This window comes from Ochotona curzoniae, unplaced genomic scaffold (assembly GCF_017591425.1).
Source record: "Ochotona curzoniae isolate NIBS_2020 unplaced genomic scaffold, NIBS_Ocur_1.0 contig_2321, whole genome shotgun sequence".
Taxonomy (NCBI): domain Eukaryota; kingdom Metazoa; phylum Chordata; class Mammalia; order Lagomorpha; family Ochotonidae; genus Ochotona; species Ochotona curzoniae.
This window is the reverse complement of record NW_024465421.1, coordinates 7,224,986-7,296,394: the sequence shown is the minus strand read 5'-3', so window position 1 is coordinate 7,296,394 and position 71,409 is coordinate 7,224,986. Positions and strand designations below refer to the sequence as shown.

Here is a 71,409-nt window from a genome sequence, read left to right as displayed (position 1 = left end):
AGCCCTAACTGGCATTTGTCCATAAACCACCCTGTCCACACCCTGGGCATGCACTTCACTTTCCTTTTTTTTCCCCCTTGTGTAACAATTTATCTTAGGGAGAATTCCAGATTGGTTTAGAGACTTCCTCATTGTTTATTTACTCTCGACTTCATGAAATTGCCCCCTGCACATGGCATGAAGATAGTATAATTGAGTTGGTTCCAGGCACAAGAACTTTCAACCTCTTGCTTTTATGAGCCTGATGTATACAAGAAAGACAGGCACTTGGCTGGCCAACGCAGGGATGTTTGTGCCCCACGCTGGAATCCCTCAGTTTGAGTCGTAACCCCTTTCCCTATTCTTGGTCTCCTTGCTGAGACCGACCCTGGGTGACAGCAAAGGTGTCGCAAGTGGCTGGGTTCCTGCCACTGGCATGGGAGAACTTGACTGTTGATCTCAGCCAGGGCCTGGCAGGTGTCTGGGAATGAACCCACAGATGACAGTTCTTTTGTCTGTCTCTCGACCTTTCAACAGTCCCCACCCTGCACAACAAAAGTGACCAGACCTAGTATTCCAGGCATGTCACAGTTTTGCAAGTGTGTTCCTGGTATCATTGGATCACCACCTCCAATAAAAGAGCGACCTTTAAAATGTGTGTGGTGGGCCTGGCGCGACAGCTTAGTGGCCAAAGTCCTTGTCTTGCAGACATTGGGATCCTATATGGGCGCCGTTTCGTATCTTGGCTGTTCCATTTCCCTTCTAGCTTCCTGCTTGTGGCCTAGGGGATCACCCAAAGCTTTGGGACCCTGTACCCACATGGGAGACCTGGAGGAAGCTCCTAGCTCCTGGCTTTGGATGGGCTCAGCTCCGGCCATTGCAGCCGCTTGGGGAGTGAATCAGCGAATGGAAGATTTTTTTGTCATTCTCTCCTCTCTGTAAATCTATCTTTCCAATAAAAATAAATAATTAAAAAAAATAGAATAAAATGTCCATGGTAATGGGTGGGTGTTTGGTGCAGAGGGTCAAGCCATAGTTGAGGACACCCTCATCTCTTAAGAGTTGACTTAACTTGAATGAAAAAAAAAAAAAAAAAGAAGAAAAAAAAATGGCCTTAAGTTCCTGGAACTGCGGCTGTATGTTACCTGGCCCTTGCTAAGGGTGTGGTCTGTGTGTGGGGTTAGAGTCTGCCTTTGACACTCAGGTGGCCAGTTAATTACTCTGGCTTAGTCCTTGCTGCCTGCTAGTGCAGGATTAGTGAGAGTAACATATGCGCTCCTCTCACGCCTCTTCTGGGCAAATGCACAGTATCATCACACGTGAGATCCTGCAGGTAAGCTCTGCCCTCCATGTGGGTGTGGCCTGGCTTCTTTCCAGGAACGCATAGGAGGTTTGCCAACCCTCCCCCCCACCCCAGCTGAACATCACTACTTAATGTGCTTTATTATTTTTTAAAGATTTGCTTATTTTTATTGGAAAGACTTACAGAGAGAAGGAGAAATAGAAAGAGCTTCCATCCACTGGTTCACTTAGCAACAGCCAGAGCTGAGCTGATCCAACACCAGGAGCCAGGAGCTTTTTCTGGATCTTCCATGCTGGTGCAGGGTTCCAAGGGTTTGGGCTATCCTTTATTGCTTTCCTAGGCCACAAGTGGGGAGCTGGAAGGGAAGTGGAGCAGCCGGGACATAGGATCCTGGCACATGCAAGGAAGGTGAGGATTTTAGTCACTAGGCTGTCACACTGGGTCAGGATTTTATTTATTTTTATCAGAAAAGCAGACTTAGAGAAGGAGAGACAGAGAGAAAGATCTTCTAACTGCTGAGCCACTCCCCAGGTGATTGCAACAGCTGGAACTGAACCCATCTGAAGCCAGGAGCCAGGTGCAGTTTCACAAGGTGCAGGGTCACAAGCCTTTGGTTCGTCCTCCACTGCTTTCCCAAGTTACAGACATGGAGCTGGATGAGAAGTGGAGTATCTGGGACACACACTGGTACCCATATGGGATTGCGGAGTATGCAAAGTCAAGATTTTGCCATTAGTCCATTGCGCCGGGCCCACCTAGAGGATTTCTTTGAAATCTTATTTGAGAGAGAGAGAGAGACAGAGATTGATTGATTGTTGACTGTCTACAGGTAAACTCCCCAGATACGCTCCATGGTCTGGGTTCCTGCTGGGGCTGAAGGTGGGAGCCAGGGCTGACTCTGCAGTCTCCCACGCAGTGGCAGGAGCCCCAGGGCTTGAGGCTTCACTGCTGCCTCCCTGGGGCTGTGTAGGCAGAATGTTGGAGGGGGAGCTGGGGCTGGGAACAGGGCATTCATGAGCTCAAGTGTAGGATGCAGGTATCTCCAGTACTGGCTACATCAGGAAAACTGGGGGCCCCAAGTGAGTTTCAAGTCATCTTGAGTGAAGACAAGCCTTGGGCTAGGAGTTTGTCCAAGGAACTGCCAGACAAACTGTGTTGGCCCATTTTGTGCTGTGATGACAGAGTGCTGCAGATTGGGTAATAATGAGCAGGGATTTATTTCTTTAGTTCTAAAGACTAGGAGGTTCAAGGTTGAAGCACCTGCATCAGACAAGGGATTTTTTCTTGAATCTTTATTATCTTTATCTGAGAGGCCGAGTTAGAGAGAGAGAGAGAGAGAGAGAGTTCTTCACTTGCTGGTTCGTTCTCCCAAATGGCTGCAATGATCAGGGCTGACCGAGGCTGAGACCAGGAACTGGGACCTCCGTCTGGGTCTCCCATGTGGATGCAGGGACCCAAGCATTTGGACTGTCTTGGGAGCTGAATTGAAATTGGAGCAGCCGGGATGCTCATGTTGTAGCATAGGCAGCATCTCAGCCCGCTGCTCTGTGACACTGAACCTTGGTGAGGTCCTGCTTGGCGCTGTTATCACAGGGCAGGAGGTTGGGGGTGAGGGCAGGCATGGGGGGGGGGTCACATGGTGGAAGGTGGAGGGGTGAGTGGGTAGCATAGGGGAAGGAGGTCACACAGTGGAGATGGAGGGGTAAATGGGTAGGCATGGATGTGGAGGGTCACAGGGCAGGAGGTGGAGGAGTGAGCAGGTAGGTGTGGGGAGTGGGAGGTGGACTGGAGGGAACTGAGCTCATCCTTTTATCAGGGACCATTTCCACGCTGACTCTGACTTGATCACTCCCGTGATAAGGCAGGCTTGAGTTGTTCCTGAGGGCAGAACCCTCGTGACTCAGTTACATCTCAGCACTTCCTGTCAACTCCACACTGTTGGGGATGCAGTTTCCACAGCAGGAACACACCCAAATCTCAGCTGAGGTCACAGTGTGACCATCCTCCGTTGTGGGGAATTGTGAGGTCTCCAGCCTGTTGGGTGGCCATCTCCTCCTTCCAGGCCACTGCTTGTCACTGCAGACGCAGAACTAGGGAGGACCAGTCGTGGTCTTAGTGCTATTAAACAGACATTGCAGGCACAGTCGTCAAGGGCAATGAAAAACCAGTCGTGCTGGGGCTGATGCTATGGTGGAGTGAGCTATAGTGCTGGCATCCTGTATTGGTGCTGGTTTGCGTCTTGGGGGCTGTATTTCCAACCCAGCTAACTGCTTGTGGCCTGGAAAAGCAGCAGAGGATGGTCCAAGTTCTTGGGTCCCTGTGCCCATTGGGAGACCCAGCTTCTCTTAGTTACTGATTTGAACCAGTATGGCTTTGGCTGTTGTGGCCATTTGGGGAGTGAACCAATGGATAGAAGATCTCTATCTCTCTTTTTCTCTGTAACTCTGCCTTTCAAACAAAAAATTAGATCTTAAAATATGTGTACTTATATGAAGAGTCTTCAAAAAGTTCATGAAAAATGCCGATGGTGAGAAAAAAATTTTTTTTGCTATTTTTTGATTCTATTTTCCATGAATTTTTTGAAGCACCCTCATAAATTAATGCATCTATAAGGCAAATACATAAATATACGTGCTCTACATTATTTATTGAGAAGGGAGAGAAAGAGAGAGAGAGAACGTTCCTACCTGCTGGCTCACTGCCTTAAGGCCCACTGTGGCCAGGGTTGGGCAGGTCCTGGGTTAGGAGCAGGGACCTAAATCAAGGCCTCCCAAGGTCTACATTGGCAGGAAGCTGGAGTCAGGAACCAAAGCTGGGCTTCAAACCCACGTCTTCTTATTTTTTATTTTTTTTAAGATTTATTTATTTTTATTGCAAAGTCAGATATATAGAGAGAAGAGGAAAGAGAGAGAGGAAAATCTTTTGTCTGATGATTCACTGACCAAATGACTGCATTGGCTGGAGCTGAGTCGACCTGAAGCCAGGAGCCAGGAGATTCTTCTGGGTCTCCCATATGGATACAGGGGCCCGAGCCATATTTTACTGCTTTCCTAGTTCATAAGCAGGGAGCTGGGACAGAGCTGGGGCAGCTGGGACTAGAACAGCCGTATGGGATATTGGCACTGCTGGCTAATGTGGTAATGTGGTGCTGGTTCCTCAGTCCAAGTGCTTTTTTTTTTTTTTAGATGATGCTTACATAGCTGATCAGGGTGGGAAGGATCAAAGGTCAAGGAAAAGTGGATGTGATCATTGTTTCCAAGTTTTCCATTTGTTTTTCCTGTATCTGAGGGTGGGGGAAGGGGCAAAGCCACAGCCAGCTTCCCAAATGCCCCAGGCCCTGGGGATGGGGAACGACCATCCAGTATCGACCCAGGGTCCTGATGTGGTGCACGCTGAGGGTTCTGCTTCGGTGGTTTTGATAGTGCTGAAATGTTATTGATCTCGCTGATCTAAGGATGAGTGAATATTTTCAGTGTCCATTGGCTGACATAGTCCACTCTAGAGTCTCCATTCACCTAGATATTTGTCATTGTTGAAGTCCAAGTTCTTTAACCAGAGGCACAGGTGTCTTAACTGCTAGGCTAAATGCTCATCTCCTTCCACTTTTTTTCCTTTCCTTTCCTACCAGCTGAAAAACAAATAAATAAAACCAAGAGTTTGAAGACCACCAGGCTGTCATCATTCGGAGGTGGGGATGGGTGCTGACTGTCCCTCCTACTCAACTTTTCTTGTTTTAGACTAAAGCTTTGCTTGTGTGTTAGGGGTGGGGTGGAGAGCGAGTGGCTCACAAGTCACAGCCCTGGATGTGCCGTCAGAAGGCGACCCATGGCACCCTGGCACTTAGGGGAGAGCCAGGGCTTGCACAGGGTGGGCTGGCATTGACAGAACTTTGAGATGCCACAGATTTGGGAAAGCAGGTGGGGCGGTTTGCAGCTGGGAGTGGCGAGACTTGTCTGTTTGACTCACTGTGACTGCTTGACCTCGGGCCGAGCTGGACTTTCTTCTGTGCCATCTTTGGGACCTGAGTTCTGGGTGAGGCATTGTTTATTGTTTGTACAAGTTTTCTTGAGCTTTTTTTTTTTTTAATTTAAAGCCCATAAACCCATAAAAGATGGTGTTCACAGCTCTCATAGAATGCGAGCGCCTCCTCTCCAACGATGAGTCTCATGCTGAAACCTCTGAGGATCCTAGGGCTGAGTACAATTGCTACCTGATGCTGTTAGGTCATAGTGCAAACAAGCTGGCCAGTGCCTCCCAGCCCCCACCCCCCTCCGTCTTCATCATCACCTCCCTCTTCATCTTCCTCCCCGTCAGAACCAGAGTGTAGAGCAGGTGGAGAAGTCACAGCACCTGCCACTTGGTGGCCTTGCCACCTGAAGGTGTTGGTGCTGGGTTGAGTTAAAGCGCTTGATTTTGCCCTAGGAATTGCAATGCATCTATAAGACAAACAAGGAAGGAGGCGCTAGAGAGGAGGGAGGAAGATGTTAGATTCAAGGAAAAAGATATCTCATACAGAACAAGTTTCCCATGGAGACAGACATTTATTGGAAAACACTTGCCTGTGATTGCTATATCACAAACATTCTAGAAGCTGTTAAGTAACCAACAGAATTGTAGTATGAATTCTGCTGTAAGCATTTTTAACTGTACAGTGCTCCTGAGAGTGAAGTTGAATGACTTGGGTTATTTTTAGTTAAAAAATTTATGGAGCGGGGCCCGGCACCATGGCCTAGCGGCTCATGTCCTCACCTTGAACACCCGGGATCCCATAGGGGCACCAGTTTTAATCCCAGCAGCTCCACTTCCCATCCAGCTCCCTGCTTGTGGCCTGGGAAAGCAGTTAAGGATGGCCTAAAGCCTTGGGATCCTGCATCCACGTGGGAGACCTGGAGGAAATTCCTGGTTCCTGGTTTTGGATCGGTGCAGCACCAGCAGTTGCAGTCACTTGAGGAGTGAATCATCAGAGGGAAGATCTTCCTCTTTGTCTCTCCTCCTCTCTGTATATTTGACTTTGCAATAAAAATAAATAAATCATAAAAAAAATAGTATGGAGTGGGACCAGTGTGATTGCTCAAGATTTATTCATTGGGCCCGGCATGATAACCTAGTGGCTAAATCTTTACCTTGCATACACCAGGATCCCATATGGGTACCAGTTCATATCCTGGCTGTTTCACTTCCCATTTAGCACCCTGCTTGTAGCTGGCAAAGCAATAGAGGATGGCCCAAAGCCTTGGGACCCTGAACCCATGTGGGAGATCTGGAAGAAGCTCCTGGCTCCTGGCTTCAGATGAGCTCAGTTCTGGCTACTGTGGCCATTTGGGAAGTGAGCTAACAGATGGAAGATCTTTCTGTCTTTTCTTCTCTTTGTAAATCTGATCTGCCTTTCCAATAAGGCAGATATACAGAGACAAGGAAAGGCTGATGTACAGAGACAAGGAAAGACAAAGAGAAATATCTGGCTGCTGGTTCACTCCCCACGTGGCTGCAATGGTTGGAGCTGAGTCAATCTGAAATTCAACCCTATTGTGATTTTTAAAAAATTCAATAGTATTAAAAGAATACATTAATTTTAGCAGACTGATTATATTGATGTCATAAAAAACACTCATGCCTGGAAATTTGAAATATATAACCCTTTCTATTTATTTAATGCACTCTTGAATGATCCTATTATATGACATATTTTCTTTCTAAAGGAAGATGTATTTATTTGAAAGGCAGAGTGTAAGAGAGAGGCAGGGACAATCATCCATTTACTGGGTCACTTCTCAAATGGCTACAGTGGCTGGGCTGGGCCTGGCTGAAGTTAGGAGCCTGGGACTCCATCCTGTTCTGCCACCTGGGCACTTGGGCCATCACCTGCTGCCTCCAGGTGTATCGGTAGGCAGCTGGATGGGGAGCAGCCCTCTGTTCTAGAACACCCGGAGGTTGGGTGGAGAGTAGCCCTCTGTTCTAGAACATCATCATGGCTGGATGGGGAGCAGCCCTCTGTTTTAGAACATCATCACAGCAGATGGTGGCTGCGCCACAGTGAGTGGCCTCCATAAAGACACAGCTTTTCAAAAGATTAATCATTTGAAAGGCAGAATTACACACACACACACACACACACACACACACACACACATAGAGAAAGAGAGATACAGAGGATTCTTCCATCTGTTGGTCTATTTCCCAAATGTCTGCAATAAGTAGGGCTGGACCAGGCTGAAGCTAGAAGCCTGGAAATCCATGTAGATCTCCCACATGGGTACAGGGCCCAAGCATTTGGTCCATCCCCTGCTGCTTCCCCCCCCCCCCCCCGGGGCCACCATCTTTAATATAAATGGAACTATTCAACCACTCTGTTGTCCTGGCTCCGGAGGTGGCCTTTCTGGGAGCTTTGGGCCAGTGACACACACATTGACCGCCAGGCATCAGTCTTTGGGGACGCAGGCAGGGGAGGGGCAGCCAAAGACGACAAACTGTTGGGCCCAAAGGCCGGGTTGTCTGGGAGCTCATGGGGCTTGTACCTGGGGGGCACCCAGGACTGACCTCGGGCCTGCTCGCCCAACCTGTGGCTTCACCGGCGTCATCTGCCATATCACCTCCACTTGTACCCAGGGCCAGGGTCTGAGAGAAGATGCCGGCTCCCTAGGCGGAGCTGTGGTGGCCCAGGCCCTCCAGGTAACTCTGTCCCCAAGACCCATTCCTGTCTCTCCATGTGGGAAGCAAGGAGAAACCAGCCAGAGGAGATGCCTGGATGAGAAACAGGTGAGGTCCAGCCTGGGGCAGATGGCACACAAGTCCGGGCCAGCTGGAGGAGGTGGTCTGGTGGCTGGGGAATGCCACCGTCATCACCTGAGTGGGTTGTGGGTGCTCTGCAGGCCCTGGCGTGCTGCTTCAGCCCCTCACCCCCTGCTGCAGGCACACATTGATGGCCAAGATGGCTCGGTTCTGGCGGTAGAGCTGCTCACACTTGGCCTCGGGGTCTCTGATTCTCCTGGGGACACTTTCAGGATCTGGCAGTCCCCTACACCGCGCCCACGTCCTCCAGATCTGTTCCATGGTGGGGATGCTGGGCAGATGGGCAATGCTACGGCTCTTGGCCTTGAAGCCCATCCCAAGTGTTCCTGGTACCCAGCCCCTTCAGCTCCCCAAGAGATGCAGAGTGCTGCTGTCCTCCACCCAGGGCAATGCCTGACCACGTGGCAAGTACTTCCGCTTCCCCTCCACTGCTTTTCAGGCATTTTAGGAGGGAGATGTACAGTAACTATACAGTAAGCTGTACAGCCCTGCTTCCCATCCAGCTCCCTGCTTGTGGCCTGGGAAAGAAGTTGAAGTAGGCCCAAAGCCTTGGGACCTTACACCCCTGTGGGAGACCTGGAAGAAGTTCCTGGCTCCTGGCTTCAGATTGGCCCAGCACCGGCCGTTGCACTCACTTGGGGAGTGAATCATCGGACGGACGATCTTCCTCTCTGTTTCTCCTCCTCTCTGTATATCTAAATGTGATAAAAATAAAATAAATCTTAAAAAATTTTACAAATGAATATTTTTTAATGAATAAAAGATTCATTTAATTAACTTGGAAGCATTATAGGGAGAGAGATCATCCATCTGCTGGTTCACATGGCCACAATGATCAGAACTGAGCTGGTAAGAAGCCAGAGGCTTCTTCTGGGTCTCCCAGTGGGTACAGGGTCCCAAGGACTTGAGCCAGCCTCTGCTGCTTTCCCAGGCCATCAGCAGGGAAATAGATGGGAAGTGGAGCAGCCAGGACAAGAACCGATGTCCACATGGAATGCCATCGTCACAGGTAGAGGATTAGCCTGCTCCGCCACAGTATTGGCCCCTAATAAAGAACTTTTTGAAGAGAGCTTTCAGATTTCTTGCACCAAAATAAACTCATCTTTCCATCTCATTTTTCCATAAGTTCTTGGAAATTCGCTTGCCCTTTGTGCTGTCACCTGACAAGTGGTCTGAAGCCACATCGGGCGTGTGGGTCACCTTCTTGGCTTCTTGTACATCCCCTGAATGGACAGGGACTCTCTTCTTGTGTCTCTGGGTTTGTAACCATGTTGTGACCGGGGTGGTGTAGTACAGTGAGGGTTGAGAATGTTTGCTGGAGAGGTGGGGTGAGGGGCCACACTGGAAGGTGGAGGGGTAGACATCTGTAGCCTGGAGCTATCGGTCTTCTCTTCATTTGATTGTCTAATGAGGGAATACAATATTCATGAGCTCAGAGGCATGCTCTGAGAGAAGGTGGCGTTTTCTTGAGTCAGGAGCTGGCACCTGCTGTCTTTTCCAGCAAGGTCCTTGGTACTAGGCAGTTGCATGGGTGGGTTGACAATGAGGCTGCCACTTCTGCGGATATCCACCAGACTCCTCTGGTGGTTTCTGAGTTGCCAAGATGTGTTAAGTCCTTGGGACTTCCAGCACACATGTCACCCTGTCTACCTAACTCACATTTTCCCTGGAGATGTGGCTCCTGTGGTCCCACCAGCCCTTGGAGGGTCCCCTCCCTGCCAACAGTGCCACCTTTCCAGCATGCTGGCAGTGTTAAGCATCAGGAGTACATGGTGGACTTCTACTTCCTGGGCTCCAAGGGATACCGTCCAGTTATCCTACGGAGGGGCTGAGCCCTCCAGCTCCCCACATCTGGGGCCCATCTCCGCAGTGACCCACCAGGGGTTTCATTCTACCTTCCTGTTCCACTGGCAGAGTTTTTTTTTTTTCTTTTTAAAAAAGATTTATTTATTTAATTTATTTTAATAGGAAAGTCAGATATACAAGAGAGGAGGAGAGACAGAGAGAGGACGATCTTTTATCCGATGATTCACTCCCCAAGCAGCCACAACAGCAGGAGCTGAGCTGATCTGAAGCCAGGAGACTGGAGTTTCTTCCAGGTCTCCCATGTGGGTGTGGGTCCCAAAGCTTTGGGCCATCCTCAAGGCGAGGACTTTAGCTGCTGAGCTACCATGCCGGGCCCAAAATATTTATTTATTTGAAAGGCAGCCTGGGTGGGAGGAGACAGAATCTCCCATCTGCTGGTTTACCCTCACATGGGCATAGGTTGGGCCAGGTGGATGCCAGAAGCCTGGAACTCCATCCAGAATTCCCACATAAGCACAGGGGCCATCTTACTCTGTCTCTCCAGGCACACTAACAGGGAGCTGGATGGGAAGTGGAGCAGCTGAAGACTCGAGCTGGTACTCAGGTATGGGTTAGCAGTGTTTCCAGGGGCAACCTGACCTACCATGCCTTGGTCCTGGTGGAATCTGTGTGACTGTCATCCTTATCCACACCTGGGTTTTGAGCTGCGGGAGACAGTGCTTGTGTGGCTGGCATTTGCCCTCTGTCCCTGGGGTAGATGGCATCTCTCTGCCCCATTGCTATCAGGCTTGGCGTCTGCCCCATGGAGCCTCTGCCCAGTAGTAGCTGATTATCCCTGTCCTGTCTACCTCCAGTCAACCATGGGACTTGCTTTGCCCAACGGAACTCAGCTGGAGGTTATTTCTGGAGCAAGGCTTTAAGGGCCAGCAGGTGGTTTGTCCATCTGTCATTTTCCACTGCTGTGAAGTCATCGGTAGTGGGCCAGCCAGGGGCTGCTCTGTCAGCCCCCTGGGTCCAGAGTGGAATCACTGTAGCAGGGAGTGCAGATGTGAGGGGAAGGCCAAGCCACACATGCAAGTGAGAAAGGACCATGTGCTACCATGAGCCACGGGCTCAGCCCCAGGGCCTCGTGACTTCAACTTATCTCACTGCCAACTTATCTCACTCAGGGTTGCCCGCAAGCCACACTCCGAGCCCCGCCCATGAGCTGAGCCAAGCCACAGGTGATAACTGAGGTATAACTGAGTTAACTGAGCCTCCCAGCTTTCTCTTTCTCACTCCCTCCTGGGGGGGGGGGGCAAGAAGTGACCTCTCCCTGCCCCCCCCCCCCGTGTCCTTGACATCCTGGGGTGGGGAGGGGTGGTCCCAGCTTATACTGTCCCAGGTTCCTGGCTTTGCTTGGATCCCTGTGGCAGTGGTGGGACCCTGGACCCGCCTCTCCCACCTGACTTCTCACGACTCGCATTTCAGTGTTCCCTGGGTATCACTGATGATTGGGCTGACCCCTTTGTCCTCAGTGTCTTCCCCAGGGTCCCACTGGTCCACAGTCTGACTGGCTGAGACCCTAAGCCTGACTGGAACCATCTGGGGCCTCAGCCTGAGGAAGAACATTGTGACAGCCACACTGAAGTTGGACAACACAGCCAAAAGTGTTAGGAAGCCCAAGTGAGGGACTCCAAGAGCCCTGGCTGCCTGTCCACGGCCTCGCCTGGACCATTGCTGGGTGCTGGGGCCCACTTCACCTCATGCTTTATCCTGGCACTCCTTGGTCCACTTCCAAGGTCACCGCATGCCTCCCAGGTGCTTGCAGGGTATCTCAGGTCCTTTCACTTCAGACCCTGCAGGGGACACAGAGGCCTGGGGACCTCAGGAAACAGGTGCAGCATAGCCTCTCAAGGACCTCCACGTGGGAGCTGGCACAGTTTTACTCCAGGACAATCCCCTGCTCTGTGGCACTGGCATCCCCTATGGGCACCAGTCCAAGTCTGGCTGCTCCACTTCCCATCCAGCTCTCTGCTAACACACCTGACAACAGCAGCAGAATGGCCCAAGTCCTTGGTCCCTGCACCCACGTGGGAGCCCTGGAAGAAGCTCTTGGCTTCCAGCTTTGAAAAGGCTCAACTCTGGCTGTTGCTGACATTTGGGGAGTGAACCAGTAGAAGATCTCTGTCTCTCCTTCTCTTTCTAAAAAATTTGCCTTTACAATAAAAAGAAATAAACCTTAATAAAATATAAGACTCTCCGAGTGGAGCAGTCTTTGGGAGGCTCATGGCTGCCTGGGCCCCTCTGGCCTCGCCCTGTCCTGCTGGGAAGGGTGGGATTCCCCAGGACTTTCCACAGAAGCCTTGTTCATGCCTAACCTTATGTTGATACTTTTGGATTCCTTTTTAAATTTTTTTTTATTACAAAGCCATATATATAGAGGAAAGGAGAGACAGAAAGATTTTCTGTCCGATGATTCACTCCCCAAGTGACCACAACGGCTGGAGCTGCGCTGATCTGAAGCCAGGAGCAAGGGGGTGCAGGATCCCAAGGCTTTGGGCCATCTTCGACTTCTTTCCCAGGCCACAAGCAGGGAGCTAGATGGGAAGCAGGGCCGCCGGGATTAGAACTGGCACCATATGGGATCCTGGTGGTGTGTTCAAGGCGAGGACTTCAGCTGCTAGACCACTGTGCCAGGTCCACTTCTGGATTCCTGTTTTTGAAATATGATCAGAATTGTAAAAAATTGTAGAAAGCATGAACCTGTCCTCGCCTCTTGTGTGGAGTGGGGGCCACTCCCTCCAGTACCTGCTCCCACCACCACCATCCGCCATGACGTAACAGGTGGCATACAGACACAGAGGGTCTGTCCTCTGCTGGTTCATATCCCAAGGATCTGCCAGAGACGGCACTGGGCCAGGCTGAAGCCAGGAGCCCAAACTCCATCCACGTCTCCTGCATGGGTGGCAGGAAACGAAGTGCTTGAAACCCCCCTTCCCCCGTGCCCTTCCCTCCGCTGCCTCCCAGGTGTGTATTGCCAGGAAGCTGATTTGGAAGTGGAAGGGGCAAGGGCTTGAACCAGGCACTCTGACACTGGATGCTCGTGCCCTAAGTGGTGCCTTTTCCCCATGGCTACTGCTCCCCCCTGTCCTGTGTATTAACGTAGCTCAGCCTGGAGCTGAGCTCCAGGTTCAGGAGGTTCAGGAGCAGAGGCTGCAGCATCAGGGTAGCCACCTGTCATGTCATGGTGGATGGTGGTGGTGGGAGCAAGTACTGGAGGGAGTGGCCCCCACTCCACACAGGAGGCAAGGCCAGGTTCATGCTTTTTTATAATTCACTCTTGTGAGAACTCACTCAAGGTCTCAGGAGAGGGACCTTTGTCTCTTGCAGGGCTTGTCCTCAGGTAACCCAAAGTCCCACCCCTTAAAGGGCCCACCACTCAGCATTGCCACCTTGCAGGCAGGAGGTCTGAAGCAGGTGCGCCTTGGGAGATTCAAACTGTGGCACTAGAGAGGTGGTTGGTGGTACCCCCACAAGCTCCCCCAGCCTCAGCTCCTTCAGGCTTCTCTGAGCTAATCCTACGCCCTTGCTGGCAGGTGAATCTTCGCCAACTTCTGAATGTGCTTACCCACATGTGTGTATTTGTGTATCCACTGCAAGGACTTGTGTGTATTCACCTGTGCATTTCAATAAAAGCACGGCTGACTGATTCCACTTGACAGGACCCGTGTGAGTTTGTCTTTGGTGATGCTTTTCTGATCTCCCCTGGTCTTTCTGGATTGTAACAATCCATCTGGGCTGTTTCCAGGGTCCGCCATGACAGCAAGGGAATTGCAAGGGAGTCGGGTACCACCAGCCCCTTCCCAGCAGGTGTGCCTGGAACGAAGACCAAGATGGATCAAGGCTCCAGTCTACTCCTGGGGTTGGGGCTGAAGCCTGGCTGGGGCGGCCAGCACCTCCTGGTTTGTCCTGTCCCACCACTGGATCCAGCATAGGAAGTGGGAAGGGGAGAGGTGGGTGGTGCATAGGTGCGGCTCAGCCCTCCAGCCTGCCAAGGCAATAACCACTTTCCATTGGGGCGGGCGCCTTGTGCAAACGTGGCTGCAGTCTCTCTCCTGCTGTCTTGCACCGACCACCTGCGTGGGTCCTGTCCCCCAAATTCCATGAGGCTGCTGGGGCTCCTTGGCCTCCTCTGCGTGCTCAAGGCATGCTCAGGAGCCACAGGTGAGTGGGAGAATGTGTGGGGGGTGGCAGGTTGGAGATCCTTCTGATATTTCTGTGTGGGGCTGGGGGCTGTGGGCATGGGGCCAAGGAAGCTGGGAGGCTCCGGCTGCAGCTCTGACTTGAACCGGTTGTTGAGGGTACATCTGCATCGGCTCCTGGGACAGGCTCTCCTCCATTTTTGGAATGCCCCTCTGTCTTCCTGTCCCCTGTCCCAGGGTCCCTCTGCAAGAGACCTTCCCTCCCCTTGACCTTTCAATGCCTCCCTTCCCCTCTTGCCTGCTCTTGAGTCTCTCCCTGCTTCTTGCTTCTCTGCCTGGGCAGCTCCTTGCCCCATTCCCCTCCCACCCCGGCTCTGCCCTTCCCTCTCTCAACCCTTGCCAGGGCCCATGTCCTTGGGCAAAGTTGCTGTCACCAGTGCTGTCTGGGGACATGCTGAAGTGCACTTTGCCTTGAGGCTGTGGGTCAGAGGTCAGCCAGTGTGGGGACCTATCTTGGTTCAGCTGTTCCTTCGCTTCCGGGGCCACAATTTGGCACCAGGGGCTCCTCATGGTGTCCCTACTCCCTGCTTCCCGGTCCCTGGCCCCAGTTCTCAGGGAAACGATGTGGCATGTCCCACATGAAGAAGTTTAAGCTGTATGGACAGGTGGTCGGAGGTTGGGGAGGGTGTTTCCTGCTTGCTGCAGCCCAGGAACCCCTTCCCCACTCCTCACCTCTGGAGCTTCAGGCTTACTTCCTGCAGCATGGGCTGGTGCTGTCTGTAGGGTTGAGGGTGTGCATGTTGGTGTATTACCTAGTTCAGGGACAGAGGCAGAAGAACCTGGCAAATGTCTGATTTGGTGATTGACATGCACTGCTAAGGCTGAAGGTCTCTGGAATGTTTTCTCCCACCTGCTCTTTCTGAAAGTTGGCTTCCCTGCTCTGTCCGCCTGCACCCACCATGCCCCTGGCTTTCAGTACAGTCTGGGATCTCAAGTCTCTCTCTCTCTCTGCACTTGGCATGTGCCCTGCGGCTCTTTCCTCATCGGCCCCACCCTGGTTGTGTGGCCTTGACTGAGCTCTCACTCTTGGGGAAAAAGAAACTCAGCTTGGGCAGCAGTGGGGCTGGGAGGAAAGTGTGAGAGAGGAACCTTGGCCAACCTGTTTCCAGTGAGGGAGGGGCACAGGGCGCCCCAACCCGCTGGCTCCTGCCCTGGGCAGGAGGAAGCTCCAGCTCCCAGTGCCTCCATGTGGGAATGAGCAACCTCCCCCCTGCTGTCATGATCTGTATCTGGGAACTGGGATAGCGATGACCGCAGTGGCATGATGGTGCTGCAGCGAAATGCATGGTCACGCCTGGTTCTCTGTTCTGCCAACACAGGCACCTTGGCCTTGTCTGCTTCCATCCTACATGGGCTTCTCTCCATGGCAAAAACCAATCCCATCCTCAACCATTCCCCACCTTCCAGTGGCCAGGCCATGACAGTCATAGGTGTGGGTCATATGACTCTCACAAATCCTAGTGGCACACCGACTGGGACAACTGCGCAAACCCTTACTGCAGACGGTACCGCAGTTCCTCTAACCACAGATCATTCTTCTTTTTCCACAGACACATCCTCAGTAACTCAAAACACCACCTGTATGCCCTGGACAACGAGCACACTTGCTGTATCAACCACTGGTGCTTTAACATCATCCACAGGCACGACTGTGTCTTCCTCTCCTCTCCCAAGCACAGAGCCAGGCACCACTGATGTCTCCTCTCCATCCACCTTGCAATCCATAACACCTTTCACCAATGCCGTGTCCACACCTCCACCTGACACCACCTCCCACAGTTTTTCTACTACAACTACCATCCTCTCCTCTTTCCCAACACTGACTCCCCCAGCTCCGACTATAGGCCTCCCCTGCATAGCTCCAACCCCTGCCATTCACTCACCTGTTGATACCACCAGCTCAATCTCCCCTTTCTCGTCAGTTAGTAGTTCTTGGACCTCTGGGTCCTTGGCTCTAGCCACCACCAATGCGGCCCACACAGCAGGTGAATCCACCGCAGCAACCACACACACAAACACGGCCACAACACCCACAGCCACGGAATCACTTACACACACTGTGACAACCACAGGGAGACCTGAGTCAGCTCTCCTATCTACTGTCATTACCCTCACTGTGACATCACCCCCAGGCCTGACTGTGCCGTCTTCTCCTCTCCCAAGCACAGAGCCAGGCCACAGTGACGTCTCCCCTTCATCCATCTTGCTGTCTGCACCCTCTACCGCCAATGCCGTGTCCATGCCCCCATCTGAGCCCACCTTCCGCAATTCCCCTACTAGTGCTTTCACGCCCTCTACAACCTCTGTGACAGGTGCACCAACCACCAGCATCTCTCCTGCCTTTACAGCATCCTCACCAACCACTACAGAAACAGCCCTGACTCCCACCACTACCCGAGGAGCCACAGCCACACAGATCCCCTCACACGGGACCCCCAGCATCACTTCCTCTCACAGCCACCCCACACCCAACACAGCCACAACTGCCATCCTCTCCTTTTCCACAGTGCCACCCTCCATAGCCCTGACTGCAGACCTTTCCCACACAACCCCTGCCCCTGCCGTCCACTCTTCTGTGGGCCCCACTGGGTCAGTCTCCTCTTCCACGTTGGTCAGCAGTTCTTGGACCTCTGGGTCCTTGGCTCCAGCCACCACCAGTGCGGCCCACATACCAGGTGAATCCACCTCAACAGCCACATACACCACTGACACCCACTTGTCTGTGGGCACCAGCGGATCAGCGGGCATGGGGTCACACCTTTCTCCAACCAGTTCCTTAGCAACGCTCTCAAGCATCTTCCCATCAACCTCATCATTGTCCAATAGCAACACAACATTCCATGTGCGCACAGCTTCCGCCACCACTCTGGGTGTGTCCACAGCCCTTGTCAACACTCTAACTCCTCCACTAAGTCCTTTGTCCACATCTGGGTTTTCCTCTTTCACAAACACCAGCAGCCTTCACACACAGCCCATCTCTTCTGCCCCAGGCAAAACCAGAACACTCCACACCACAGCTGAGTCTCCCCCAACACCCACTCCCACCAGTGTGATCACAGCAGCCACCCCCACAGGACCACACGCATCCAGTGCAGCTTCCACTAGCCCAGGCCATGGGACTTTCCCCACCCCTCAGGCTACCTTCCCGGGAGAGACCACCCTGATTACTGCCAGCAAGGACCCTGCAGTGTCTCTCAGTACAGAAACCACTTCCATTGCCCTGGTACCTCCCACAAGTCCCACGGCTGCCAGCACAGCTGCCCGATCCACTGCTACAATAAGCAAGTTTCTGACATCCATTCCGGGTGGGATTCTGTCCAGCAGGGAGCCGGGCACCCCCATGAGCACCTCTGCCACTGTGCCTTTATCTCCCTTGGGGACCACAGCCCCTGCCACCCACTCCCAGGCTACCCCTCCAGGCGGCACTACCCCTCCCAGTTTTCCCACCATCTCCACCATGGCCACTGCATCTTCTCCCAGTTCCTTAGAGACCAGGAGGATGCCCACGGCCACGCCCCCTTATTCTCTGGACACGAACAGCCCTGAGAGGACTCTGACGACTGCCATCCACTCTTCTGTAGGTGCCCCTGATTCAGATCTCTCCCCCACACCCATGGCGCCCCAGACCTCAGCAAGTCCGACACACATCATGTCATCCTTCCCAACCCTACCAGACTCGGGGACATCACCCCCAGGGGGCCCCAACTCCATCCCCACTCCTGCCTGGCCCACAAGCCCTACAAGGTCTGACCCCAGCTCCCTTGCTACAGTGTTAGCACCCACATCCCCTCCAGCAACCTTTGACAATAAAACCTACAGACCCCCTGGGTCCACCCTGCTCAGCCCCTCCTCCTTGCACACTGACACACCAGCGCCTCATTCCACATCCAGCGCGGTGACATCCCTTAGCCCTGTCCCAGGCCCCCCTGTAACAGCACACCCCACTCGGCATACCTTGCTCACAGCCATGCCCACTGCCAACACAGGAAGCATGGGACCGTCTTCTCTCTCACCGTTCTCTGCTCCCTCGTCTTCTGCAACCAGCTTGCCCCTGAGCACGCTGCTCACTGCAACACCCCCTTTTTCTGAAGCTCCCCTTCCTTCCACTATACCCCAGCCAGAAAACACAGCCATTACCACCCTGTCCCCCTCCCCAACCATCCTTTGGGCGGAGCGGGAGCCCAGTACCCAGTCCACCCCCTTCTCAATCCTCACCTCTATGGCCAAAATGGTCACTTCTCCCAGTTCCACCACTGTGACACCTGTCACTCCTACTCTGACGGACACTTCTACCTCTGTGACCATGGGACCACAGCCCAGCACCATCACAAGTGATGTACCCAGCTCTGAGACCATCCCTGCCGGCACTTGGTCACTCCCCAGCACAACATGGAAGAGTCCTGAGCCTGCCACCACCCCCCGTGGGTCTGGCCTTCCCACAAAGCCCAGTGGCAGCCTTCCAGCCATGACGATGACCTCCAGCAAGGTGACACAGCCCACCCTGCTCCCTGCCAGGACATCGGAGATACCGGCCACCCCTGCCCGGATTCCCTCCAGCCTCATGTCCCCCAGGACTACATCCAGTGTGATTCAGAGCAGCCCAGAGTCAAGGCTGACCACACTCCCAGGTTGGGCCTGCTGTCTCCCAGTTCACGTCCTCCCTTTGTCCCCCAGGGGAAGCTCTGTCTTGACCGGCCATTCCCTCTCTTTCGTGCTTGCCAGGTACCTGTGACAACGGTGGCACCTGGGCCCAGGGCCATTGTATGTGCCTCCCGGGCTTCTCCGGGGACCACTGCCAGCTTCAGCAGCCCAGGTGCCAGCATGGGGGCTCCTGGGATGGCCTCAGGTGCATTTGCCCCAGCACCTTCTATGGCTCCACCTGCCAGTTTCCCATGGAGCAGGTGGATGTGGGTGAGTTGGTATATAGTGCCCCTGATACCTGCAGGTCCCATCCTTCCAAAGCCTCCTCCAGCTCCTTCTTCCCTCCACTGTCCCACGTCGTCCTCTCCTCTGCAGGGTGGCCAGACACACACTGGCCTCATGGGGCCTCCTCTTGGTCAGGGCTGTTCAGAGTTGTGGTAGGATCTAGCTGCTGCTCTTACAAACTATGGCAGACAGACCCAATAGCTGGACCACATCTGGACCACACCTGGATGCTGGCAATGCCATGGGGGCTCCCCCAGCCTGGAGGCCCCTTCCCTTGCCTGCAGTCCTTGGGTCAGGGACCCCTGCTTGCACCATCTGAGGCAGCCACAGGCGTCCCCACCTCCTGTCTCTTCCACAGCTGCCATGTCTTCTTCCCGTCGACTCTGACTGCTTCTGCCTCCCTCTTGCGCTATGCAAGGGGCCCCCTAGCACAGTCCACACTTTGTCCCACACTGTGTCATCAGACTTTTACCCACAGCTTTCATTCTCTCTAGGACATCCTAACGGTGTTTCCTGGGACTAGTGAGGGTGCCCATTCAGAAGCTGTGAATCTGCTTACCTGGGGATGGGGGATACGGCAGAGGGGGCGACAGACAGGTAGTAACCAGAGCTGGGTGGGCTGTGTGTGCAGACACAGTGGAGGCCGTGGTGGTCATGGAGGTGTCTGTGGACCAGGAGTTCACCCAGGACCTGAAGGACAACATGTCTAAGGCCTACAGGGATTTCAGCCAGGCGTTTCAGGAGCAGGTGATGGGCTGAGGGTGGGGAAGGGAAGGGAAGGGAAGGAAAGAAAAGGGAAGGGAAGGGGAGGGAAGGGAAGGCAAGGGAAGGGGACCTGAGAGTCCTGCCCTGGGATCTGCAAGTTGGGGCTCCAGCCTAGGCTGCCTCCCCATTGCAGATGCAGGAGATTTACCGGGAAGTGCAGGAGTTCAAAGGGGTGCAGATCCGGTCCCTCAGGTATGGGGTGCTTTGGGGCACCAGAATTTCCTAGAGAGAGGGTCAGGGGTGGGGAGCAGGAGATGGGTGCAAGGAAACTGCTCCCAGTTGGGAACTGGGATTTTTGCCATCACTTCCTGGGGGATGACTTCCATGGCAGCAGGGGCCACACACACCTCTTCAGCGGGCTGCAGGGAGAGATATTAAGGGCATGGCATCTGCAGGGAGATGGTGTGGGGGAACTGCAGGCCTGGCTTCAGGCTGGCTGGCAGCTGTTCTGCTGGGTGAATGAGAGAGTGAGCCAGCGAGAACCTGCTCCTCTCTGTATGTGTACCTGGTGGTGGCAAAGCCCATGTCAGTCACTTCTGGTCTGGTCGTCTCAGATACAGCCAGTCAGGGGTCCTGGCACAGGCTCCTCTCACAGCCTGGTTCTCATCACCTGTCTCTCCTCCCTCCCCCCACCCCCTCCCTCAGGAATGGCAGCATTGTGGTGGACTATCTGGCCCTTTTGGAGCTGCCCTTCAGTCCCCAGCTGAAGAGCCAGTACAAGAAAGTGGGGGAGCAGCTCCAGAAGGCCAGCCAGGACTTGGACACCTGCCATAGTGGCCAGAGTGAGCTGGGGCTAAGGAAAGGGTCAGCGCCAACGTGCTCCCACTCCGGTCTGGGGGCCTCCGGTGGCTCAGGGCCAGTCCTGGGGGTGCTTCTGCCAGGCTGGGAGGAGGGGGCATGGGTCCACCTCCGGCTGAATCAACCAGCACCCTCCCACCCCACCGGGAGAACTGGGCCCCCTAGCTGGTGGGGTTGAAGATCCCCGTGGGAGGCTCCCCTGGGGGGGCCCCTCCTCACATCCCCACACTGAGCTATCTCTGTGCCCTTCCCCAAATCCGCCTGGCTCCATCGCGTGGGCGCCTGTGTCCCCAGTCCTGTGTTTTAAGTCTGACTCCGCCAAAGTGCACAACAGCACCCCAACGGAGCTGACCCCGGAAGGTGAGGCTGCGGCCTTGACATTTCCCAGCACGGACAACAACCGCGCACGCAGTTCCCGGAGAGGAGGGGTGGGAGTGGGGCAGTTTGGGTGAGGCGAGGGGAAGGGGACAGGGGTCTGTTTCAGGGGATCCACAGCCCTGCCCAGGCGCATTCGCCCCTTGGGTAGCAGCCGAGGTCTCTGCAGCTCCCTGGCCCCGCCCGCAGCTCTCTGCCGCCGCGCCGCTGCGCAGGGCTACGAGGAGTTTTACTTTCCTGTGGTGGACGGGAACCGGCTGCGCTGCGTCACCAGATGCGCGGCGGGCGTGGACGGCGCCCTGGACTGTCACCAGGGCCTGTGCCTTCTGCAGAGGAGCGGACCCACCTGCCGGTGAGCCCTGGCTAGTAGGGTCTGAGCCCCACTTCTCTTCACCAGGCCCGCCCCTTATGCATCAAATCCTGCCCTTTATACATCAAACCATGAGGCTTCTCCCGAAGCCCCGTCCACTCAGGACGCTTTCCTAGAGGTCCCGCCCCGTTTGCATCAGGCCCCTGCTTCCCACGGCGCATCCCTGGAGGCCCGGCTCACGGCTATGATGGAGCTCCGCCCCCTTCTCCAGCTCCTGCACCCCAGGTCAGGTGCATGCGCCCACCCGGGCTCAGCCGGGGGCCCGCGGGTCTTAAGTCCTGTACCCTCCCGCAGCTGCTTTTCCTCGGACACGCACTGGGTTTGGGGTCCACGCTGCGAGGCAGCTGTGCACTGGAGAGCTCTGGTCGGGTGCCTGGCGGGGGCCGCGCTGCTCCTGTTGCTGCTGCTGTTGCTGCTGGGCGTGCTGGTGGCGCGCGCCCGACGGCGCAGAAGCTCACGCCAAGACAGGTGAGCGCCCTAGCGCTGGGGACGGCAGGGTAGGGGACAGCCGACGGCTTGCGTGACCACCGGTTTCTCTGCTCAGGCACTGGGACCAGGACAGGAAGTGGGGGGAGTCCTGGGACGAGGACATCGTGGGGATCTTCTCTAACGTGAGCCTGCAGGGTTCCAGAGCAGGTGAGTGCTGCTGGATGGGACAAGTGTGTGTGCCAGTTGGGGATTTCGTGTCAGCTCCTCCAGGGGAAGTACTGGGACCCTGCCTTCCTTTCTCTCTCTCTCTATCAAAAGATTTGTGTTTGAAAGAGTTACACAGAAACAGAGATCTTGTTTGCGCTGGCTCACTCCCCAGCAGAGCTGCGGCTCCATGCAGCTCCATCCGCCTGTCCCACGTGTGGCAGTGCAGGCACCTGGCCATCCTCGCAGAGTGGGCCCTGGGGATTGCAGCCTTGGTCACAAGCTTGACTTACTTCACTGGGTCACCACAAAGCCACTATAGGGACCGCCAGCTGCCTTATCTCCCTGTCCCACTGCCCTCTTCCTAACCCATGCCTCTCCTTCTCTCCTCTTGTCTCTTTCTCTCTAGTGGAGGAAGAAAATTGCCGCGTGGCTTTGGAGATGGTGGATCACAATGTGAGGGTGAGAGGCTAAGCCTGCAGTCCCCTTCCTGTCCCCACACTCCTGGGGAGGAGGCAGGGTGGGCTGGGTCTGTGTGCACACCCTTACCGAGCTTTCCATAGCAGGTGCACATCCAGGGACCTGAGGCAGCCATGTCCTCCATCCCACCCTCCTAGCTCTAGTGCAGTGCGAGGGAACCACCTGCACGGCCTCCGTGGCAAGAGACCACTCTGAGACCTGAGTCACCGGGGCTCCCTGTGTCCTCGACAACATGACACTCTCTCCTCCACCTGCCTAGTCCCCCCATCCGCCTCCTCCCCGTTTAGTTGGAACCCACCTGGAGTGGAGACCCAGGTCACATCCAGGCTCTTCTGCTGTGAGACCTTGGGCAAGCTGCAGCCTCGGTTCCCCTCACCTGTGAAACAAATGTAACACTCTCCCCCAACCCCTTGTCTACACCCTGTGAATGCCACCTCCGCTGATCTGGTTCTGTGCCCCCATCTGTCCTCGTGCACTCACTGCCTCACTGCCAGTCCCGATCCTCGCCTCCCTCGCTGTAGGTTTCTGGTTGTCCCCTCACTGCTTGCTCCTGGGAGCCGTGCCAGCTGCACTAGCCCCCACTCTCCACTCCTCTATCCTCACCTAGCCCATGCTCCTGTTCTTTAACGGGTCTCCCTCTCTGACCCCTCCTCAGTGCTTTGGGATCCTGGTCCCTGTCCCCTGAGTCCTTTCCTCCCTGTGCCCAGCCGAGGATGAACAGCTGTGTCTCAGGTGCCTCTGGCCTCACTTCTGAGGCCCCGCCCCTTCCTAGGCCCATAGGCTAGCCAGGGTGGGTCATTTCCCCCAGATGCCCCTCCTCCTGCTCCCCACCCCCTCCCTGGTGTCTCCTCCCTTGCAAGCCTCCAGGTTCTGAAAGTTACCCCTCCACCTCCTTGGCCAGGAACACACGGTTCGAGACAGCAGGTGGCATGTCCCTGGTCCTCGGCTTGAACACAGAATACAGTGTTTGTCACCAGAGAAGCAGCCTATGTCTTTCTCATTTTTCACCTTCGTTGGTCTCCCCAGCTAGAGAAGTTGTAGGGGCACCGCAGAGTGACAGACACAGAGAACACCACTAAAGTGACAGACGCATCGGGGATGCCACAACACCACAGGTTGAACCCCATCCTTGGTGCCACAGCCTCTTGGGATTCCCTGAGTGCCCCCTCTCCTCCAAGCAGGGTGAGGCCACAGGTCTCCAGCCCCTTTATGCCAGGAAACAAGCGGGGCGTCTTTGGGCTGCACCTGGGCTGGGACTGTCAGGCTGGAGGACCTCCAGATCTCAGCAGACCAGATTTGTTAGTGAATGCCTGGCTGAGAGGCAGAGCTTCCCCCGCTTGGATTTTGCTAGGAGTTCCAATCCTGTTGATCTTGGGAGAGCTTAGGGCTGGTGCTGTTGGGCGAAGGAAGCGGCTGGCACTGGATCAGGAGCTGGTGGGTTTGCCTGGACCAGCTGCTTTTTGAAAACATGGGCATTGCAGAGACTCCCCACCCCACCCCCCCCTAAAAAAAGACATGAGCCTCCTTCACTCCCACTGCAAATATTGACCAACAGCCAGTGCTCATGCGAGCTGGGGCCGGGCTGGGGCCTTTGTCTTCTCATTACTTTGGGCGGTCAGTGCTATGCGGTCACGACTGGGCAGGATCGCGGTGACTTGTCTGCTTGGGTCTTTGGGTGAGCAGTGTAAGTGACAGCCCTGAATCCTTTGCCCTGGGTAGGGACTGGTCATGACCTTTCCCCATCTCTATCTCTGGCCGGGTGGAGACCAAAATCATAAAAATGTCAGGTGTGAATTGGACGCCCCACCTGGTAGAAAGCTCTGGAAATTTGGAAAGGGTCAGTATGAAGTGGGCCATGGGAAAGGAAGGTAGGAAAACAAGAGGAGCCTGTTGGGGTGGGTATGGAGGTCTCTTCCCTCAGTCTGGCCTGGCGCTGGCTGCTCCTCCTGGGGTCCCTGCACCCCTCCCTCTGTGCTCCCTCCCTCCCTGCTGTGTCTTGGCTTCTGTCACTTGGCAACCCAAGCATAGTTTCCCCCCCCACAACCCCTCCCTCCTGCTCTGCCCCACCCTGAGCCTGGCTTCCCTTGGGGTAACCCAGGCACGGGCTGGCGGGATTAGAGGGCAAGCCAGCTGATAGGCTGTTCTCTGGCCCACTCCCTGCGGCACTAAGGGCCACTCAGCCAGCATCATCAGGTCCCCCACCCCGGGCCAGGCTCTACCCTTCCGTGTGGCCAAGGTCCCCGGGGTCTTTTTATACCTGCCACTTCCCTCACAGCCTCTCACTTCTCTGCCTCTCCTTGGGAGATGCTGGTGACCTGGCTCTTGTTGCTGGCTCTCCAGCTCCAGGCCCTGTGTTTTGCTGAAACATCATCATCCACGACATTCACATCGACACCAGGTCAGTGAGCAGGCACCGCTGGGCATCCTGGCTTCAGGCAGGGCTGCCTGGGCCAGCTCTTCTCCTTCTTCCTCCCCTCCCTCCAAAGGGGCTGCAGACCTGTGCCTTCACTCTGCTTGGAGAAGAGGCGGCACTCTGGGAATCCCACGAGGCTGTGGCACCAAGGATGGGGTGCAACCCGTGGTGGTGTGGCATCCCCAATGTGTCTGTCATTTTAGTGGTGTTCTCTGTCTGTCACTCTGCGGGCTGCACCTGTTCAGGCAGCCGGGTGTTTCCAGCTGGTTTCGGGATGCTGTGTAGGTGGGGCATCCATAGCTGCCTTGGGGGAGCTGCAAGTGTGCCCGTGGAAGGCCTTTCCAGGTAGAGATGGCCGAGGGGTTGGGGGCACAGTGGTGTGGAAGGCAGTGGTTGGGTCTTGACCCCTGCGGGTCAGTCTTCTGAATTCCCCCGGCCATGGAAGGGCTCAGGAGGAGGTCCCAGGTGGAAGAGGAGACTTGGAGTGGAAGACCATGGGGTGAGGGAGGAGGGGTAGTAAGGGGGTCCCAGCCATGCCGGGGACAGTGAGGCCAGGGAGGACTCAGGGACTTTGTGAGAGCATGTTAGCAACAGGTGTGTTGTTGCCTCTTTGAGATGCTGTGGCAGGCAGGTGGTCTTAGGACAGAATCCCTAAAGCTCCTTGGAGCTCAGCAGACCCTGGGGACCTCTAGACCAGGTTGTCTGGGAAGAAGGCTGGGGGTGAGAATAACACTGCTGGGGATGTGCTGACACTCACCCACCCGCTCCCTACCCCCCTCCACCCCCCCGCCCCCCGCCCCAATCAGTGTGCAAAAGAGGCAGAAAGCACCTGTTCTCAGTGTCCAGGGCGCAAGGAGGGGGCGGCGGGTGTGGAAGAAACCTGGAAGGTCTGCTTGTCCCCAGGGATCCCCCAGCTGCCCAGGGAGGGTCTGCCAAAGTCCGTTCACAGCAGGTGGCTTTGGGGCCTTTGCCAGACAGGTGCTCAAGGTCGAGAAAGGCTGAGTGACTTACCGGGTGGGCGGAGGACGGCTGCCCGCACAGCATCTGATTGACACAACCCACTCCTGTTAACTCTGGGCTACCCCCTTTCCCCGGCTCCCCTCAACTCTATCGTTTGTATACTGGGGCCTGGAGGAGTCCTTAGAGGCCAGGGCAGAGGTCGAGTGTGCTTGGTCAGAGGTGGGCAGCCTTCTCCAACCCATGGTTGGGACAGATGGATGGCAGGGAGAGGAGATGGGAAGCTCATTTCTGTGGCTGTGAAGAGGGTGTGAGATTGAGCTGGGCCTGGAGAGTTGGAGTGCCTGCCACAGCTGGGCTGCAACTCCTAGCCTGTGTGTGTGTGTGTGTGTGTGGTGGGGAGTGGTACATGGTGCTGGATGGAGTGTGTTGTGGGTGGAGCAAGGCAGACGCCCTGCTATTAGGACAGCAGGATCCTCTCCCGGCATCCTGATTCCCTTAGATGGGAGGCTGTTGAGGGGCTTGAAGGTGCAGAACCTGTGTACAGGAACCTCATTCATGTGGGTGGCAGAAGTGTCCCGTGGTAGCGTATAAGGGCTGTCTGGATGGAGCTGTTCTTGGGTTCCTGGACCTCAGGGAGGGGCTTCCAGGAAGATGGGGTACAGCCTTGGGCCCCCCGCACCCCACATGTGCCACACAGGGGCAGGTACCTGGGAAGTTGCCGTTTGTGCCTGCTGTGCAGGTCGATGCCTGTGCACTGGTTTGTGTACGTGGCATTCTAAGGTGTGTGTAGTAACCAAGAGGGGGAGGGAAGGGTGAGGGTCCACCCTGGAGGGGCCCGGGAACTCTGTGACCTTGTTAAGTGAGGGTGGAGGTGGACATGCCCGGTCACATGTGAAACCAGGCACGGTGGTGCCTCCCCATAGGCAAGGACAACCTTTGACATTGGGGTCTATAAGTTTTGAGCTATGAAAAGGAAGTGCTGTTTTATGCTGAGCGTCATAAACTTACTCATTTTGCAAACACTCAAGCCTGGCTCTGCCTGCTCAGGTGCCATGAACCGAGGTAGGACAAATAAAAAGTTTATAATAGAGTTTACAAGAAGGAATGTTGATGGAAAGAGAACGACAGCCCCACCTTAGTTCTGGGGCTGCGGGGCAGCCTGGGGCTGGCTGGGAGGTGCTGAGAGGAGATCCCCAAGGCCACTTCCTTCTAGGCTGCTGGGTGCTCCTGGGTGTTGGAGTTGGGTGGCTGTTGAGGAGGGGTACAGGAAGGAAGGTTTAACGGATGCTCCCAGGCCTTAGCTGATAAGGAGACAGTGTGGGGCAGAGAATGCAAAGGATGACCGTACTGATAAACAGATTCCTGCAGTCCACCTCCAGGGAAGGAAGCCGCCTGGCTCCCCTAATTATATATTATATAAGCTGGTGGGAAAAAAAAATGGAATGAAGAGAGAGGTTGACTTTGCAAAGCGATTTTGAAACACTCCCCCAGCCCCAACTCCGAATTATCTCATCACATGTGAATTCTTTCAGAAAAAGTTTGGAAACGCCCTGTGTGGCTGGATTTCAAAGCGATCGCAGCCACGAATGAACAGACCCTTTCATTCTGTGTTTCCCTACGCCCTTCGGAGTTCCCTTCATGTTCAAGCTCAAGGTCGCAGGTGGTCCCTGAGGGTCTGTGGATGCTGTTCTCAATGCCCCATGCTCTCACTTAGTTGGTGACTTCCTACCCTCACGGAAACTGAGGCCCAAAGTGTTTGGAACCTACCTTGCTTGTGGTTCCAGGTGCAAGGGCTAAGATTTGAACCCAGGCCTATGGTTCCAGACCCTCCTCTGCCCTTTTTAAAATTAAAATTGACTTTATTTGAAAGGCATAGTTACTTGAGAGAGTGAGAGAGAGGGAGAGATTCATCCACTGGTTCATTTCGTAAATGGCTACAATGGCTGGAGCTGGGCCAAATCCAGGAGCCAGAAACTCCATCTGAGTCTCCCACATGGGCACAAGGGTCCAAGCACTTGGGCCATCCTCTGCCGCCTCCCAGGTACAATAGCAGGGAGCTGGATGGGAAGTGAAGGAGCCGGGACTGGAATCGGTTCCCAAGTGGAGTGTGAGCAATGCAGGAAATGGTTTAGCCTGCTGTGCCACAGTGTTGCCCTACAGCACATATGCTGTGGCGGTGGTGCCGGTTGGTATCAGCTTTCCGCAGCTGTGGCAACGGGGACAGATTATCTTCCCGTTGTGGAAACCAGACACCTGAGGTATGCGTCAGAACCTAGGTCCCTCTGCAGCCCAGGGGAGGACCTCACCTCTTGCAGCCTCTGGGACTCCTGGGGCTCCTGGGCTGGGACCACATTGCTCTAGTCTCTGCCTCCCCTTCCCTGGGCGGGTCACCCTCTCTCTCTGCTTTCTCCTACAGCACACCGGAACTTGGATTTAGGAACCATCCTAAGTCGGATCTTGAGCTCTTTTTTTTTTTTCCCCCAACAAAGATTTATTTGTAAAAGAACGACAGAGATTGAGGGAGGAGGGGATGGGAGTCAGGAGAGAGAGAGAGAGAGATCGATCTTCTGTTGCTGATTAACTGTTCAAAAGACAAAACCAGCCAAGCCATCTGGGTCTTCCATAGCGATTTTTGAAAAGAAAAAAAATCCAAGGAAGTGCAGGGCAAAGATACAATAAAAGCTGCCAACAGACAAGAATACACTCGTCTTTATTTGCTTAGTGTCCCGGCTGTAGACAGAAAATATCTAACTTCCCTTGTGGTGGGGGAATTGCCAGCTGGTGTCTCTGCTGACCCTGTGTGGCCCTGTCGGGAGTGCATAGGTCGTGTTTCCGACGCGTTGTGACCGCAGAAACCGGGGACTTTCCTCTCAGTTCTCCGGGCAGTGGCATGGGTGCTGTGTTCTAGCTCTTAGCATAAATAAGTATTTTATGCATCAAAGGCAAAGAGAAAGCAGGAAACTCACTCTCACCATGCAGATAGGTGCTACCAACCCTCCCACCCTGTTTTTAGATTTATTTATTTTTATTGGAAAGGCAGATATACAGAGAGGAGGAGAGACAGAGAGGAAGATCTTTCATCCGCTGATTCACTCCCCAAGTGGCTGCAATGGCTGGAGCTGAGCTGATCCAAAGCCAGGAGCCAGGGGCCAGGAGCTTTTTCTGGGTCTCCCACATGGGTGCAGGGTCCCAAGGCTTTGGGCCATCCCCTACTGCCTTCCCAGGCCACAAGCAGGGAGCTGGATGGAAAATGGGACCACTGGGACACAAACTGATCCCCATATGGGATCCCGGCACATGCAAGGCAAGGACTTTAGCTACTAGACCACCATGCCAGGCCCAACTACCGACCTTTCAATGCATTTCTTTCTGGGTATGTATTTTGGCTTCTGCCATGGGCAGGTCCTTGTACCTATACACATGTACAGTGTTTATTTGAGAGACAGGGAAACATACATAGGTAGACAGACACACACACACACAGATCCCAACTACTGGGTTCCTCCCCAGATGCCTGCAGTGGTAGGTGGGGGCCAGAGCAGGGATGCAGGAACTTCAGGTCTCCCACGTGGGTGGCAGATCCCACTCGCTTGAACCATCACTCTCTCCCAGGGTCTTTGTTAGCAGGAAGCTGTAGTCAGGGGCTGGAGCCGGGATGCTTCCCCACAGCCCACTTGGATGGTTTGTATTTCAGTGGCCGATGACTGCTTTTCTTTCTATAGAATGCCACAGACAATCCTTTAGCCTCCTATGCCTGGACATGTTTATTCAGTTTTCACTTATTCAGATGTGACATGCTTTTTGTGTCTGTTTTCTTTCCATGCCTCAGTTTACTTTGGGGTAAGAAGCATGATGAAGTGGTATAGCTAGGGACTGGCACTTCAGCACAGTGGGTTAAGCTGTTACTTGGCAATGCTGACAGTCCTTCTCGGAGTGCCAGTGGAAGGCCCAGCTGTGCTTCTGGTTGGGCTCCCTGCTAATGTACATGGGAAGGCAGTGGCAGATGACCAAGTGCTTGGGGCCCTGCCACGCACCTGGGAGACCTGGTTGGAGTTCTGGACTGCTGCTTTGGCCTGGCCCAGCCCTAACCATTGTAGCTACTGGGAGACAAACCAGCAGTGAGAAGCTCTCCTCTATCATTGTAGAATGATAGAATTCCAAATGTAGAATTCCAAAAAACAACCAACCAACCAACCAACCAACCAAACAAACAAACAAACAAAACAACCAACCAAACAAAAAACCCTTGTGTGTGGTAGGGAGATGGGGGGTTGCAGGGGATGCAGTGTGATGGCTCAATAGCTAAATCCTCACCTTCCAAGCGCCAGGACCCTATATGGGCACTGGTTCACGTCCTGGCTGTTCCATTTCCCATCTGGCTCCCTGCTTGTGGCCTGAGAAAGCAACAGAGGATGGCTCAAGTCCTTGGAACCCTGTACCCACATGGAAAACCCAGAGGGGACTTTTGGCTTCTGGCTTCAGATTGGCTCAACTATGGCCATTGTGCCTATTTTTGGGGGAGTGATCCAGCTGAAGGAAGATCTTTTTTTCTGCCTCTCCTTCTCTCTGTAAACCTGATCTGATCTACCTTTCCAATACAAATAAAATCTTAAATATTTATTTGAAAAGCAGAATGGGAGAAATAAAGAGATCTTCTATCCACTGGTTCACTCCCTAAATGTTTGCGATGACCAGTGCTGGGCCAAGTTGAAACAAGGGCTGGGAACTTCATGTTACTCTCCCCCATGGCTATAGGGGGTCTGAGGACTTGCCCTATCTTCCTCTGCATTAGCAGGACATTAGAAAAGAAGTGGAATAGCTAGAACTTGAACCAGTGTCCCTCTGGGCTGCTGGCATTGCAGAGGGTGGCTTACCCTGTAGGCTACCGTGCTGGGGCCTTTCCTTGCTGTGTTTCCTTCTTGGTGGGCTTGCTGGGAGGAGGAGGGATGTATGCCTTCCTTCGCCCAGCTTTCTGGTAGCACAGCCCTGACCCTAGCATTTGACGCGAGGCTGAGGCCATCCCTGCTTTACCACTCTGGGGAGATACACACACACAGTGGCCCCAGAAGCCTGGGCTGGAAGTGCTCAGTGGAGGCGGGGGAGGCGTGGGGGGCTCTTGTGCACCTGTGTACCTCTACACACATTGTTCTCAACGCCTTGTCTCCTCCCTGACCCCCTCCTTGTGCTAAAAGTGCTCGTAAAAGCCAGCTTTAAAATGTGTTGGAGTTACAAGCTCAGTGACCCTGGCAGAGATTTAACTGCCAGACCTTGATTCTCGTGGGAAACAGAGATGGCCAGGCCTGTCTCAGGGGACTGCAATGGGACTGTGGTGTTTTCTTTTGCTCTTAAAGAAAACATGACAGGGAGATGTTCCAGGGTCTTTGATTTGGTTTTTCTGAATATGTTTTTATTTCACTTTTTAAATATAAAGTTTATTTTTATCTGAGAGATGCATTTATAGAGAGAAGACACACATACACACACAAAGGGAGATCCATCCACTGGTTCACTCCCCAAATGGCTGCAATGGCCGGAGCTAAATTGATCTGAAGCAGGAGCCTTTGTTGGTGCAGGGTCCCAAGGACTTGAGCCATCTTCTGCTGTTTTCCTAGATCCATAAGCAGAGAGCTGGGTAAGAAGTAGAGCAGCTGGGATTTGAACTGGCTCCCATATGGGATACTGGTGTCTCAGGTGGAGAATTAGCCTGTTGAGCCCCTGCACTGGTCCTTTGAATATGCTTTTTTAAAAAGTTTTTTTTTTTTTTTTGTTAACATTCATTTATTTTTATTGCAAAGTCAGACAGGACGATCTTCTGTCCACTGGTTCACTCCCCAAGTGACCACAACGGCTGGAGCTGTGCTGATCTGAAGCCAGGAGCTTCTTTTGGGTCTCCCATGTGGGTGCAGGGTCCCAAGGCTTTGGGCTGTCCTCAACTGCTTTTCCAGGCCACAAGCAGGGAGCTGGATGGGAAGCGGGGCTGCTGGGATTAGAACTGGCGCCCATGTGGAATCTTGGCAGATGCAAGGCGAGGATTTAGTCACTGGGCTATTGTGCCTTGGGTCCCCCTTGAATATGTTTTTAAAGATTTATTTATTTGAGAGACAGAATGATAGCGAGAGGAAGAGATAAAAAGTGGCAGCAGCCAGATCTGGGCCAGGCTGAAGTCAGGAGCAAACTCCATCCTGGTCTCCCATGTGGGTGGCAGGGGGACCCCAGCACTTGGGTCATCTTCCATTCCTTCCCAGAGGTCTTAGCAGGGAGCTGGATCAGAGGTGGAGTAGCCAGGACTTGAACCCCTCACTGATAGGGCATGATGGCATCGCAGGTGACAGCTCAGTACATGGCAGTGCCAGCCCCTTCCACGCTGATTGCCTCCTTGGGGGCAGCGGTTTTTCTGAGAACAGCTTCGAGTCCGTTAAACAGGGCAGAGCAGAGAAGGGCGAGGGCTTCCTCCAGGTGGTTACATACCTGCCCAACCTGCCAAGTAACGTGCCCTGCGATAAGGTGATACCCTACGGGCATCCCATAAAAGTTGGCCCTCCCCGTGGCGCTGTGGCCTGCGTGAGTCGGTTAGGGAGCTGGCCGTCAGTGGCCTTGGCATGAGCTCCGATGTTTGACTTGTTTCAACAGACGCCTTCCAACTTCCTGACTTAAAAAGTCCTGTAAAATTTATGAGCCACTCCAAGAAGCCCATTGATTCTTTAAGAACAGGGGGGAGAATGACAATTTGGGGCTGCCTCTGCCCCTCCTCCCTGCCCTTCCTGCCACGTCCCCAGATGGGCCTCTCTTACCCTCATGCCCATTGAACCCTCACAGCCCCAGTGAACGAAGGGGGTGCCCACGGCTCCTATGCCAGGACCAACGTGGTGTTCCCTGTGGTTCCAGGGTTTGCTTGTTGAGTGGAAGCGCAAGGGAGTGCAGGACAGGGTAGTAGCTTCCCCGAGAGGCACATGAAGGACAGGGTGGGTTGACGAAGCAGGCAGGGGAGCAGGAGGCCAGGGCAGGGCAGCTTGAGGGACTCCCCGTTCATGGCTGGGAAGCCCAAGGTCAGGGCTATGCTCATTCTGAGCCCCCTGCCTCTCCATGCACCCTCACACATGGGGATGCACAGGTATTCTGTGTCTGTTGCTCAAGCTCATGACTCAGGGGTGCCCCCTGTCCCAAATTACCCCAGGCAGCCTCTGGAACTTGGCTCCCTCTCTCCCTTTCTGCTTACATACAAAATGGACTCAGGATTAAGAGGATTGGACAATGCAAGCATTATCCACTGACTTGAGAACAGACAAGCAATCTTAGCAATCTTCATCTGCGCTTATATTTTCCTCCCATGAATTCTACAAGTCAGAGGCATTTGAGTGGAGTCATTTGGCAACACTTTCCTTAATTCGGAGTTTTGTTAAGATCCTCAACCAGGGATGCCGCATCTTGGCTAACCCATGCTGCGTCCATCTTGGTCTGTCCAGGTACTCTGTGGATACTGGGGGTCCCTTTGCCCTGTTGACTTCTGCAGTGGCTTCTTTGAGGGGCCGGGGCTGGGGTGTCCAAAGGGTGAGGATGCTGCAGCTGCACAAAGTGGAGAGTATGGGACTGACACACCTTGCCTGTCACCCTGCCAAACTGCTGATGAGCTTTTAGGTGACAATGCCATGGTCACCAAAATCCTATCCATCTACAATGCCACTCTTGGGGCCAGTGTGGTGGCATTGTGGACTAAGCCACTGCCAGCGAGGGCTGCATCCCATAGGAATGCTGGTTTGAGTCCTGGCCATTCCATTTCTGAGCTAGTTCCAGGCTGATGCACCTGGGAAAGCAGTGGATGGCCAACGCCACCCATGTGGGAGACCTGGATGGAGTCCCTGGCTTCTGGCCTCAGCTTGGATGTTGTGGTCATTTGCAGAGTGAACCAGAGATTGGAAGATCTCTCTCCCTTCTCTCCCTCATCTTCTCTGACTCTGCCTTTCAAACCAACAAACTACAAACATTTTGGAAAAAATAAGATGTTACTCTTTCCATAAGCAGGATGAAGACAAGCCAGGGTCCTATCCCCACCTTCTGTAGGAAATCAGAACCCCACGTCAGTCACGTGGCCAATGTGCTGGGGAGACAGAATCAACCATTCAGCCCTGAGCCCAGGACTGGTTCCTTGTTTCACACAAGTGCAGCCTGCTGGGCAGGCTGTGGGTCCAGGAGGAGGAGAGCATTGAGCAGCCCAGTAGGACAGGTAGAGGTCGAGGTAGAGGAGATGGCCCTTGTGTGAATAAGTGTCTCAAGATAGCAAGGATAGAATTGTCCATGACTGATAAGCAAGTGGCTGTCTTATCTCTACTGGTTTTTTTTTTTTTTTTGGATTGGTGGCAGCCACCTGATTAGAAGTGCAAGGGAAAGGTCATGTAGGATTGGGAAGAATGATTTGTCAGAGTGAAGTGTGAGCTGTGGGATGTCAGGCGAGACCACGATCTGCTACTCACAGATTTTGAGCCAAGAGAGATTGTGCCTGGGGCATTGGTGTGAATGCGGACTTGTGTTTGAATGTGGCTAGAATGCTGTGGGAGCTTGTTGCCTATTGGCCTGTAATTGGCTCAGCCAGGGGAGTGCAGGCAGCTTAGGGCAGAGGCTTGTCAACAGAAGTCTGCACAAACACACAGACCCATGGCTGTGCTGTCAACAGCTCAAGTCACAAATCCCAGAGCACAGCAGCTAGGGCCATGCTTGCAACGGCAGCATTAGATAGGAGCATGAACTCTAGTTCTGGCTGCTCTGCTTCCCATCCTGCTCCTTGCTCATGTGTCTAGGAAGGCAGCAGAGCTTTCTCATGCTCTGGCCCATGTATGTGGACCTCTGAAATAAACACACATGGGGGAGACATGGATGGCATTCCTGCCACCTGGCTTTCGCTTGGATCAGCCCTGGATGTTGTGGTCATCTGAGAAGTAAACTAGCAAATGGAAGACCCCTTTCCCTTTGTCACTCTGCATTTCAAATAAATATATATCAACAAAAATGTCATAAATCATAGTGAGGCCCTAGGAAATAGCAAAGGACACCACATGTAGGATCTCCCAGAAGGAACAGAGAGCTATGATTCCATTGGGAGTTTGGCCAAACGCAAATGTATTCGAGGCAGTTTTTGAATCTTAGAAAGGGAGCTTGAACTTTAAGCTCAAGGGCTTCAATTCCAGCTTGTCATAGTCTAACTACATTTCAAAGAGATATGAATTTCATACACCACCACACTGACTGATTTTTACAGCATATGGGGTTTCCACAACAGGTAATGATGAAACAAGCAGTGAGACACCAACAACTTCGACCACAGAAGTTTTCACCTACTCACCGCCTTCACACTCGGCCACCACTGCAGGTGCTACAGCTTCTTCAGGATCACAGGGAACTACTGCCACAATCCTGACATTGGCTAGCAGTGTGGAGACAAGCACAGAATCACAATCCACTGCCACCAACACGTTAAACACTGCAAACAAAACCCTTTTCACAGGAACCTACACTTCCAAGAGAATTGAGAGCATGACAACATTAGGAAGTAATAGCCAGTCATATTCTACAACTGCACATACAACAGAGACAACAATATTGAAAAAATCAGAGCACTCCTCAACAAATGTGAACTCAAAAACAATGGAAAGTGCAACTACATTCAGCGAATCAGCAACAACGACAGAACAAGAAAATAACCCAGAATCCATAACAACAATTGAGAAAACTGAGAATATCCAGGACAGAGATGACACACCAGGGTTGAGCCCTGTGCCCAGCAGCTCAGGCTCGACAGCCACAACTGATGTCACTGAGAGCTCCGAGACCACAGTCACCACATCAGAGTCGACCACTGTGACCAGCAGCTCAAGCTCCACAGCCACGACTGAGACTACGGAGAGCTCCAGACCACAGCCACCAATACAGAGTCGACCCCTGTGCCAGCAGCCCAAGCTCCACAGCCACGACTGAGACTACGGAGAGCTCCGAGACCACAGCCATCACATCTGAGTCGACCCCTGTGCCACAGCAGCTCAAGCTCCACAGCCACCACTGAGACTACGGAGAGCTCCCTGCACCACAGCCATCACATCTGAGTCGCAGACTGTGCCCAGCAGCCCAAGCTCCACAGCCACGACTGAGACTACGGAGAGCTCCGAGACCACAGCCATCACATCTGAGTCGACCCCTGTGCCCAGCAGCCAAGCTCCACAGCCTCAACTGAGAGACTACGGAGAGCTCCCAGACCACAGCCATCACATCTGAGTCGACCCCTGTGCCCAGCAGCCCAAGCTCCACAGCCACGACTGAGACTACGGAGAGCTCCCAGACCACAGCCATCACATCTGAGTCGACCCCTGTGACCAGCAGCCAAGCTCCACAGCCACGACTGAGACTACGGAGAGCTCCCAGACCACAGCCATCACATCTGAGTCGACCCCTGTGCCAGCAGTCCAAGCTCCACAGCCACGACTGAGACTACGGAGAGCTCCCTAGACCACAGCCATCACATCTGAGTCGACCCCTGTGACCAGCAGCCCAAGCTCCACAGCCACGACTGAGACTACGGAGAGCTCCGAGACCACAGCCATCACATCTGAGTCGACCCCTGTGACCAGCAGCCCAAGCTCCACAGCCACGACTGAGACTACGGAGAGCTCCAGACCACAGCCATCACATCTGAGTCGACCCTGTGCCAGCAGCCAAGCTCCACAGCCACGACTGAGACTCGGAGAGCTCCAGACCACAGCCATCACATCTGAGTCGACCCCTGTGACCAGCAGCCCAAGCTCCACAGCCACGACTGAGACTACGGAGAGCTCCCAGACCAGTCACCACATCTGAGTCGACCCCTGTGCCAGCAGCCCAAGCTCCACAGCCACGACTGAGAACTGAGAGCTCCAGACCACAGCCATCACATCTGAGTCGACCCCTGTGCCCAGCAGCCCAAGCTCCACAGCCACGACTGAGACTACGGAGAGCTCCCAGACCACAGCCATCACATCTGAGTCGACCCCTGTGCCCAGCAGCCCAAGCTCCACAGCCACGACTGAGACTACGGAGAGCTCCCAGACCACAGCCATCACATCTGAGTCGACCCCTGTGCCCAGCAGCCCAAGCTCCACAGCCACGACTGAGACTACGGAGAGCTCCCAGACCACAGCCATCACATCTGAGTCGACCCCTGTGCCCAGCAGCCCAAGCTCCACAGCCACGACTGAGACTACGGAGAGCTCCCAGACCACAGCCATCACATCTGAGTCGACCCCTGTGCCCAGCAGCCCAAGCTCCACAGCCACGACTGAGACTACGGAGAGCTCCCAGACCACAGCCATCACATCTGAGTCGACCCCTGTGCCAGCAGCCAAGCTCCACAGCCACACTGAGTACGGAGAGCTCCCAGACCACAGCCATCACATCGAGTCGCCCCTGTGCCCAGCAGCCAAGCTCCACAGCCACGACTGAGACTACGGAGAGCTCCCAGACCACAGCCATCACATCTGAGTCGACCCCTGTGCCCAGCAGCCCAAGCTCCACAGCCACGACTGAGACTACGGAGAGCTCCCAGACCACAGCCATCACATCTGAGTCGACCCCTGTGCCCAGCAGCCCAAGCTCCACAGCCACGACTGAGACTACGGAGAGCTCCCAGACCACAGCCATCACATCTGAGTCGACCCCTGTGCCCAGCAGCCCAAGCTCCACAGCCACGACTGAGACTACGGAGAGCTCCCAGACCACAGCCATCACATCTGAGTCGACCCCTGTGCCCAGCAGCCCAAGCTCCACAGCCACGACTGAGACTACGGAGAGCTCCCAGACCACAGCCATCACATCTGAGTCGACCCCTGTGCCCAGCAGCCCAAGCTCCACAGCCACGACTGAGACTACGGAGAGCTCCCAGACCACAGCCATCACATCTGAGTCGACCCTGTGCCAGCAGCCCAGCTCCACAGCCACGACTGAGACTACGGAGAGCTCCCAGACCACAGCCATCACATCTGAGTCGACCCCTGTGCCCAGCAGCCCAAGCTCCACAGCCACGACTGAGACTACGGAGAGCTCCCAGACCACAGCCATCACATCTGAGTCGACCCCTGTGCCCAGCAGCCCAAGCTCCACAGCCACGACTGAGACTACGGAGAGCTCCCAGACCACAGCCATCACATCTGAGTCGACCCCTGTGCCCAGCAGCCCAAGCTCCACAGCCACGACTGAGACTACGGAGAGCTCCCAGACCACAGCCATCACATCTGAGTCGACCCCTGTGCCCAGCAGCCCAAGCTCCACAGCCACGACTGAGACTACGGAGAGCTCCCAGACCACAGCCATCACATCTGAGTCGACCCCTGTGCCCAGCAGCCCAAGCTCCACAGCCACGACTGAGACTACGGAGAGCTCCCAGACCACAGCCATCACATCTGAGTCGACCCCTGTGCCCAGCAGCCCAAGCTCCACAGCCACGACTGAGACTACGGAGAGCTCCCAGACCACAGCCATCACATCTGAGTCGACCCCTGTGCCCAGCAGCCCAAGCTCCACAGCCACGACTGAGACTACGGAGAGCTCCCAGACCACAGCCATCACATCTGAGTCGACCCCTGTGCCCAGCAGCCCAAGCTCCACAGCCACGACTGAGACTACGGAGAGCTCCCAGACCACAGCCATCACATCTGAGTCGACCCCTGTGCCCAGCAGCCCAAGCTCCACAGCCACGACTGAGACTACGGAGAGCTCCCAGACCACAGCCATCACATCTGAGTCGACCCCTGTGCCCAGCAGCCCAAGCTCCACAGCCACGACTGAGACTACGGAGAGCTCCCAGACCACAGCCATCACATCTGAGTCGACCCCTGTGCCCAGCAGCCCAAGCTCCACAGCCACGACTGAGACTACGGAGAGCTCCCAGACCACAGCCATCACATCTGAGTCGACCCCTGTGCCCAGCAGCCCAAGCTCCACAGCCACGACTGAGACTACGGAGAGCTCCCAGACCACAGCCATCACATCTGAGTCGACCCCTGTGCCCAGCAGCCCAAGCTCCACAGCCACGACTGAGACTACGGAGAGCTCCCAGACCACAGCCATCACATCTGAGTCGACCCCTGTGCCCAGCAGCCCAAGCTCCACAGCCACGACTGAGACTACGGAGAGCTCCCAGACCACAGCCATCACATCTGAGTCGACCCCTGTGCCCAGCAGCCCAAGCTCCACAGCCACGACTGAGACTACGGAGAGCTCCCAGACCACAGCCATCACATCTGAGTCGACCCCTGTGCCCAGCAGCCCAAGCTCCACAGCCACGACTGAGACTACGGAGAGCTCCCAGACCACAGCCATCACATCTGAGTCGACCCCTGTGCCAGCAGCCAAGCTCCACAGCCACACTGAGACTACGGAGAGCTCCCAGACCACGCCATCACATCTGAGTCGACCCCTGTGCCCAGCAGCCAAGCTCCACAGCCACGACTGAGACTACGGAGAGCTCCCAGACCACAGCCATCACATCTGAGTCGACCCCTGTGCCCAGCAGCCCAAGCTCCACAGCCACGACTGAGACTACGGAGAGCTCCCAGACCACAGCCATCACATCTGAGTCGACCCCTGTGCCCAGCAGCCCAAGCTCCACAGCCACGACTGAGACTACGGAGAGCTCCCAGACCACAGCCATCACATCTGAGTCGACCCCTGTGCCCAGCAGCCCAAGCTCCACAGCCACGACTGAGACTACGGAGAGCTCCCAGACCACAGCCATCACATCTGAGTCGACCCCTGTGCCCAGCAGCCCAAGCTCCACAGCCACGACTGAGACTACGGAGAGCTCCCAGACCACAGCCATCACATCTGAGTCGACCCCTGTGCCCAGCAGCCCAAGCTCCACAGCCACGACTGAGACTACGGAGAGCTCCCAGACCACAGCCATCACATCTGAGTCGACCCCTGTGCCCAGCAGCCCAAGCTCCACAGCCACGACTGAGACTACGGAGAGCTCCCAGACCACAGCCATCACATCTGAGTCGACCCCTGTGCCCAGCAGCCCAAGCTCCACAGCCACGACTGAGACTACGGAGAGCTCCCAGACCACAGCCATCACATCTGAGTCGACCCCTGTGCCCAGCAGCCCAAGCTCCACAGCCACGACTGAGACTACGGAGAGCTCCCAGACCACAGCCATCACATCTGAGTCGACCCCTGTGCCCAGCAGCCCAAGCTCCACAGCCACGACTGAGACTACGGAGAGCTCCCAGACCACAGCCATCACATCTGAGTCGACCCCTGTGCCCAGCAGCCCAAGCTCCACAGCCACGACTGAGACTACGGAGAGCTCCCAGACCACAGCCATCACATCTGAGTCGACCCCTGTGCCCAGCAGCCCAAGCTCCACAGCCACGACTGAGACTACGGAGAGCTCCCAGACCACAGCCATCACATCTGAGTCGACCCCTGTGCCCAGCAGCCCAAGCTCCACAGCCACGACTGAGACTACGGAGAGCTCCCAGACCACAGCCATCACATCTGAGTCGACCCCTGTGCCCAGCAGCCCAAGCTCCACAGCCACGACTGAGACTACGGAGAGCTCCCAGACCACAGCCATCACATCTGAGTCGACCCCTGTGCCCAGCAGCCCAAGCTCCACAGCCACGACTGAGACTACGGAGAGCTCCCAGACCACAGCCATCACATCTGAGTCGACCCCTGTGCCCAGCAGCCCAAGCTCCACAGCCACGACTGAGACTACGGAGAGCTCCCAGACCACAGCCATCACATCTGAGTCGACCCCTGTGCCCAGCAGCCCAAGCTCCACAGCCACGACTGAGACTACGGAGAGCTCCCAGACCACAGCCATCACATCTGAGTCGACCCCTGTGCCCAGCAGCCCAAGCTCCACAGCCACGACTGAGACTACGGAGAGCTCCAGACCACAGCCATCACATCTGAGTCGACCCCTGTGCCAGCAGCCCAAGCTCCACAGCCACGACTGAGACTACGGAGAGCTCCCAGACCACAGCCATCACATCTGAGTCGACCCCTGTGCCAGCAGCCCAAGCTCCACAGCCACGACTGAGACTACGGAGAGCTCCCAGACCACAGCCATCACATCTGAGTCGACCCCTGTGCCCAGCAGCCCAAGCTCCACAGCCACGACTGAGACTACGGAGAGCTCCCAGACCACAGCCATCACATCTGAGTCGACCCCTGTGCCCAGCAGCCCAAGCTCCACAGCCACGACTGAGACTACGGAGAGCTCCCAGACCACAGCCATCACATCTGAGTCGACCCCTGTGCCCAGCAGCCCAAGCTCCACAGCCACGACTGAGACTACGGAGAGCTCCCAGACCACAGCCATCACATCTGAGTCGACCCCTGTGCCCAGCAGCCCAAGCTCCACAGCCACGACTGAGACTACGGAGAGCTCCCAGACCACAGCCATCACATCTGAGTCGACCCCTGTGCCCAGCAGCCCAAGCTCCACAGCCACGACTGAGACTACGGAGAGCTCCCAGACCACAGCCATCACATCTGAGTCGACCCCTGTGCCCAGCAGCCCAAGCTCCACAGCCACGACTGAGACTACGGAGAGCTCCCAGACCACAGCCATCACATCTGAGTCGACCCCTGTGCCCAGCAGCCCAAGCTCCACAGCCACGACTGAGACTACGGAGAGCTCCCAGACCACAGCCATCACATCTGAGTCGACCCCTGTGCCCAGCAGCCCAAGCTCCACAGCCACGACTGAGACTACGGAGAGCTCCCAGACCACAGCCATCACATCTGAGTCGACCCACTGTGCCCAGCAGCCCAAGCTCCACAGCCACGACTGAGACTACGGAGAGCTCCCAGACCACAGCCATCACATCTGAGTCGACCCCTGTGCCAGCAGCCCAAGCTCCACAGCCACGCTGAGACTGAGACTCAGACCACAGCATCACATCGAGTCGCCCCTGTGCCAGCAGCCAGCTCCACGCCACGCGAGTCACGAGACTCCAGACCACAGCACACATCTGAGTCGACCCCTGTGCCCAGCAGCCCAAGCTCCACAGCCACGACTGAGACTACGGAGAGCTCCTAGACCACAGCCATCACATCTGAGTCGACCCCTGTGCCCAGCAGCCCAAGCTCCACAGCCACGACTGAGACTACGGAGAGCTCCTAGACCACAGCCATCACATCTGAGTCGACCCCTGTGCCCAGCAGCCCAAGCTCCACAGCCACGACTGAGACTACGGAGAGCTCCCAGACCACAGCCATCACATCTGAGTCGACCCCTGTGCCCAGCAGCCCAAGCTCCACAGCCACGACTGAGACTACGGAGAGCTCCCTGACCACAGCCATCACATCTGAGTCGACCCCTGTGCCCAGCAGCCCAAGCTCCACAGCCACGACTGAGACTACGGAGAGCTCCCAGACCACAGCCATCACATCTGAGTCGACCCCTGTGCCCAGCAGCCCAAGCTCCACAGCCACGACTGAGACTACGGAGAGCTCCTGAGACCACAGCCATCACATCTGAGTCGACCCCTGTGCCCAGCAGCCCAAGCTCCACAGCCACGACTGAGACTACGGAGAGCTCCCAGACCACAGCCATCACATCTGAGTCGACCCCTGTGCCCAGCAGCCCAAGCTCCACAGCCACGACTGAGACTACGGAGAGCTCCCAGACCACAGCCATCACATCTGAGTCGACCCCTGTGCCCAGCAGCCCAAGCTCCACAGCCACGACTGAGACTACGGAGAGCTCCCAGACCACAGCCATCACATCTGAGTCGACCCCTGTGCCCAGCAGCCCAAGCTCCACAGCCACGACTGAGACTACGGAGAGCTCCCAGACCACAGCCATCACATCTGAGTCGACCCCTGTGCCCAGCAGCCCAAGCTCCACAGCCACGACTGAGACTACGGAGAGCTCCCAGACCACAGCCATCACATCTGAGTCGACCCCTGTGCCCAGCAGCCCAAGCTCCACAGCCACGACTGAGACTACGGAGAGCTCCCAGACCACAGCCATCACATCTGAGTCGACCCCTGTGCCCAGCAGCCCAAGCTCCACAGCCACGACTGAGACTACGGAGAGCTCCCAGACCACAGCCATCACATCTGAGTCGACCCCTGTGCCCAGCAGCCCAAGCTCCACAGCCACGACTGAGACTACGGAGAGCTCCTGACCACAGCCATCACATCAGAGTCGCCCCTGTGCCCAGCAGCCCAAGCTCCACAGCCACGACTGAGACTACGGAGAGCTCCCAGACCACAGCCATCACATCTGAGTCGACCCCTGTGCCCAGCAGCCCAAGCTCCACAGCCACGACTGAGACTACGGAGAGCTCCCAGACCACAGCCATCACATCTGAGTCGACCCCTGTGCCCAGCAGCCCAAGCTCCACAGCCACGACTGAGACTACGGAGAGCACCCAGACCACAGCCATCACATCTGAGTCGACCCCTGTGCCAGCAGCCCAAGCTCCACAGCCACGACTGAGACTACGGAGAGCTCCCAGACCACAGCCATCACATCTGAGTCGACCCCTGTGCCCAGCAGCCCAAGCTCCACAGCCACGACTGAGACTACGGAGAGCTCCCAGACCACAGCCATCACATCTGAGTCGACCCCTGTGCCCAGCAGCCCAAGCTCTACAGCGACGACTGCGTCTAGTGAGACAAAGTTCTCACACACCTCTCACACTACTGCCCTGGAAGGTTCTAGTACCTTCCCCAGTAGTGCTGGTTCTGTTATTACCTCATCACCTAGTGACAACTCTCAAACCACACTTTTGTCAGATTTGACAACCTTCCAGAATAGCCCAGAATCCACAACTGCAGCGCAGTCCAGTTTCAGTTCCCTGACCACTGTGGTCCCAACAGAGACTACAACGTTCCAGAGTACTTCAGCTTCTGCCCTCCCAACAGTGACGTCCACCAGCTCCCCAAGCTCAGCGATCACAGAAGGATCCAGCAGCAGCTTCCCAGGCAGCCCAGGCTCAGCACCTACCATACTGCCCAGTTCCAGCTTCCCAACCACAGTTGTGACTGAGTCCACTACCTTTCCAAGTAGCTCTGGATCAATATCCACGCGATGGCCTGGTCACAGTTCTCCAACCATAGTTGTCTCCACAGATTCCACCACTTTCCAAAGCAGCATGGGGACATTGCCCACTGGCACCTCCCAAACCACAGTTCTAGGAGGGTCTTCAAGCTTCCCCAGTAGTCCAGGATTCAGAACCACGACCCTGCCCTGGGACAGCACCCTGACCACAGAGAACAACGGACAGTCTACCACCTTCCAGAGCACTTCCACTTGCCTCTTCCCGACAGTGACATCCATGGGCTCCCCAAGCACAATGCCCACAGAAGGTTCTACAGTCTCTGTCAGTAGCAGCACAGGCTCAGCCATGTCAACTGTGACACCAGTCAACCCTGAGGACACAGCCCTCACTGTGACATCGCCCACCTCGTCCAGCAGCTCTGTGCCCAGCATGGAGCCGACAGAAACCTCCCTGACCACTTCATCCACTGAGGCATCCACGGTCATTTCCAGTGGTCCAGTGTCATCCCAGTCCACACTGGCACCTGACACCACTCACACCACAGTCCTCAGTGAGGCTTCTTCATCCCTCCCAGGTAGCACAACTTCACACGTCCCAGGCTACACTGTCACCTCCCACACCACGGTGCTTTCTGAATCATCCACAACTGTCCCGAGGACCTCTGGATCGGCACACACAACCTTGCCTGATAGCAGCTCCCAAACCACTGCCCTCGGAGCAGAGTCTACCATGTTCTCCAGCAGCTCAACTCCGTCCTTCCCCACGGTCACTGTGCAGACCTCCATCTTCTCCTCCACGCCTGGGGCTGCCCTCAGCACCATGATCTCCAGCAGCCCCACCTCAGCAGCTTCCTCCCTTGCTCCCTCATCCACGAAAACCTCAGCCAGCTTCCCTCCTGCTTTGTCCTCCTCCCCCAGCTCCACCCCTTCCTCACCCCCTTTGTCCAATGCCTCCTCCCTCAGTCCCTCGTTCTCCAGCAGCTACTCCACAGTGACAACCACGCTGTCCACGTCGAGCACCCCAGGTATGCTCTGCCCCTCGTTGGTTTCTTGGTGCCCCTGTCCCAGCCTTGCTCCTGCTTATCCTCTTCATTGCTGAGTCCCTTGTCACCACATCTCCACTCCTACTTGTGCCTGCCCTGCCGCCTGCCGCCCACGAGGGCTCATGCCTTCTGGTGATGTGTAGGACCCGGGGGTTCTCTGCCCTTCCTCCTGTTTTGTTCTTTTCTTCCTCTCTGTTTTCTCCTCCTCCTTTTCCCACCAGTTCTTGGGTGTGAGGGAGTGGTAGGTGGAGGGTCCTATACTTCAAAAATCTCATTTTTAAAAAATTTGCTTTTATTTGAAAGGCAGAGCTAGAGAAAGAGGGCAGGGAGAGAGAGAGAGAGAATCATGTATTGGTTCATTCCCCAAGTGGCCACAGTGGCCAATCCAAAGCCAAGAGCTTCCTCTAGGTCTCCCACGTGGGTACAGGGTCCCGAGGACTTGGGCCATCTTCCACTGATTTTCTAGGTCATAAATAGGGAGCTGGATAGGAAGTGGAGCAGTTGGAACTAGAACTGGCACCCATACGGGATGCTGACTCTGCAGGTGAAATCTTTGACTACTATGTCACCATGCAGCTACCCCAAAAGTTGATTTTTAAAGAGAGTGAAAGGGCAAGAGAGAGAAAGAACCCCCATCTGCTGTCTCACTGCTCAGCAGCCTGCAGAAACAGGCTGAAGCTGGGGAGCTGGGATCCGTCCAGGTGTCTCTGGTGTGTGGCAGAAACTCATGAACCTGAGCTGTCAGCTGCCTGCTCCTGGGGCCTGCGTTCAGCAGGAAGCTGGCAGACGGATGAGAGCAGGAGCTTGATGAGGCACTCCCGTGGGGGACATACCCTCCCCACTGGCTTCTTTCTTTCTCTCTCTCTTTTTAAGATTTTAAATTTTTTTATTGGAAAGATTTACAGAGAGAAGCAGAGACAGAAAGATCTTTCATCTGTTGGTTCATTCTCCAAGTGGCCACAACAACTGGAGCTGAGTTGATCCAAAGCCAGGAGCCAGGAGCTTCCTCCTGATCTCCCATAAAGGTGCAGGGTACCAAGGCTTCAGGCCATCTTCTACTGCTTTCTCAGGCCACAAGCAGGAAGCTGGATGGGAAGTGGAGCAGCCAGGATATGAACAGGTGCCCATATGAGATCCCCAGCATGTGCAAGGCTAGGACTTTAGCCAATAGGCTACTGCGCCAGGTCCCCCACTGGCTTCTTAATAACTAGGCTGAATGTCCACCCAACCCCTTTGGATACAGTGTGTGGTCCAGGAGCTAGTATCAGTTTCATCCCTTGGGCTTTCTGTGTTAACCTGTGTGACTTCTGTCGCCCTGCAGGCCAATGCCAGAGCTGGGAGATGTGGGACGGCCACGAATGTGTTTGCGCCCCGGGCTTCTTCGGGGAGGAGTGCCAGTCCTTCAGCTACTCCTTCCCCTTGGGTAACCACCTCCTCAGAGTCCCTACCCCACCCTTCTGCCACCTGCAGGGCCTTCCCCCTGCCCGCCTGCCCCCATCTCTATCCTAAGCCTTTGGGGAGCCCTCCTTTTCGTTCTCAGCCCTGGTCACATTGAGGGTGCCCGAGGCCTTCCAACCCACGTGACTCACAGAAGGAGAGCTCTGCCCTCCCGGGGACCTTGCTGGGAGGTGGGTGTCTCATGCCTTGTGCGGCCCCCTTCTCACAGAGGTCCCCGATGTCCTCAATGCCACTGTGACCGTGATCGTGAAAGTGACTCACAGGACCTTCACCACAGACTTGAGTAACACCTCCTCCCAGGCGTACAAAGATTTCACCAAACTCTTTGAAGAAGAGGTAAGGCTAGGAATGCCCAGTTGTGGCTCCCCGAGTCCCGAGAAGGGCTGTTCACCCCAATGCCTGCTGTGCCCTGGCAGAGGGGAGTTCCCGGGCCTTCCCTTGTTCCCTCTGGATTCCACCAGGGACTCCTGGAACCTGGCACTGGCCTGCAGGGGCTGGCTGCCTCTGTACTCCCAGCCCTGTGCAAGCTCACCCCTGCCTCCCTCCTTGCAGATGAACAAAGTGTACAACTTCACTGGCTACAATGGAGTGATCGTGCGCAGCCTCTCGTGAGTACCAGGGGGCGGGTGAACCGACCACACCGCCTCCTGTTGTGGACCGGGAGGGTGTTGGCACTGGCTAAGCTGGGGCAGCCCTGACACCCGCCCTTCTTGTCGATTGTTTATTCATTCCTTCACCATGTGCTCCTTTATCCGTCATCACCTTTTTATTCTCCATTGCTTAGTCACATTTTTCTTCATTGTCATGGTTCTTCCATTACTACCTCATTTGCTCCTTTCTTCCTTCCTCGCCTGTTCATCAAATCATTCACTGGTACTTCATTCGTTCTTGTGCTATTTACTGTCCATTCCTCCACTATTTCCGCTTCCACCTGGCTTGGGATGTTGGAGGCTCTAGACAGCACTGCTTAGCATGTGAGGCCTGGCAGGGAAGCCAGTAGCAAAGAGGAACCCTGGGTGACTGCACTCGGATGACTCTTTCCCACCCTCAGCAGGTGCCTGAAGTACAGCCCCAGTCATGTGCTGGGTTTATGCTTAGGCTCTGATGGAACCACCACGCTGTTTCCCTCCATGGCTGCACCGGTTCACCTTTGCGCCCGCAAGGCACAAAGGGCCCGATATCCCCCCCCACCCCATTCTTGGCCATGGATTTCTATCTGAAAAATTCATGTGTTTATTTGAAAGTCAAAGTTGAGAGAGATCTTCCATACATTGGCTCACTTCCCCCATGGCTACAATGCCAGGGCTGGGCCATGCAGAAGCCAGGACCTTCTTCTTGGTCTCCCACGAGGGAGCAGGGGCCCAAGTACCTGGGCCATCCTTTGCTACTTTCCTAGCAGCATTATCAGGGAGCTGGATCAGAAGCCAAGCAGCCAAGATGCCAAGTGGCGCTCATGTAGGATGCCCGGATAGCAGGTAGCAGCTTATCCCACTGTGCCACGCTGCCAGGCCGCATGAACTTCTATTGATAGAGATGAGTTTCATCCCCACACCGGTTTTGTGTGGTTTGCCCCGTCTCTCCAGGTTGCCAGCGGCTCCTGGGAAGAGCCCCCTTTCTTTCCCACTTCTGGGTCTTGTGAGCTGCTTTGTCTGGGGCCCCTCCTGCGGGGTGGGCAGGCGGCTGACTGCAGGCAGGGTGGGGGGAGTAACCCAGGAATCAACTCCCTCTTTCAGCAAAGGCAGCATCGTGGTGCAGCATGATGTGCTCTTGGAAATAGACTACACCCCTGACTACCAGCAGCAGTTTGATAACCTTGAGAAGATCGTGAGGGACAGGATCATGAACGAGACACGTACTACCCACGATAATGACACCACTTGCGAAGGTGGGGTCTCCTGCAAGGCTGTGCTTGGGACACTTCCTCCCCACTGTCTCCTGACAACCCTGTGCCCAGTTGCTTTTTTTCCAAGTCCTGGACCCTGACACCAGGCCCAGGTGCCTCCCTCCCTCGGCCCCAATCCTATGCGACTCCCTGTGACCTCTCTCTCTCTCTCTCTCTCTCTCTCTCTCTTGCTGAGCTCATCACCCCCATCCCTGCCATGTCCCCTTGTAGAGCTGGGGAGTGGCCAGCATGGAGGGGTGTAGGGGGAGAGCTTCTGGCCTCTGCCTCCTCCCCCAACCCTGGAGAGCAGAGAGAAGCACTGCTATTTTGTTCTTGTCTCTCACCTGTCCGGGGCAGAATCTATCCTGTGCTACGACGAGAACGCCACCATAGTGAACGGGGTCACATTGGACTTTGACTTCCAGGGTGAGTGCAGCTGTGTGGGGCTTCCCGGAGGAAAGAGGCGGTGGTGGGTGGTGCTGGTAAATATGTATGAGGTTGCAGGGGAGGAGAGGGTTTGCTGTTAGGAGGCTGACCAGTGCTGCCCCCGACCCTCCTGCAGAGCAATGCACCAAGAAGGCTGCCAAGGACTTCTCCCAGTACTACTACGTGGACAAGGTGGATGGGAAGCTGGCCTGTGTGACCAGGTGCACTCCAGGCACCAAGTCGCAACTCAACTGCAATGAAGGCCAGTGCCGGCTGCAGCGCAGTGGCCCCCGCTGTGTGTGAGTGCCCAGCCCTGCTGGGGGGAGGCCCTCCTCTGCTCTCCCCATCTCCCACGGTGGCCATGCTGGGGTGGGGGGTAAAGTGGGCGTGGGCAGAACAGGGAGGTTTGCCTGCTCCCTCCTCTCTTCTGTATGTGGGGTTCCTACGCTACCCCCCTCCATACCCCTCACTCCCATGGGAGTTGGGGGGCAGGTACAGATCATAATCTATGGACACCCAGGGCCAGGGCTGTAAAAGCTATCTCTTAAGCAAGTTCAAGTTAACAGCATGCGCGTCTCTCTGTCTGCTTGTCCCTATCTGCCCTGCCTCTATTGCTCTCTCCGCTTCTCCTAGAGTCCCTTATGCCATCTCAGCTACTGAGTTGCTGTCACTTCTAACCATAACCTGGACACCAAGTTCATGAGGCCATAAATTAAGGTGTGACCTGTAATAGGTGATAACAAGTCCACCACAGTCCCAGGGGGTGGCAAAATGACATCACGAAGCTGGGATGAGGCATCAGTGTTCCTCCTGTCCCTGTGAGCCCCCGGGGCGGGGGTAGGGAGAGGCTATCCCCTCCCTCTGCTCCCCACCCCCTGCCCAGTCCTGGACTCCCCTATCCTCTGCCTGCTCCACAGGCTCCCAGCTGTCTAGCTGGCTGTGAGAGTGCCCTGCTTTGCGTGTTGGCCTTGGCTTTGGGGAGACGATGTACTTGCCTGTGGGCTGGAGCCAGAACCTGTGTGTGTGCCCCCAGGTGCTCCAACACAGACACTCACTGGTACTGGGGGGACACCTGCGAACACAGCACCAACAAGACGCTCGTGTACGGGATAGTGGGGGCTGTGCTGGCCGTGCTGGCAGTCCTCGTGGTCGTCCTCGTGTTCCTCCTCGGCCGATCGCAGAGGAAGTTGCATAGGTGAGCCGGTGGGGTCAGGTGGCCGCTGTCTGGTTGTCCCCAAGGCACAGCTTCTGTCAGCTGGGCAGGTACCTGTCACCTGAGGCCACAGAGGGTGCCCAGCCCCTCCTGGCCCCAGGCATAGCCATCTGATGGGACTGGGTCCACCTGTTAGGGAAGTCGATAAGGAGAGGAAACTTATCAATTGAAATGGAACTAAGTACAGAAGTCACCTGTTCCTGGGTGATCCTAATGAGCCTGGTTGGACCATAGAGTCTCACAAAATATACCTGCCCCTGGGCTGGCCTTGGGAGGGAGTTACCCTGAGTCAGGTGCAATGCCCCATGCCCAAGGAAGGCAAGGAGGCCCTGGTGACCTTGCTCTTCCATCTTTGTCACCAACTTGGAACTGTGGCTGGGACAGTCCCCTTGCCCCTGTCCCCAGTGGGGGGAAGCTGGAGGCCAGGATATGCTGAACTCCCTCCTGTGCCTCGGGCTGCTCATGGCATTTCTGTTGCCAGGCAAAATAAGTATGACGTGTCGCAAGAGTGGCAGAAAGAGAGCATCCCTGGCAGTTTCCAGAACACAGGCGTCTGGGAAGGTACCAGGGGCAGGTTCAGGGTGGCAGTGGGAAGAGGTGGGGAACTGCAGGCCAGTCCTGCAGTTGCGACAGCCTGGTCTGCTCACTGCTACTGCTGCTGCTGCCTGGAAGTCCCTGCACTTGCTCTGTGTGCCCTCAGCCTCAAGTCCAGGGAGGGTATGGGTAGTGGGTGATGAGGTGGTGAAGTTGAACTGGGGTCTGGAAGGTGACAGCGAGGGTGGCTCCCTAGACAGGGGTGGCAGTGCCGACCAGATGAGAGGGGGCAGAAGGAAGGCTGCTTTGCCTGCTGTGGTTACCGTTGCTATGAGGTGGCTGTATCCTGCCGTTGGCCTCACCCGGCCTCGTCACTCCTGGCCAGGGCCTGCCAGTGCCCGTGGCTGTGACGTTTAACCTACAGCTTGTTGTGAGGGCCTCGACCCTGGGTCACACTGCACCTGCCCAGATTCCAAGGATGAGCCATGAGCTGGGCGGGCTGCTCAGGGTGGAGACTGGACTGGGTCTTCAGACCAACTCTCTTCCTGGGATCTCCGTGCTACCCCTGCCTCCGTGCCCACGCTCAGACCCCCTCCCCCAACAGGCAAGAATCTGCAGGGGGACAGATACGGACGTGAGAATGTCTACAGTAACTTCCGGCCCTCCCTGGACAACGTGAGCCCCAACACACAGGTGACAACCAGGAGCACCCCAGCCTTGAAACCCCACCTACACTTTACCCCATCCCTGGGACCTCACCCCTAGGACCACATTGCACCCCCTGGGTCCCTACCTCTGGGCCCCCAGCTCACTCTGGTGGATTCTCCCTATCCCTGGATCCCCAGCCCACTGCTGGGGGGGGGGTGCCACAGGCTACCCTCATCCTCACCTCTCCCTTCTCCCCCCCTACAGTTCCACATCCAGCGACCAGAGGTGGTGAAAACGGTGCCCTGAGAGGGACAAGGGTTCCCACCCTTCACAGGACTCTGGATTAGACTATCACAGACAGAAGTGGCCAAGGGCGGCACGAGGCCAGTCAGGATCCTGTGGGAGCTGCTGGGAGCTGCTGGGAGCTGTGAGTCCCAAGCCCTCAGCACCCCCACCGCCCCTGTTGGGAGCCTCTGGGCCTGTAGACAGCTCGGCAGCCCTGTCCATGCAGGGTGACTCCCCACCCTGGAATTTCCCCATCAATAAAAGCAATTTTTCAAGTGCAGAGTGTGATGCAAGCGTTTTCCATTTTTGGGCAAGGGGCAGGGCCAAAGCCGGCAGGGGTGGAAGGCTGCAGAGGGCCTTCCCACACTGTGAGTCTTGTCTTTCTGGGCCCAGAAAGGAGTCCCCTGCCTGCTCCAGCTGAGGCAGTGCCAGCCCTCCCGCCATCTACCGCTCTGCTTGAAGGGTCTGGCCTTCAAGCAGAAGGGTGGGAGGGGCAAGCTGTTCCCTCTGACCTTTGCAGGTGTGGGGATGGGGTGGGGGCTAAGGTCACTTCAGATGCCATGGGGGGCTGGGGAGAGGCCCTTGCTCACTTCTGAACCCACACAGCCCAGGACTGCCTGAGCACTGAGCCATGTTTGGCTGCAACCTGCTGCACCCTGTCTCCTGCCAGGGCTCCTCAAAAGGCAGCTTTAAGAGGGGTCTTGGAGGAAGGGTTGGCCTTGACAGAAGTTGGGATCTGACACAGGGAGCTCTTTCCCCCTGTTCAGCCTGCCACCCCACTCCCAACTCTGCCCCCTGTTCCCCAAGGATTTTACCTCACAACTCCCTGGCTTCTTGGGCCTCTGTGCTGTCCCTCTGTTTGTGTGACAAGTCTGGGGTGCAGCCTGGCCAGAGAAGGGAACCCCTCCCTCTGCCCTTTGGCCCGCACCCCAGGCACAGAGAGGAGTCCACACTGACTCAGGTTGCAACGGGCCCCCAGACTCTCAGTGTCTTGGGCGGGCAAAGGTCTCTGGAGCTCATATATTCCTGGGGCTCCGGGGCTGGGCTTCATTCAAAGCTGACAGGCAGACGCGCCGGCCTCCGCACTCCAATGGCAGGATCCAAGCCCATGATCATGGCCACGGCGCTCTGCCTGCTGGCCCTCATCCTGCAGCTCCTGGTCCCCTGTGCTACTGCTGAGCAGGGTGAGTGAGCCCCACACTCCGCTCCCTTCTCTTTGGGCCTCTTTGCAGCACCTGTTGGGGATGTGTGAGGCCCAGGTCTGGGGTACTCCCACCTGCAGCTTAACTCCTTGAACTCTAACTTCTCCTGGGTGGTCTGTGCTGGAGAAGTCAGGGCTGTGGAGTCTCTTCCACTAGGTCGGGCTGACTGGGCAGAGAGGGCCAGGCTGCTGGACCTGGTGTAGACAGATGCCTACCAACACTGGGGTTGTCCTCTCCCAGCCCGATTTGCCATCTGTGCCCCTGCTAGGTCCTGGATGCCCAGGCTGCCCTGGAATAGGACATAGAACATGGGTCTTGAAGCTCTGTCTCCCTCCAACTCCAACAGCAGTCTGGTCACTTCTGATCTCCCTGCTGGGCCCCTGGTGTTGTCACACAGTGGCTGGCAGGGGTTCCAGAACTGGGAGAGAGGCCCCTGCTGTGGCCAAGGGGGTATGGGACACAAGGTGATATTTCAGGAGCCGCAGCCCAGCAGGGGGACATGGGGCTACTCTAATCTCTGGTCTTAATTTGCCCCCCCCCCAAAAAAGAGAGAAGGTTCAGGGCTTATAAGGATCTTTACTGCTTGGAACTCCACAGCAGTTGGGGGGGTCAGCCGGAAGCACAGTGGGTCCCTGCTCCTTTGGGAACCCCGCGCCCCTTGCCTGTCCCCAGAGAAGAAGGAGGAAAGCAAATTGCAAGCAGGTGTTTGCTCTATTGCTGTAGGAGGGGCAGGGCTGGCAGGCAGGGGCTTACAGCCAGCAGCGGGACCAGCCCTCATGGATATCACCTGTACAGGACTGCCCTGGACTTTGTCCTGCTTGGGGCTCACACAGCAGGTGCAGGAGCAGATCCAGTCCCCAGGCTCCAGCCTCTGCCAGGATGACATGAGCTGTGGTGGGTGGTGGACGCAGGACACAATGCTTGGGCCTAGAGCTCCTTCATGGTGGCTCTGGGATACTGTCAGGACAGGGCTTCCTGCCTCTTGTCCACCTTGTCCTCTGCGCCTCTCCTCCACCCTCCCAGGCCCCTTTCTCTGACTCTCTTGCCCTCTCTCTTCTCTCACCACGTCCTTGGTCGCTCCCCTCCTGCTCCATGCTGGAACCCTCCCTCCTGGGCCTCAGTCTTCCCCTTTATAAAAGGGGAGTTGTTAGATTCTGTTCCTGCTGCCCAGTGTGCTAGGGGTCTCTTCTCTCTGGGCTGTCCTCAGCCAGCATCAGGGCCTCCTCCCAGGTCCCCTTGGACATGATTCTGCCTCTGTCAGGGGATGCCAGGGCAGGGCGTGAACCCAGAGAAGGAATCTGATGGCCTTGATGGACTCTGAGCAGGCGCGAGTCTACACGGGAACACCCTCCCAGCATCGAGCTCCAGGTGCTGTTTCTATCAACAGGACACTAAGTTCTAATGACTGGCCCAACCTTTGCTGTTAGCAGGTGTCTTCTATCCTCCACACCCAGCCTGAGTGTGACCAAGGCCTGGGGCTTGGTCACTGGTCTACAACACAAATCCCTCTGTCTTCCCCCCAACCTGGGTCTTTCTCCTGTCCTCTTTTCTCCCACTCCTTCTTCCTCCCGAGGGTCTAGACATCACTCCTCCAAGGGCCTGCCTGGGCTAGCACCTTTTCCAGGGTCACCTCCTGTGAGGAGCTTGCAGTAGCTTCTCCCACTTCACACTCAGCAAGATTGGCTTTGGGGAGCCCTTGTCGCCAAGGATTTTCTCAGAGTGGCAGAGAGTCAACCCTCTCACAGCCCTGGAGACCCCCAAGTGCCAGATGGATCTGGCAGCCAGTCTGCGCTCTCCTGGAGGCCCAAAGAGGGCCCAGTTCCAGGCCAAGCTTCTGGGGCCTCACTGGCCATGTTAGAGGATCCTCTTCTTGAAGATGAGTCCCCCACTATCCCTTTATGATTTCCCCATCTTTGTGGGAATTTCTCTCCCTGTGTCTGTGTCTGTCTGGGGCCAGATTTTTCCTCTTGCCTTTTTTTTTTTTTTTTTAAGGATTTATTTATTTGAAAGGCACATAAAGAGAGCGAGAGAGCGAGAGAGCACGCGCGCGAGAGAAAGAGAGCCAGAGAGAAGAGAGAGAGAGTCTCCATCTACTGGTTCACTCCCCAAATAGCAATCATGGCCAGAGCTGGGGCTGAAGCCGGGAGCCAGGAGCCTCCTCCAGGCCTCCCATGTGAGTGCAGGGGTCCAAGCCATTGGGTCATCCTCTGCTGCTTTCCTAGGCCATTAGCAGGGAGCTGGGTTAGAAGTGGAGCAGCTGGGACTCTCACTGCTGATCACATGGGATGTCAGCATCGCAAGTAGCAGGTTAACCTATTAGATTAGGGCCCAAGCTAAAGACCCCAGTGTAACTTGATTGCTTGCAAAGACGGAGACTCCAAGTAGCCTGGGCTCTGAGAAGCTGGCTGAGAGCTGCTGTGTGACCCCTGACAGAAGGGGCATGGAGGGAGGAGACCCGTGGTGACTGCAGCTACTCCTGCCTCCTTTCCCCGCTTTCCGCCAGTGCCACCCCCATGCCCTGCCACCCAGCCCCAGCTCACAGCCCATAGCCCTTCCATCTGAGATCCCAATCAACTCTTTCAGCCGCACCAAGCTCAACATATTGCTCTATTCCCAGCCCACAAGGAGGGAACCATCCCCAAAACAAAATGCTCAATTGGAAAGTGTCAAGTCCTGGCCCAGTGGACACCTGAATATGACTGGCAGGCAAGGGTAGTGACCTAATGCTCAATTGGCCCAAGGCCAAGGTCACTCCTTCCACCTCAACTGCCCCCCACCCCATCCCCACCCTTGTAAAGTCATCAGTTGCCTTTGCACATTGCATTCCTCAGAACTCAGCGGTCAGTGGGGTCAGGGTCATGGGGCAGGGTGGGGTGAAGATGCTGGCCATGAACCCTTGGACTGTGGACCTGGCTCAATTTACCTGCTGCAGCCAGAGGTACCGCCTCTCCAAATGCATGCCGGGGTTCAACCCCAGTGCCAAGTTCACCTCCCATGAGGAACCCCCTCAGCCTTGCCAGGATGGGCTGGCTTAGGAGGCCAGGCTACCGTGTGGCCGTAACGACCACCAGGGGCCGTGGGACACCCCTTCACAATGTCCCTGGCTCAGCCTTGGCCCAGCGGGTGCTGCTGGCTACCAGCACCTCCCCAGGGGTAGCTGATGGGCCTGGGGCCTCCCCTGGGCTCTGGCCAGGATTCACTGTGAGATTGGCAGGACATGGGGCAGTGTGGAGGTGCAGGGTCCCTCAGTCAAGGATAGTTTGCAGCTGGGGAACAGGCAAGGGAGTAATGAAGCCAAGTGCTAGGCTCCCCTAAGCACAGGGAACCCATCTAGCCATGCACATGGATGGAAAACCGATGAAAAAAAAACCTTAATTTAAAAAAATGAACGAAAAAAAAGTACTTTCCCAGCCACACCTTCCTCCTCTATTAAAGTAGGGGCAGGGTGGAGAGGGCATCTGGGAAAAAAAAAAAGCCTAGTTTCTATAGGAATTATTATTATTACTATTATTATTATCTTCTCTCCTTGAGGAGATGGATTTGGGGGGAGGTAGGTATTTTCTTCTACTGCTTTGATTGGTTAGACTATAAGCTTATTATTATTATTATTATTATTATTTTACTTCTTGCCTGGAAGAATGCTTACAAAGGAAATCACTTGCATTTTAAAATTTCTAAAACATTTTCAGCGTTTTCACAAATCTTACACCTCTTGTCTCCTGCTTCAAAATCACAAGAAAATGAATACTTCCAATGAGCCACCTTTAAAATGTTTTAGTTTTTATTGATTTATTTGAGGGCAAGAGAGAGACACAGAGGACTCCTCTGTACCTGTCCATTTCCCACACTGAGCCGCTCAGTCTGGGTGAGTGGGCAATCCCTGGCTCTCCCACCTGGCTGGCAGGGACCCCGCCACCTGAGCCATCACCTGCCACCTCTCAGTGGATTAGCAGGAAGCTGGCGTTAGGAGTAGGGCTGGGCTTTGAACCCACGCACAGCAACATGGGACGCCAGAGGCGTCTCAACCCCTCGGACGAATGCCCATCTTCCTCTACCTTCTGTCAAGCTCAGGAAGATTTACAGATTCATGTTTGCTTTCTGAGTCCGTCATACCTGCTCCCGGTTCTCTGGCTGTGTGCTTGCTTCATTTGTAGAGTCTGGAACTAGGGACTTGATTAGTGCTTGCATTTTCATGTTCTCATTTGTGATAGATAATAACGATTCTGCTTATTTACAACTTCCTGGAGTAGGTGGAGGCCTCAGCTGTGAGTCCCCAGGTGACCCAGGTGGCGGGGACCTGGTGGGGGGCCCACAACCGGGTAGCACAAGCCAGGTGGCTGTGAGAACAGAAACACCTTTTCTCAAGGCTTTGGAGGCTGAAGGGTCCGAGACAAGGGGTTGGCAACATCGTCTTCTTGGTCTTCTTGCGAGTAACAGAGGGTCGGTTCCAGGCCTCTGCTGGGCTCCTGCTCTATGCTGGGGAGCTGGAGTGCTTGGCCTGTGGGAGCCTTCTCTTCCTCTCCTTTCTCTGTCCTTTCTCTTTCCCCTTCTCCCCCCACCCCATTCTCTTATTTTCCACTGCATTTGAAAGCTAGAGAAACAGACACAAAGCCTAAGACAGATCTTTAATCGGCCGATTCACTCCCCAAGTGTCCTCACCAGTTGGGGCTGAGCTGGGCCAAAGCCAGGAACCAGAAACTTCATCCCTGTGGGTGATAGGGACCTAAGCTGATGTGCCAGCCCCTGCTGCCCAACCCCCCTGTCCCCCCAAACAGGCTGCACCTTAGCAGGGAGCTGAATTGGAAGTGGAGGAGCTAGGAGCCAAGCCAGGATTTGAAAGATCTTTCTGTTGTGAGCTGTGAGCATCACAAGCACTGGCGGAACACAGTTATTTTAAATAAGAACAAATTGAATTAAAAACACTTTTAAGAGATTAACGGCCAGCTGTGGGACAAATACATACAACCCAAAATATGAACAATTGGATCCCCTAATGTTCACTTCATGAAAAAACTACACACCCGCAAGTTACAGAAGCTTGTCACAGCCCAAGCGTAAGAAACACCACTAGGGTGTTCATAGTCTAAGGAAGTGAAAAATGAATTTTTGAAATAAGTATGCCAACACATGTTTTAGGATTTTTATCCTTTGTTTTCTAAAATAAATGCTTTTTAAAAGAAGAGAGAGATGGCTCATCTGTTGACATGCTTCTTCAAAACCATCAACAGCCAGGCTCAACCAGGCTGAAACCAGGAGCCTGCACTCCACCCGGTCTCCCCCATGGTGGCAGGGGCCTAGGTCCTTGCATCAGCCCCCACTGCCTCCCAGGGTGCACATTAGCAGGAAGCTGGATGGGAAGTGGAGGAGCCGGGACTTGAGTCAGCACCAACACGGAACACATGTCCCAAGCTGGGATTTAACTCCTGTGCCAATGGCTTGCCCTGGTGCTAACACAGTTGATATTTAATTAAATAAGCTAAAAAGATAAATTACAAAAGCTCACTCAAGAACAAATAGGTTGGACTGGCGTTGGGCGTAGCAGGCAAATTCCCCCATCTGCAATGTTGACATCTCTTATAGGCACCGATCCCTATCCTGGCTGTTCCAGTTGCAGTCTAGCTCCTTGCAAATGCACCTGGGAAAGCAGCAGAAGATAGCCTGGATATTTGAGCCCATGCACCCATGTGGGAGACCCAGATGGAGGTCCAGGCTCCTGGCTCAGCTCCAGCCATTGTAACCATTTGAGGAGTGAACTAGCAGATGGAAGATATTTCTCTCTCTATGCTGTTTCTGTGTGTGTGGGTAAAGCTGCCTTTCAAGTAAAAATAAATAAATATTTACAGAAAATATCTTTTCACCAATATATATATATATATCTGAGCCAGAGAAATTCCCTGGTGAATTCCCCCCAGTTAAGGCAGAAATCACAGAATTCTACACAAACTCAACTGAACACCAAAGGATACAGCCACGTCTCAGCTCATTCTAGGAGGCCAGCCTTACCTGGGTATAAAAACCAGACCAGGACAGCAAGAAAAAGACAAAAACCACACACCACCGTCCTTTATGAACATGAACACAGAACTTCTAACCACAGAGGCTGGCGTGGTGGCTCAACAGGCTAATAATCCTCACCCACAGTGCCAGGGTCTCATATGGGAGCTGGTTCTAGTCCCGGCTGCTCCACTTCCAATGCAGGTCTTTGATAATGGCTTGGGAAAGCAGCAGAGGATGGCCCAAGTGCTTGGGCCCCTGCGCTCCGTGAGAGACCTGAAAGAAACTCCTTGCTCCTGGAAAGGTTTAGCTCAGCTTTGACTGTTGCAGCCATCTGGGGAGTGAACCAGCAGATGGAAGCTCTTTCTGTAACACTGACTTTTAAATAAATACATCTAAAAAACAATCTTGAGCTATATTCTGGGGATGCAGTTAAGTCTCTTGAAAACAAATTAATTCTTTCTGGTCTCTCAGTTTTTTCCGGTTTATTTTTAAAGAGATATTTCTTTAGTTTAATTTGAAAAGCAGATTTACAGGAGGAAGGAGAGACACACAGAGATCTTCCATCTACTGGTTCACTCGCTAAGTGGCCTCAATGGCCAGAGCTGAACTGCAGCCAGGAGCTAGGAGCTCCTTCAGGGTCATGCATGCAATACAGGGTCCAAGGGCTTTGGACCATCCTCCATTGCTTTCCCAGGCGTTAAGTGGGGAACTGAAGGGGAAATAGAGCAGCTAGGACTAGAATCAGCACCCAAGTGGGATGCTGACACTGCAGGAGGAGGATTAGCCTGTTGAGTCATTGTGCTGGTCTCCACTTTACCCCGGTTTTTATGATTTCCTGGCTGGGCCCGGAGAATTGCCCCCTCCAGGGCTGTGTACACAGAGGCACCTTTCCAAGCCACTGCCCAGTGGCTGTGAGCTGTGCATTTTCCAGCAGAAAAAGCAAAGCGCCCATCCCTGTGTGAGAGCCACGCCTTGCTCTTCCTACTTCTTCTCCTTTAAAGATTTATGTATTTTTTGAAAAGGCAGAGCAATGGAGAGAGGGACACACACACACACACACACACACACACACACACACACACACAACACACCCCTTCCACCCACTGGTTCATTCCCCAAGTGCTCACAGCATCTAGATCGGGGCCAGGTTGAAGCCAGGAGGCAGGAGCCCCATCCAAGTTACCCAAGTGGGTGGCAGGAGTTCTAGCTATTCGAGCTTTCCCAGGTACATCAGCAGGGAGGTGGATTGAAGCAGAGCAGCTGAGACTCAAGTGGATGCTCGTGGTGCAGGCGGAGGCATAACATGCTGTACCACAACACTGGCCCTGGGTCTGAATTGCTTAAGGCTAGTTAGAGACATTCTGTATGATCTGGGGACTGAACACAGCTCCCCACTGTGAGACCTAGGATATTTTTTGATCCTCAGTAAGAAATACACTCAAAGTGTACAAATGGTTCAACCACAATAAATGCCATGTTTTTTTTTTCTTTTCTAAAGATTTATTTATTTATTTGAAAGGCAGTTATGGAGAGAGAGAGAATCTTTCATTCACTGGTTCACTCCCCAAATGGCTGCAATGACTGGAGCTGAGCAGCTGAGCTGACCCAAAGCCAGGAGCTCCCATGTGGTACAGGGACCCGAGCAATCGGTCCATCTTCTGCTGCTTTTCCAGGCCATAAGCAGGAAGCTGCATCATAAGTGGAGCAGCCACAATTTGAAACAGCACCCATAATGAGATGCTGGGGTTGCAGGCGGTGGCTCCATCCGTTATACCACAGCACCAATCCTGACTGCAGGATTTTGAAGGACAACAAGAACAGGATAAGAGGGAGTTGGCTGCAGATGGCTAAATGCTCTTTCTCTCACAGATCTCAGCGATGACAGGGCGGTGTGGGATGGAGGAGGGTGCAGCACGCTGAACAGCAGCCAGGAAGCCTGGTGCCGGCAGTCCCTGGAGAAACATGTGGAAGGTAGGATGTGGTGGGTAGTTGTTCTGGGGGTGGGGGTGCGGATCAGTGGGCAGAGTATAGGCTAGTGATCAGGGTCAGCAGAGGAAGCCAGGAGTGTACTGACGGACGAGGGACAGCGGGGACCTGGAAGGACAACACATGGGCGCAGCTCCGAATGGGCTCTCCTAACCTGAAAATGTTGTAGGGGAGAATACAATCACGGCGATCACCAACGACGAGACATTGCCTGGTGCTGGCACTTCGACCCAGGAAGACACCAACAAAGACACTACATCCACCTCCAGGGACACTGAGGCCAGCAAGACAGACACCTCCAAGCAACTGCCAGCAAGCGCTAGGTCTGACACCACTACCACAAAAATGGTGACCACCATTCCTTCTCCCACGACAACTGTGGACAATACCTCGCCCACCACTGCAGTGTCAACGTCCACCACTGTCACCTCATCAGCAGACGACAGCCTTGTCACAACCGCAACTAAGCTCAAAGAAAGAACGGCCAGCATGGCTTCCACGACTGAGGCACAATCCAGCACCACACCTGTGCTAAGCACCACACTCACCACAGAATTTTCCACCACCCCTGAGCCCACCACCACTGTCACCCCCACAGCCATGTCAGAAAGCACTCCCATGAACACTGGGGTGCCCTCCAGCACACCCATGCCCACGTCTACCACAGACAGCACTGAAACCTCCACTTCTGACACCACTGCCACCACCACGATCACCACCACTCTTTCGCCGACCACAGATGAGGGCACCTCCTCGCCGACCACTGCTGTGCCAACGTCTACCTCAAAAACCACATCGGAAGCCACCAGCCCTGACACCACCACAGCTGAGACCACCACAAGCACGGCCAGCACAGCTTCCACGACTAGCGAACCCTCCACTATCACCTCTTTGCTAAGCTCCACACTCACAACAGAATTTTCTAGCACCCCAGAGCCCACCACCACTGCCACCTCCATGCCCACACAAGAAAGCACATCTTTAACTACTGGGGTGCCAACCAGCACATCAGTGTCCATGTCCAACACTGCCAGCACTGACACTTCCACCTCTACCACAACAGATGTGACCATGTCGACCACGACTCCTTCATCCACAACTGTAGACACAAGCTCACAGACCACTGCCGAGCCAACATCCACCCCTGCCACCTCGTCGGCAGCCACCAGCCCTGTCACCACCACACCTGAGACAACGACCAGCCTGGCCAGCACAGCTTCCACAACGAGGGAACCCTTCACCACCACCCCTGTGTTCAGCTCCACCCTCACCACAGAATCCTCCACTAGCCCTGAGCCCACCACCACCACGGCAACATCTACGTCAACACTGGAAAGCACACCCTCGACCACTGACGGGGCCTCCAGCACACCCATGCCCACGTCCATCACCGACAGCACTGAAAGCTCCACCTCTGACACCACTGTAACAACCATGGCGACCAACACTCCTTCTCCCACGACTGCTGTGGACACTTCCTCACCGACCACTACTGTGCCAACGTCCACCCCTGCCACCTCGTCAGCAGCCTCAAGCCCTATCACCTCCATACCTGTGGCCACCACCAGCATGGCTTCCACAAGTTTGGCAGCCTCCACCACCACCCCAGTGCTCAGCTCCACGCTCACCACAGAATTCTCAACCACCACTGTACCCACCACCACTGCCACATCTACGTCCACGCAAGAAACCACTCCCTCAATCACTGAGGTGGCCTCCAGCCCACCGGTGCCCACGTCCACCATGGCCAGCCCTGAAACTTCCACTTCTGTCACCACTGAGACCACCGTGGCCACCACCACTCTTTTGTCTACACTAACTATGGACACAAGCTCGCCGACCACTGCAGTGGCAACGTCCACTTCTGTCACATCGCCAACAGAGACGAGCCCTGTCACCTCCACACCTGAGACAACAGCCAGCCTGGCCAGCACAGCTTCCACGACTAGGACACCCTCCACCTCTAACCCAGTTGTGAGCACCACGCTCACCACAGAATTCTCCAACACTCCTGAACCCACCACCACTGCCACCTCCATGCCCACGCCAGAAAGCACTTCCATGACGACAAGGGCACCCACCAGCACACCTGTGCCCACATCCACTACTGCGAGCACCGAAACCTCCACTTCTGTGACCACAGACATAAGCATGGCCACCACCACATCTTCGGCCACATCATCTGTGGACACCACCTCGCTGACCACAGCCGTACCAACATCTACTCTTGCTACCTCATCTGTAGACACCAGCTCTGTCACCTCCACACCTGAGCCCACCGTCAGCACGACCAGCACATCATCCACAACTAGGACACCCTCCAACACCACCCCTGGGTCCACCACCACTGCCATATCTATGTCAACATTGGAAAGCACGCCCTCAGCCACTGGCATGCCCTCCAGCACAGCCATGCCCACATCCACCACGGCCAGTACTGAAACCTCCACCTCAGACACCACTGCCACCACCATGGCCACCAGCATTAGTTCTCCCACAACAGTGGACACCTCCTCACAAACCACTGCCGAGCCAACGTCTATCTCTATCACCACTAAAGAAGCCACCAGCACTGACTCCACCACTCCTGAGCCCATCACCAGCACAGATAGCACGGCATCCACAACTTGGGCACCCTCCACCAACACTCCTGTGCTCAGCACAACGCTCACTACAGAATTCCCCACCAGCCCTGAGCCCACCATCACTGCCACATCTATGTCAACAATGGAAAGCACGTCCTCGACCACTGGCCCAGCTTCCAGCACACCCATGCCCACGTCCACCACGGCCAGCACTGAAATTTCCACCTCTGATACCAGTGTAACAATGGTGACCGTCACTCCTACTCCCATGACAACTATGGACAACACCTCGCCAACCACTGCTGTACCAACGTCCACCCCTGCCACCTCGTCAGCAGCCTCAAGCCCTATCACCTCCATACCTGTGGCCACCACCAGCATGGCTTCCACAAGTTTGGCAGCCTCCACCACCACCCCAGTGCTCAGCTCCACGCTCACCACAGAATTCTCCAGCACCCCTGAGCTCACCACCACTGCCACCTCCATGCCCACACAAGAAAGCACTTCCATGAGCACTGAGGTGCCCACCAGCTCACCCGTGCCCACGTCCTCCATGGCCAGCCCTGAAACTTACACTTCAGCCACTACTACCACCATCATGGCCACCACCACTCCTTCATCTACTCCAACAGTGGACACAAGCTCGCCGACCACTGCCGTGTCAACGTCCACCCCTGGCACCTCGTCGGCAGAGACCAGCCCTGTCACCTCCACACCTGAGACAAAGACCACCCTGGCCAGCACAGCTTCCACGACTGGGACACCCTCCACCTCTAACTCTGTTGTGAGCACCACGCTCACCACAGAATTCTCCAACTCCGAACCACTACCACTGCCACCTCCATGCCCACGCCAGAAAGCACTTCCATGACGACAAGGGCACCCACCAGCACACCTGTGCCACATCCACCACGGCCAGCACTGAAATACCAACTTCTGCCACAACAGACATGACCATGACCACGACTCCTCCTCCTCCCACGACAACTGTGGACGCCTCCTCCCCAACCACTGTCACGCCAACATCCACCGCTGCCACCTCGTCAGGAGCCACCAGCCCTGATACAACCACACCTGAGCCCACCACAAACACGGCCAGTACGGCTTCCACAAGTTTGGCAGCCTCCACCACCAACCCAGTGCTCAGCTCCACCCTCACCACAGAATTCTCCACTATCCCTGAGCCCACCACCACTGCCACGTCTATGTCAACAATGGAAAGCACGCCCTCGACCTCTGACGGGGCTTCCAGCACACCCGTGCCCTCGTCAACAACAGCCAGCACTGAAACCTCTACTTCTGACACCCTGGCCACCACCACTCCTCCCACGACAATTGTGGACGCCTCCTCCCCAACCACTGCCGTGCCAACGTCTACCCTTGCCACCTCATCGGCAACCACCAGCCCTGACACCACCACACCTGAGGCTACCACAAGCACGGCCAGCACGGCTTTCACAACTAGGGAACCCTTCACCACCACCCCTGTCCTCAGCACCACGCTCACCACAGAATTCTCCACCGCCACTGAACCCAGCACCATTGTCACCTCTATGTCTACACTCGAAAGCACGCCCTCGACCACTGGTGTGCCCTCCAGCACAGCCATGCCCACGTCTACCACGGCCAGCACTGAAACCCTCACTTCTGCCATCACAGACACGACCATGGCCACCAGCAATCATTCTCCCACGACAACTGGGAATCCGACCTCGCTGAACACTGAGGTGTCAACTTCCACTTCTGCCACCTTGTCGGCAGCCACCAGCCCTGTCACCACCACACCTGAGGCTACCACAGGCACGGCCAGCACAGCTTCCACAAGTAGGGTACCCTCCAGCACCACCCTGGAGCTCAGCTCTACACTTAGCACAGCCTTCTCTACCACCCCTGAACCCACCACCACTGCCACATCTATGTCAACAATGGAAAGCACGACCTCGACCACTGGCCCAGCCTCCAGCACACCCATGCCCACAATCACCACGGCCAGTACTGAAATTTCCACCTCTGCAACCACTGCAACCACCAAACACTCCACCACTCCTTCTCCCACGACAACTGTGGACACTTCCTCTCCGACCACTGCTGTGCTAACGACCAGCCATACCACCTTATCAACAGCCACCAGCCCTGATACAACCACACCTGAGCCCACCACAAACATGGCCAGTATGGCTTCCACAAGTTTGGCAGCCTCCACCACCAAACCAGTGCTCAGCTCCACCCTCACCACAGAATTCTCTACTATCCCTGAGCCCACCACCACTGCCACGTCTATGTCAACAATGGAAAGCACGCCCTCGACCTCTGACGGGGCTTCCAGCACACCCGTGCCCACGTCAACAACAGCCAGCACTGAAACCTCCACTTCTGACACCCTGGCCACCACCACTACTTCCACAACAACTGTGGATGCCTCCTCCCCGACCACTGCTGTGTCAACGTCCACCCTTGCCACCTCATCGGCAACCACCAGCCCTGACACCACCACACCTGAGGCTACCACAAGCACGGCCAGCACGGCTTTCACAACTAGGGAACCCTTCACCACCACCCCTGTCCTCAGCACCACGCTCACCACAGAATTCTCCACCGCCACTGAACCCAGCACCATTGTCACCTCTATGTCTACACTCGAAAGCACGCCCTCGACCACTGGTGTGCCCTCCAGCACAGCCATGCCCACGTCTACCACGGCCAGCACTGAAACCCTCACTTCTGCCATCACAGACACGACCATGGCCACCAGCAATCATTCTCCCACGACAACTGGGAATCCGACCTCGCTGAACACTGAGGTGTCAACTTCCACTTCTGCCACCTTGTCGGCAGCCACCAGCCCTGTCACCACCACACCTGAGGCTACCACAGGCACGGCCAGCACAGCTTCCACAAGTAGGGTACCCTCCAGCACCACCCTGGAGCTCAGCTCTACACTTAGCACAGCCTTCTCTACCACCCCTGAACCCACCACCACTGCCACATCTATGTCAACAATGGAAAGCACGTCCTCGACCACTGGCCCAGCCTCCAGCACACCCATGCCCACGACCACCACCGACAGCACTGAAAGCTCCACCTCAACTGTGGACAACACCTCGCCAACCACTGCTGTACCAACGTCCACCCCTGCCACCTCGTCAGCAGCCTCAAGCCCTATCACTTCCATACCTGTGCCCACCACCAGCATGGTTTCCACAACTTTTGCAGCCTCCACCACCATCCCAGTGCTCAGCTCCACGCTCACCACAGAATTCTCAACCACCCCTGAGTCCACTACCACTGCCACCTCCATGCCCACACAAGAAAGCACTTCCATGAGCACTGGGGCACCCACCAGCTCACTGGTGCCCACGTCCACCATGGCCAGCCCTGAAACTTACACTTCAGCCACTACTACCACTATCATGGCCACAACCGCTCCTTCATCTACTCCAACAGTGGACACAAGCTCGCCGACCACTGCCGTGTCAACGTCCACTCCTGTCACCTCGTCGGCAGAGACCAGCCCTGTCACCTCCACACCTGAGACAACGACCACCCTGGCCAGCACAGCTTCTACAACTGGGGAACCCTCCACCACCAGCTCTGTTGTGAGCACCACGCTCACCACAGAATTCTCCACCACTCCTGAACCCACCACCACTGCCACCTCCACGCCCACGCCAGAAAGCACTCCCATGACCACTGAATTGTCCTCAGGATCACCCACGTCCACATCCACCACGGCCAGCACTGAAATACCAACTTCTGCCACAACAGACATGACCATGACCACCACCACTCCTCCTCCCACAACAACTGTAGAGACAACCTCACCGACCACTGCCACGCCAACATCCACCTCTGCCCTTCCGTCAGGAGCCACCAACCCTGTTACCACCACACCTGAGCCCACCACAAACATGGCCAGTACAGCTTCCACAACTTGGGCACCCTCCACCAACACTCCTGTGCTCAGCTCCACCCTCACCACAGAATTCTCCACTATTCCTGAGCCAACCACCACTGCCACATCTATGTCAACATCACAAAGTATGCCATCAACCACTGAGGTGCCCTCCAGCACAGCCATGCCCACGTCCACCACGGCCAGCACTGAAATTTCCACCTCTGATACCAGTGTAACAACCATGGCGACTGTCACTCCTACTTCCATGACAACTGTGGACACTTCCTCACCGACCACTGCTCTGCCAATGTCCACCCCTGCCACCTCGTCAGCAGCCTCAAGCCCTATCACCTCCATACCTGTGCCCACCACCAGCATGGCTTCCACAACTTTTGCAGCCTCCACCACCATCCCTCTGCTCAGCTCCACGCTCACCACAGAATTCTCAACCACCCCTGAGCTCACTACCACTGCCACCTCCATGCCCACACAAGAAAGCACTTCCATGAGCACTGAGGCATCCACCAGCTCACCTGTGCCCACGTCCTCCATGGCCAGCCTTGAAACTTACACTTCAGCCACTACTACCACTATCATGGCCACCACCGCTCCTTCATCTACGCCAACAGTGGACACAAGCTCGCCGACCACTGCAGTGGCAACGTCCACTCCTGCCACCTCGTCGGCAGAGACCAGCTCTGTCACCTCCACACCTGAGACAATGACCACCCTGGCCAGCACAGCTTCTACAACTGGGGAACCCTCCACCACCAGCTCTGTTGTGAGCACCACGCTCACCACAGAATTCTCCACCACTCCTGAACCCACTACCACTGCCACCTCCACGCCCACGCCAGAAAGCACTCCCATGACCACTGAATTGTCCTCAGGCACACCCACGTCCACCATGGCCAGCACTGAAACCTCCACTTCTGACACCATGGCCACCACCACTCCTCCTCCCACAACAACTGTGGATGCCTCCTCCCCAACCACTGCCGTGCCAACATCCACCACTGCCACCTCATCGGCAACCACCAGCCCTGACACCACCACACCTGAGGCTACCACAAGCATGGCCAGCACGGCTTTCACAACTAGGGAACCCTTCACCACCACCCCTGTCCTCAGCTCCACGCTCACCACAGAATTCTCCACCACCACTGAACCCAGCACCATTGTCACCTCTATGTCTACACTCGAAAGCACGCCCTCGACCACTGGTGTGCCCTCCAGCACAGCCATGCCCACGTCTACCACGGCCAGCACTGAAACCCTCACTTCTGCCATCACAGACACGACCATGGTCACCACCTCTCCTTTGCGCACAACCACTGTGGACACAAGCTTGCTGACAACTGCAGTGCCAACATTGACCTCTGCCACCTCGTCGGCAGTCACAAGCCTTGTAACCACCACACCTGAGCCTACCACCAGCCTGGCCAGCACAGCTTCTACGACTAGGGCACCCTCCACCTCTCACCCAGTTGTGAGCACCACGCTCAGCACAGCCTTCTCTACCACCCCTGAACCTACCACCACTGCCACCTCCACGCCCACGCCAGAAAGCACTTCCATGACGACAAGGGCACCCACCAGCACACCTGTGCCCACATCCACCACTGCCAGCACCGAATCCTTCACCACTACCACCACAGACATGACCACGGGCACCACCACTTTTTCACCTACGTCAATTGTGGACACCACCTCGCTGACCACTGCCATACTAACATCTACCGCTGCTACTTCGTCGGCAGCCACCAGTTCTGTCAGCACCAAACCTGAGCCCACCACAAGCACCACCAGCACCACCAGCACGACCAGCATGGCTTCCACGACTTGGGCACCCTCCACCAACACCCCTGTGTTCAGCTCTACTCTCACCACAGAATTCCCAACAACTGTGCCCACCACCACGGCAACATCTTTGTCAACAATGGAAAGCACGCCCTCGACCTCTGACGGGGCCTCCAGCACACCCATGCCCACGTCCACCATGGCCAGCACTGAAACCTCCACTTCTGACACCCTGGCCACGACCATTACTCCTCCCACAACAACTGTGGACGCCTCCTCCTCAACCACTGCCGTGCCAACGTCCACCCTTGCCACCTCATCGGCAACCACCAGCCCTGACACCACCACACCTGAGGCTACCACAAGCACGGCCAGCACGGCTTTCACAACTAGGGAACCCTTCACCACCACCCCTGTCCTCAGCACCACGCTCACCACAGAATTCTCCACCGCCACTGAACCCAGCACCATTGTCACCTCTATGTCTACACTCAAAAGCACACCCTCGACCACTGGTGTGCCCTCCAGCACAGCCATGCCAACTTCCACCACAAGCAGTACCGAAACTTCCACTTCTGCCATCACAGACATGACCACCACTACTCCTTTTCACACTCCAACTGTGGACACCTCCTCGAAAACCACTGCCCTGCCAACGTCTACCACTGCCATCTCTTCAGTAACCTCCAGCCCTGCCACCACCACACCTAAGGTCACCACCAGCATGGACAGCACAGCCTCTATGACTATGACACCCTCCACCACCACTCCTGACCTCAGCACCACCACAGAATTCTCAACAACCCCTGAGCTCACCACCACTACCACATCTACGTCAACACTGGAAAGCACGCCCTCGACCACTGGCGTACCCTCCAGCACAGCCATGCCCACATCCACCACGGCCAGTACTGAAACCTCCACTACTGCCACCATGGCCACCACCATGGCCACCACCATAGCCACCACTACTTCTTCTCCCACAACAACTGTGGACACCTCCTCACCAACCACTGCCGAGCCAACGTCCATCTCTATCATCACGTCAGAAGCCACCAGCCCTGACACAACCACACCTTATCCTACCACCAGCATGGTCAGCACAGCTTCCACGACTAGGACACTCTCCACCACCACCCCTGTGCTCAGCTCCACGCTCACCACAGCCTACCCCACCACCCCTGAGCCCACCACAACTGCCACATCTATGTCCCCAACAGGAAGCACGCCCTCGACCACTGGTTCGGCCTCTAGCACCCCCATGCCCACGTCCACCATGGCCAGTACTGAGACTTCCACCTCTGCCACCACTGCAACCACCATGGCCACTACCACTCCTTCTCACACGCCAACTGTGGACACCTCCTCGCCAACCACTGACTTGCCAACATCCAACCCTGCCACCTCGTCGGCAACCACCGGCCCTGTCACCTCCACACCTGAGCCTACCAACAGCTTGCCCAGCACGACTTCCACAACTCAGGAACCCTCCACCACCACCCCTGTGCTCAGCTCTACGCTCACCACTGCCTTCTCCACCACCCCTGTACCCACCACCACTGCCACCTCCACGCCCACACCTGAAAGCACTCCCACGACCACTGGGGTGTCCACCAACACACCCATGCCCACTTCCACCACCGCCAGCACCGAATCCTCCACTTCTGCCACCACTGCCTCGACCATGGCCACCACCACTCCTTCTCCCACCACAACTGTGGCTATCACCTCACCGACCACCCCTGCCACCTCGTCGGAAGCCTCCAGCCCTCTCACCACCACACCTGAGCCCACCAGCAGCATGGCCTCCACGACTAGAACACCCTCCACCACCACCCCTGTGATCAGCACCACGCTCACCACAGAATTCTCCACCACCCTAGTGCCCACCACCACTGCCACCTCCACGCCCCTACCTGAAAGCACTCCCACGACCACTGGTGCACCCTCCAGCACACCCATGCCCACGTCCACCACGGCCAGCACTGAATCCTCCACTTCTGCCACCACTGCAACCACCACTGCAACCACTACTCCTCCCACCACAACTGTGGAATCAACATCGCCGACCACTGTCTTGCCAACATCTACCCCTGCCACCTCGGCGGAAGCCACCAGCACTGTCACCTCCACACCTGAGCCTACCAACAGCTCGCCCAGCATGACTTCCACAACTCAGGCACCGTCGACCACCACCCCTGTGATCAGCACCACCTTCACCACAGCCTTCTCCACCACCCTAGTGCCCACCACCACTGCCTCCTCCACACTTGAAAGCACTCCCACGATCACTGGCGCACCCTCCAGCACTCCTGTGCCCACTTCCACCACGGCCAGCACCGAATCCTCCACTTCTGCCACCACTGCCTCGACCATGGCCACCACCACTCCTTCTCCCACCACAACTGTGGCTATCACCTCACCGACCACCCCTGCCACCTTGTCGGAAGCCTCCAGCCCTCTCACCACCACACCTGAGCCCACCAGCAGCATGGCCTCCACGACTAGAACACCCTCCACCACCACCCCTGTGATCAGCACCACGCTCACCACAGAATTCTCCACCACCCTAGTGCC

At 55.5% G+C, this 71,409-nt stretch overlaps 1 protein-coding gene across 1 annotated transcript; it reads left to right on the top strand.

Annotated features, from left to right (window-relative positions):
• Window positions 1–12,691: 12,691 nt before the first annotated feature.
• LOC121151847 (mucin-12-like) lies at window positions 12,692–51,388 on the top strand. The gene is made up of 32 exons (XM_040973700.1): window positions 12,692–12,696; window positions 15,672–15,743; window positions 15,796–15,965; window positions 16,470–16,710; window positions 17,077–17,168; window positions 18,844–19,032; window positions 19,679–19,794; window positions 19,946–20,004; window positions 20,458–20,594; window positions 20,905–20,970; window positions 21,175–21,337; window positions 21,650–21,823; window positions 21,900–21,991; window positions 22,398–22,450; window positions 37,447–37,500; window positions 38,425–38,478; window positions 40,016–40,390; window positions 40,679–40,726; window positions 41,099–41,413; window positions 42,830–42,880; window positions 43,385–43,441; window positions 44,657–44,903; window positions 46,243–46,344; window positions 46,588–46,715; window positions 46,932–46,987; window positions 48,113–48,264; window positions 48,619–48,687; window positions 48,824–48,986; window positions 49,721–49,882; window positions 50,382–50,461; window positions 51,039–51,127; window positions 51,347–51,388. The coding sequence occupies exons 1-32, from the start codon at window positions 12,692–12,694 to the stop codon at window positions 51,386–51,388; spliced, it is 3,873 nt and encodes a 1,290-aa protein (XP_040829634.1).
• The last annotated feature ends 20,021 nt before the right edge of the window (window positions 51,389–71,409 follow it).

Excerpts from the sequence above, each read along its gene's own strand:
- LOC121151847 (XM_040973700.1), top strand. Across the intron at positions 44,904-46,242 it reads GTCCACGTCGAGCACCCCAG|GCCAATGCCAGAGCTGGGAG; the intron begins GTATGCTCTGCC and ends GTCGCCCTGCAG. Across the intron at positions 49,883-50,381 it reads TCGCAGAGGAAGTTGCATAG|GCAAAATAAGTATGACGTGT; the intron begins GTGAGCCGGTGG and ends TTCTGTTGCCAG.